Here is a 72,089-nt window from a genome sequence, read left to right on the forward strand (position 1 = left end):
ATAACTGTTTCAGTCCCCACATGTTTGGTGAGGGACATTACTTCAAATTCAATAGTCTGCACTTCATTCCCCCTTTGACACATCTATTGTTATGACATCACCTGCTGGATGAGAGGACAGGCATGATCCCCCACAATCACCAAGAGGATTTAACACACAACAGATTGAACATTGCTGTGTAAGTAGCTGAGCAGAGTGAGCGCAACTAGTAAAGAAAAATAATGAGGCAAGTACTTACAATAACAACTTTTATTGCACCTTTCTGTATAAGAACAATGAACTGAAATCGTACTTTATTACATTAAAGGGAAATAGAATTTATTATCAACTACGGTACATAATATTACGACACAACATCAACAGAGATAAATGGAACTTTTCATAAATATTATATCTTCTTTAAACTAGAAACACTATAGAAATGATGGGGGGAAAAAACTTGTACTAAAATTGAACCTTTTGTTCATATCAATTATTTCATTTAACAATCTGATTGCTATGTCAGATGCATGAAGCCTTGATAATGCATAAATCCTTTGTGGATTTTGTTAATATGCCTTTTCAATGAAAAATATGATTAATTCAGCTTTTATATTTTACATTGTTAGTAAACTGCTAGTGCAAAATAATTTATAAACCAACATGCAAAACTTATTTTAAATTTTTTTTTTCAGAGGTGAGTAAAGGCGTTAACTTTAGAGCAAATGCTTTTTTAAACCTTTGTTTTTTTCAAACTTGTTTTATCATAGAGTTCATGACATTTCAAAAATAAAATTCTCCGACTTTTCAACAATTCTAAACTATATTTTATCTATATATTGCAATATTTTGTCAGAAAAAAATGACTTTTTTTATTTGATGTTTCAACAAATTTTGAGAGTGGAAAAAAAACACAACTAAATAAAGACATTGCGTAAAACTATTGAATTGCGACATCGTTAAAAGGACTCCATTTAATACATGTTAGAATTATTTACTGTTACTGACAATTCTAAAATAGGTCATTCTTTTGGCATGCCTTTGGAGTTTTGTTTTTGTAGGGGAAAAAAATAACAGTCCCCTGAACATAAGTGCCATAATCAAATACAGTGCTAATCCTATAAGTTATTACAATAGGGTGTTTATTTTACCTCATTTAAATTTAAGCCAAAAGCATTATAAAAATAAAACATTTACACAATATGAGAAAAAATTGAAAATAATTTAGCAGAAAAAAATTTAGATTTCTCTGTGTACTGTGCAACACACATTTAATTTAATATCCAAAGACTGTAAACGCATCAGACAATTAAATCACATGTTTCGTCCACATTCTGCCAATAAATATTTATTGGAACAATTTTGCTGTATCATTTGAATTTAAAACACCTACTTAACTTTGATGATTGATTAGAAAACTTAAATGATCATCTTTTGAAAAGTATTAGCAATATCGTTAAGCAATATCTCTTGTCTTATTACAAATTTGTTTTTATTCGCAATTCAATATTTAGTTCCCTGCAAAGAAAAAAAAATCAATAGTAACATTGTCAATAGAACATTTTCTGTTATGTTCAACATAACAAATAACTTTACAAGTCAATTTGATAATTTCTTAGGATTTCCTAAGTTTATGAAATGCAACTTAAATTTAGTTTCATAAATTATTACTATTTCAATAAATTTTGATTATTTTTTAGCACATACGATAGTTTATTCATGAATTGTATAAATTCAAATTATTAGCAAAAGACTTTTAACGATATATTAACTTTACTTTCTAAAAATATTTTGAAAAAGCCATAGTAACTTTAAAAAAAAGGATAATATTAAGGGCAATTTTAAACAAAAAAAAATATTTTTGTTTTGAGAATTTTTTTGCATCTCTGAAGAATCAATTCCCTGTGAAGAAAAATAAATAAAAATGAAAAATTAATGCTTGAAAGCCCAAACCTTCTGAAAGACCAATTTGTTTTTATTGGTCATTTTAGACTTGAGTTATTAAACATTGACTTTAGATAGATCATTTTTATCAATGACATGTTTAACTGCAATTTGCAAAAAATTATTTTCATAAAAAGACTTCATAATAAAAAGGTCTCTAGAAATAAGACTTCATGAATCCTGCAATATATTAAAAAACCCTTTCAATAAAAAAAAAGAGATCAATAAAAAACCTCATCTTTATAAAATAAAGCAAAACCATACTTTATTTTTTTTTTAAATTAAAGAAAAAAGCATTAATTTAAATTAATACAACTGAGCAAATTGGTTACGAGACCAGATTATTGTTTCTGGATACAATTCTTTAATAAATATTTTATATAGGTTAAAAATATATTTCAATCAAACAGCAACATTTCAATTTTTTCCCTTATTTGCATGAGTTAAAATAAATTTGTAAAAAAAAAAAAAAGAAAAGAAAGAAAAGAAAAAAAAATATTTAAACACAAAACACAGGAGAATAAAATTTCAAAAGCTATAATAATTCCATAATAAGTTTAGTTTCTTACTCAATATACCAAATTTATGACAAAACAAATCAACAAAAGTATACAAGACTGAAATTGCAAGTAAGTCAACGATTTAATTTAAACATACTCCTCGAAAATGTGCAGATTCATAAAGGGCAGTACATTGCAAAAATCAGGCATGTAAAATTAAATTCTTTGTGATATGCTTCAGTGTCTTTAAACATTCAGAAATTCAAAACTTTAATAAGTAATTTAATTAAAGAATAGAAAGGGAAAAAATAATCAGAAAAGTAAAGAAAGTTGAACTAAAGCAAACTGAAAAATACGATGACAAATACATGATTACTTTCGTAATAATAATGTATAATATAATGTGATTATAATAATAATAATATGATTAATAATCATTATTTTATAAGTGATCATTTTTATATAAATGATAACTTTTATACAATATAAATGATTACTATAATATTAAATGGTTACTTTTAACAGGCTTGTATTTTAAGTTCTTTTGGAATCAAATGAAATAAAGAAATTTTTTGAAATTTTTATAAAACTCAAAATTAATAACGAAAGTAGACTTTTTTTTACGAGTCACGCAAAATACAAGATCACGAGGTTTATTCATACATAAAATGGATTATTTAAAAAATATTTCAATTTTCCTTAAATTCTGTTGTGTCAAGTAAGTCATCTGCACCCTTATCTATAGAAACAATTTACAACAACCAATTATGATTTATCCTTATTTGTGAAGTATTGCTACAACAACATTACAGCTTCATATTAACAAAGATGATAAAACTTCATTCTTCTTGAATAACTGGTTAAAAACATTACAAACATGAAATCTATGTCAAATAAACATGGTAGCATGTTTATGGTAGCCATGTACAATACTCTTGGGTGGGAAGGAGCTGACCTGACACTTGTGGATATTTAATTTGGAGTGCCCAATTATAACTTATTTGCAGGTAGACACTTTGGTATCGAGTGTCACTTTCGTAAGTATACTCTCCAACAGTCAACAGATGAAAATCTTTCAACCTAATCCAAGACACCTAAAAAAATAATAAATGTATTATATATATCTATTCATATGATTTATATCTACTAAATTTATTATTTATATCTAATCAATTCAGTACAAAGATATTTCAGGCACCAATACCTATTTAAAATTGGTGTTGTCTTTTTACCAAAACACCATTTAATATGCAAGTATCATGTGCAAGAAAAATGAGGAAACCTGGACAAGATATAATATACAGGGGTGATTGGGGGCCACTGAGTAAAATCATTCAAAAAATTAAGATCTTTATAAATTTAAAGAATTAAAATTTTCAAAACATGACATTCTAAATGCAGCATAATTTAAATGAATAATTATGTGCAAATTTACTTTTATCTCTAATCACATTTATCAATCTACCAGAAAAAATATTTACAAATGAAAGACATGCCAAGTATAAATTCTAGTTCTAATATTTTTAAGTAAAATATACAAGAATTTTTACAAATATATGTGATCGATGATTTCTTGAAACATCTGGACTTCAGATTTCCGGAAACTTTGAAAGATCCGGATATCAGGATTTTTTCAGGAACACAACCACCCCTGAATATGAAACTTTTCACACAGGGTACGTAGCCAAATCTTTTAACAAAAAATAAGCACCTTTTAAGCGTTTAAAAATATTTTTAAGCAATATATACATTAACAAAATGCAAAATAATTTTCAAAGACTTTAAATGATCGCGATAAAATAACTAGCCTCTGACAATGAACTCTTTTCTTGATTACATTAGACATTATAAAATGATCAAGAGATTTTTTGATTCGATATCAGAGGGTGGAAATGAGGACTGAAGCTGAGAATAATTTGCAAAATGCAGCAGAGTTGCACATAAGAGTGCAATAATCTCATTGAAACTCAGCTGAGTAGACGTACAAGAGCACTCGCAAGTATTTAATCAAATATGTAAAATGATTGGTGCTTTCGAGCACACCGAAATAGATTGTGGTTCAATGATTTGGGAAAACTTTGAATAAAACAATGAGAAAATCACGCTTTCGCATAATACATGGCGAAAATCAGCATAGTAAAGAAAAAAATTTCTTTTTCAAAAGGGAAAATTAAGCACTTTTTACAAACACCCAATAAAAAAAGCAGCTTTAAGGGCAGCTAAAAGTAGATTTAAATGACATTTTGTTAAAATTTAAGCAGAGCAAAGCTTTGAACATTCTTCAGGTTTGCTATTTGATTCTGAACAACTGGATTTGCATAAAAGAAGTCGAAACTAACAAAATAAAACTTTATTAACAAAATTAAAAAATTTAAATTTATTTAGTTATACCATTTTTAGAAAATTTCTACTTAATTTTTCGCATCTTTTTAACTGTCCTAAGGTACCCTACTAGGAGGTACACCTTGGGACAAATAACAAGGTAACTAAACATTTTTAAAATTTTTTCTATGACAGATACAAAATCAAAACCTAGTTAAAAATGATTTCAAATGTTTCACGAATACCTGGTAAAATTTTGACAATAATTAATTAAAATAAAATAAAAAAGTGTCCCAATGTGAGCCACTCTCCCCTATCTTTCTCCTTAATTAACACTTAATGAGTTATACAAAAGGTATGTTACTCCTCTAGAAAGATAATATAAGCTTGAACTTTGATTTTACATTATGAATTAGGAAAGAGTGCAGTACAAGGTGATGAAGTATAAAACTATTTTTTTTCTCTTTTTAAATCAAAGAATAAGTATATTGACATAACAATTATTATGTAATAAAATGACATAACAACTAGCAGTGAACATTATGAGCATCAAACTAAACTCCAATTTGCCAATTCACCATTCCAACTATATGATTACTTTAACAACTTATTTGAAATTTTGCACAGAGTGATATATTTGATGACAGCATAAAAATTATTTTAAAATACAAAAAGATTTACAAAGCTGCTGTCCTTTTACAAAGCAGCTAAAACTTATTGGCCATTCACAATAAAGTACCTTGCCTGGTTAATTTAGTGAACAATTCTGTATAATATTAATAAGAATCAAAAGTAGTGATATGAATGAGTTGCTTAAAAAACATACTGAATTGTGTATAAATTTTAACTAGAGCAATGTATTTACTATATATATATTCAGTAAGAAGAAAATATTGATTAAAAAAATGAAACAAACTTGAACGATGAATGTTTTTCCACCCCATCCAGGTGATGTTCCAATCATACTCATAGAACTTGCCTCATTCACAAAATTGTTCAGTCTGTGATACGCACCCTGAAAATGCAAACAATCATAATTGAGTACACTTTTTTATTATTACTTTCAAATTATTTGTAAAAATAAAAACAAACAAAAAAAACACATTTAATTCTAGTAAACCAAAGCCTAAAGAGCATGGCTCCAAGCCTTTTCAACTTATAAGCCATAAATATTCTTTGAACAATAAAATGTATAGTTTCTATATGACATCCTATTCTTAATTTGATAATGATTCTTTCTATCAATGCATTAAAAAAAATTATAACAGCACAGATTAAAAACTTAAATAATGATATCATATTTGAAATTTAGGGACCACTTTCAAAGCGTTTAGTTGAAGAGGTATTGAAGGTGCCAAAATCCTTTTTCAAATCACTACATTAGACTGTCCTTTCATAATATCATTTTAACAGGGTTGCCACTCAAATCTGGAGAAAAAAAAATTCCCTGTACATATTATACACAATATATTAAGAAGAAACACAACAATTTCTGTGTTCCTGTGTGAGCTAACTATATTAATTTAAATTGCTGGAACAGCTGAATACACTTAATGCTATAGTAAATAAATAGTTTAATGTAGCTGAAACATCATCCTTAAATATACCATAGATTATGCATTGAGAGGTCACTATTTTTTAAAAAGAAAATAAGAAACGAAATTCCCTGCATTTTCAAGTTTTCCCTGTTCTCCCTGTAGAGTGGCAACCCTGTTCAAGTTACCCTAGATAATTATAGATATAAATATTTTATCCACGTAACTTTTATATTGTTCATTTTCAAATAAAAATAAAAGGTTGAGAATCACATTTTTGCATCATCCTTCACACAATAACATGATGAATTAAAATCTCTATACACAAATATTGCACTTGCAAACAAAACCTTTTAGCTTTATAATTAATCAGTTATAAAAATTTTGATCAGTTTTCTTATCATTTAGAACTAGAACGATTGACGGAATGTAAATTTTTGAAGTTGAATAAGAGGTTCGTCACTTTGAGTAAATCTTTAGGTCGAGAGGGTGCAGGGAAGGGACAAATGTTTTTATTTCCTACTATGTGTCGGAAAGAATCTGTTTTCTGACAATAAGCTGCTGTCAAGCAAACATAAAGAAAGGGCTTGCTGAATTTGTTTTCTCTTTGAGTTTTGAGTGGGAAATGCATAGTATTCGCATATCAATGAACAAATAGAAGGTGAAAAAGAAATAAAAAAGAAAAATACATCCCTATACTTTACTAAAAAAAGTGAAATCGAAATACAAAATATTAATAAGAATACAAAAACGATAAAAATACGGCTATTGTTTATTCGATAAAGTAGTAATAATCAGTTTTCTGTGTGAAAAAGCAAAATGCTAAAATTTTAAAAAGAAAAAAGTTAAATTGTAAACTAAAAATAATGATACTATACTAAAAAAATATAAAAATTTAATGGTAAAATTTCAGCTACATAATGTTTAGATAAATTGTAACCATTTGTTAACTAGGCAGCTGTTAACTTAAACAGTTAGATAAAAAAAAAAGCTTGGAAACAATTTCAGAAATTGAAAATAAATTACTATTTGCTACATTTTATAAAATAGTTACCAATTTTATTTGCTTGAAAATTTAGAAAAATTGTAATTCTGAATAACTTTTAAAATTTCTAATACACTTACCAAAAACAAAGTTAAAAAATGATTAAAAGCAAACACATATACACCAAATTTAATATAACATAAAAGTAAAGATAATTTTAAATTTATCCTCGTTCATGATAACATTTGGAAATGTGACATCAAATCTACGGCAGCTTATAGGGGATCTATAAGCTTCTTGCTTAGAAAGTAACATGTCTTTTTCAGAAATTTCTCATTATGTTTCTCTAAAATAAGTCAGAAGATACACACGAGAAATTCGAGTAAAGATGTAGCCAAATGTTACTTATTCACAGCCCTAATAATTATATTTATTCTTAAGCTTATTAGCTTAAATTTATTTTTGTGTGTTTCATTTTCTTTGCAATGGTTTGATTCTGTTCGGAAAAATTGCTTTCGACATTTCATTTTAATAAATGTTTTAAATTTCACTATGAACATTTTTTCAGAAATATAATTTTCTTTCATTGACCAGGTTTTTTTTTAATACAATGAACTCTCGCTACTGCAATATCCAACAATAGCTCCCTAATAATAGAACATAGACAATAGAACAATAACTCCATTTATTACGTTGATATTTCGTGATCCCGACAAACTTGCATATGAATTAATGTTATGTTCCTCTCTATATTACGATATTCTCTGAAGCAATAGACTGCTGCAAAAAAAATTTTTTTCTAAATTTCAACCATATTTCTCCATTTATTATTGGTTTTCAAATAATGTAAAAGAATCTCATTTCATCATCTTTTGCCATTTTTTCCACCTTTTCTGACAAACGAAGACTCACTGCTGACCACCCCAAGAAGTTCCATTCTTAGAATTGGCTCCCTCATCTCCTTAAGGAGTCACAGATGATCTGATTTAATTTCCTTTATGTTAAAAGCTGATCATGAATCACAAATGACAGCAAGCATCACATTAACACCTGAAAGAGAATTTTTTTTCTGTAGAAGGTGGGTGGATCACGATTCACAAACGAAAATCCTTTTCATGCTTTGGAACGAATGCATACTTTGTTGGTTGACTTAACAGTCAAAAAAATTAATATACAAACAAAAATATCAGATGATTTTCAATGAAAACGGCTTTCAGGTATGCTTATGATCCTATTTTCTGGATTTATTTCAATTGTTTTTAATATTTTTATCCATAATTAACAATCTTCAAATTTTTTTTAACATAATATATAAGCGTATTTACAGTTAATACATACATAACATTTAACTAAAAAAAAATCTAATTGTGTCCCTAAAGTATGAAGGCCCTCGATATAACATCCCTCTACAACAATATATTTATTCGTTTCCCATAATATTGTTGTAGCGAGGTTTTACTGTATTATTTCTGAATCATGCTTACCACAATATGTGCGATCTGTTAGACATAGCACACTGACATAGTATCAGATTGATAAAAAACATTTATAAAAAAAGGGTCATTTTAAGAATCTTACTCTTCCAGTTGCTGAAATTCTTCCATGTATACCGCCTTGGTTAATTAGTTTACCAGATATACAAGAGTGGGAATTCATATCGGTATGACCTAATAGGAGGATAAAAACATACATTAAAGAAAATACTTATTATTGTTATATATAAACTTGCATTGTTATTATTATATTTAAAATTATGACAACAGAAAAAAAAACTTACATTTTTTTTATTAATTCCGCTAGAAAAAAAATTCCAAGAAAAATATATGTAAGTGTATTTTTTACTTTATTTTTTTCTCAAATTTTCTACAGACCAAATCTAACTTAGTAATAATCAATTGTCTGGCCTATCACAAGATAATCAGCCATTTTAAGGAATGTGGCATAAAACAAGCCAGAATGTTGAATAAAAGATTCTAAACTAGGAATTATTGAAAGTATAAATTAAATTTTAAGGACTGTATATGAAAAGTGGCTCTATTAACTGTGATCATAAGGTGTAAACAGTAGAATTTCTTTTTCTTAAAATCTATTTTCAACTAAGTAATTTTCAATAATGCTTGAGGTTCTTGAAAAAAAAGTCCCGCTCAAATAGACTGTTGACTGACAGAAATTTATGATAAAGAATCTACCAGACAAATCAGAAATTATTATATTCTGTTTACTGCATATAGATAGGAAATTAGAAGACCAGGATAACTTTAAAGAAACATTAATGTCAGAAAATACTATAAAATGCAATGAGATCATTATGTAATACTTGGTCAAGAATTCACACAGGCATGTTTCGCCACTCTTTCTATTAACTTCAGATTTGATACATTCTTATGAATACATTAATTACCAACCAGCAAGATAAGTTGAAAGCTTTTAATGGTTAAATATTTTTTCTTAAAATAAGGGGGGCAAAAAAGTTGTTGTGAAAGATCATGCAGGGTTTGAAAAAAACCGGGTATATTAGAAAAAACTCAAATTGCCTGGGTTTTATTGAAAAAACTCGGGGGGGAATTGGGTTTTATTTGAAAAACCCAAATTGGGTTCTTTCATTTAGTGCTCATAAGCTTTAAGTCTTACTGCGTAAATATTTTTATTAAAAAGTGTAGTATAAGCTTAAAAATAGAAATAAATCCAAAAAATTATTTTAATTTTGTCATATGTATTTTATATTATGCTTAAATAATGCATTATCACTAATACATATTTGAATCTTCTTTATTGTTAAGTACATAAAGTTTCACAATTTTTAACTCAACTTTATAAAAGATAAATGCAGAAATAAAAAAGGAAAAAGTTTATTATCCTTTTTTATTTCACACACATTTATTTACTATATTTATTAAACACATATATATACATATTACCTATTATAAAATTATAATCAGTAAATATTTATAATCAGTAAAAACTAAAGTTTCATCTGACTTTAATAAAAAACTGAAATAAATATTTAACAGACTTCCATGTTTTTATAATAAGATTAATAGAAAGTGAAATTAAAATTATGTATAATTATCAGTTACTTGTCCCATTTTTTTCAAATAATTAATCCTAGGAAAATGATTTCATTTTTAGATAAATAATTTTAAAAAGTTCTCTTATAAAAAGTTTTAGCTTATTTTTTGAAGCCAGAAAAATAAAACTGTTTAAATTTGTTAATGTATCACTTACTCAAAAAAATAAAAAATTTTCCTCCAATTTTTTAAACATAGGAATTAATAATAATAACCTATTTATTAATATATAAAGAATTCAACTAAATTTGAAAAATTGATCTTTTCAGACTATATTATTTAAATTTCTATTTGATTTAATTTCATTAAAATATTTCTTTGAAAAAACCCACTTAAAGTTTTCAATAGTACTATAAAATTATAGATTCAAGTGTTTCCTTTACTTTACAAATATTAATAACTTAATCATATAAAACATGCAACTCTATTTGACAAATTAATTCTGCACAATAAATTATATAGGATTAAATGTGCATCATTAAGTTTTAATAAAAAAAAAAAAAAATTTTTTTTGTTGAAAAAACCCACTTATCGTTCCAAGTGGGTTTTTTCAAGGTGGACCCACCCAATAAAACCTGGGCGGGTTTTTTCAAAGTGGGCCTTCTTGGCAAACCCTGTCATGCATTAATATGTTCTTGGTCAGAGGAGATTATATCCGTTATTTTTTTACTACAATTATACAAAAAAGTGATTCAAATGAAGATGCATTTTGGTGAGACTATTTTTAATGTAATCAGAGTTTTTATGCCACTAAAAAAGACCAGTTAAAATAAAATAATTTTTCAAAACTTGAAATAATATAAAAGAACCATAATGTTGTTAATTAATTACAGTGTATGATTGAATGTTAGGAACAATATAGAACAGCACAGTTTTGCACTTTTGAAGTTTGTTTGAAGAAACAGCTTTAAACTTTAGAAGTATGAAGAACAATAACTTTAAACTACTTAGAATAATCAATATCCGATCTTTTGTGTTTTTTTATTTTAAACTTTTACAACCAATTTCTCTTTTAATATGATTTGGAAAAAATTTCACAAATTTATAAAAAATATCAGCTAAAAAAGGATTTACCACAATTATTAAGAAATGTTTATTTTGTAGCAATTTAAAACACATTTCTGATATTTTGGAATTTCATTATTTTGGGTGCTTTAAATAGATGCATCTTATGAGAGTTTCTACTACTAATTTTTGGAGTCTTAAGGACTATTTTATTCATTTCTAATCAAAACAAATCCCTGTGCTCGGTATTGATAAGACACAGAGGGATTGCGAGCTCGCAGTCTCGAAGACACTGGACGTGCATCGTCCTTTTGACCAGGAGACAGTCGAGCTGAGAAGGAGAAATCTACTAGCATGGCTAATTGTGGGCTCCTAGGCCTTGTAAAAAGATTTATTTCTTATTAGAGTTTCTAACAAACACAATAAACATAATTCATTCCGAAATAGGAAGAAAAAAAAATAAAACTCTGTTCTATATAAAGTATTCTGTTTTTTCTTTTTTTTTTAAATTTAGGATTTTGTATATCAAAACATTGGAGTAGCCACAATTCAGAAATTATGGTCCTGACAGTTCAGCCAGGTGAGCAGAATTCTTTAAAGAAAAAAATATAAAACTTTCTGAACATAAATTAAAATTTATTTTATTCAACAAATTCTATGTAAAAAAATAATTTTTAATAACCTTTTGTTATTTTATTAATTGCGTGTCAATTTTTTCAAAATTTTATGGCAAAAAAATGCATTATTTTAAACTATCAAATTTTAAATGACACAATACGAAATTTGAACGAAATTGATCAAATAGTTTTTAAATAATAGATTTCTAAAAATATGGTTTTTTCTCATGTGTCATAACTCAAATTAATCAACCATTTTCGCTCAAATTTTGAACAGTTTAAATACATAGTTTATAAAATGCTGTGAAAATTTGTATAGCATACAATTTTATTTTTTTTCAAACCTTATTAAAATTGAATAAGGAACATTAATTGTATACATTAAATTTTTATTTAAAGAAACAAATTCTATAATTTTTGTTCATATTTTGATGGTCAAGAACTCTAAATCATTAAAAGTAAGGTCTGCTAGTTAAGAGAAAATACTTTTTTAGTAACTTGACCAATAGTTAGTGCTACTTAATCAACATTTTTGAAATCATAATTTTTGAATCTTTAAGATTAGCACCTAGATCAGAGAAATCAGATTATTGAACAAAAAGCTATTTAAGGTTAGTCAGGAGGTAACAAAAAAATTATAAATTAATTTTTAAAAAAAAGCCAAAAATTAACAAATAAAAGTAAGAATATAATAATATTAAATAAAAAATAATAATTTAAATTGAGTTATTCCTATTATTCTTTATTCCATCTATATATATATATATATATCATGGTGGCCACTCTAATCAGATTTCGAATTTCCCTGATTATTCTAGGTAAAAATCTTAATATTTCCAGGTCTGTATTTTTCTTTCCTTCTTATAAAGTGTAGGATGTGTACTAGAAAAGTATTGATATTATAAAATATTTTACTCAAAATGTTACTTTTTTAACATATTATCTTGTAAATATAATTCATTTTAACAATTTGGCAAGATTTTGTTTTTTTATTTTATTTTTTAATGTTTTGGTACAACATTAATTCTTAAAAAATGATGACATGTGGAGAAAATAATAGGTTTAGCTTGTAGATTATATTGCTTTCAATGAATAAAAATGTTTTTAATGTGCTATTTTAAGTAGTTTTTGCTCAAAGTGTATCTATTAAAGGGCAAAAACAGAATAACCAATAAAACCTTGGATAAGTATTGTTTAATATATTTTCATTAAGCAAAGGAAAAACGTTCCAGGTGATTATATATCAATAAGTTTTTATAGTTACAGTGGCTCCCAAAAGTGTTCATTCACTTTTTATAACTTTTATTGAAATAGGAAATAAAAATTCATTAATTAAAATGAATATTTCAAAATGGGTACATGATAATAAGATGTATAATCTATTCTTAGCAAAACTGTATGTAATATATTAGTTCAATACTTAGTAAATCAAAGCAAAAGTTCATTGTTAAGATATCAATAATCAAATTGTAACAAAAATTTTACCCCACGAAAGTCATCGTACACTTAAATGTTTTCGGATTTTAGAATTCAAATTATCGTCAATTGCTTTAATTTTCTTACTTAATTATTTATCACTTATTTAATTGTAATTTTCTCCCAAACTTATGATAGCAAAATTATATTTTAACTCTTGCTTGCTAATTCCATAACATTTTATTTTATCATTTAAAAACGGCTCGTGGCCGTAGTAAAACAATAAACCAAATTTGAAAGTTGATTATTTGCCATCATAATGAATCAGTAATGAATATTGTTAAATTAGTTTATTGTGTGCTATTGCACTGTAATATATGATAAAATGCTTAAAAGGACTTCGTATCAAAGATTAAAATTACAAAATTTGTGGAAAAATTCATAAATTCACAATTGAGTGTTGTAAAAGTTTCTGTAAAATTTAATAAAAAATATTCTGCTTGAATTTCGCCAAGGAAAAAAAAACTAGTTACATTTATTTACAAACTTATGAAAGCTATTGTAGGAAATGTAGGTATTATGAAAGGAAACTCAATTAAATGTTAATTTAACGAAAATGAGAATATTTTCTAATAAGCGGAGATTTTTTTGAAAGTGTACAATGACTTTTGCGGGATAAAGTTTTTGTTACTTTTTGATGATTGATTTCCTTAAAATAAACTTTTGCTTTGTTTTTAAAATAATCCATATTCCATCCGAATATATTTTTATTATTAAATATCCTTTCTGAAATATTCATTAATATCATATTTTCTTTAAACCAATATCTCAAGTCAAATTTTTAAATAATGTTGTCTTGAATTAGCATTATTATTTTAGGAGATTCAGTTTACAAAAATAAATGTCACAAATGCAAAATTGTATAATTTTTTGTTGTATACTCTATAGAGAAAAAAAATAGATAAAATTCTTTAAATTTTATACCTATTTGTTTTTCTTTTCTTATTTGAATTTAAAATATTTAAAGAATTCTTAACTAAACACATGGGTTTTTAGGTTAGCATGGTTAATTGTTTTTGTTTTAACAACTAGACTCTTATACAGTGCAAAACTAAAACACCAGATTTCATTTTCCTTCTTCCTACTAAACACGTATGAATAAAAAGAAATTTATATTTTATGTTTATACATCATGTAATATGTTTCCTATACATTCTTTAGTCTTTGTCTGCTTTTTAGGGTAATAGGAATAGTTTTGGAAATATCATCTCTGGAATGCAAGCAACATTTACAAACTTCCGATATTGTGATAACTATACAATTCGAATTTTGAATCAGAAATCAAATATTTACCGACAAAACAGTAAAATTAATTAATATATAGTTAGTTTATTAAAGAAACTTTTTTCTAATTTAAAATATGTTATAAAAGGTAAAATAAAATAGAGAAAAATAGTATTAATGCAACAATTGGTTTACAAACATTGCTGTTAGCAATTGTAAAAAAATTTATGATTAGTTTGTTTGCTAAGAAAAAATAATTTACAGATTTCTTTGAATGGGAGTACAAAAGCTTTTAGAAAAAGAGTGCAATATAAAATCTATTATTATTAAGTTATAACCAACAAATTTTTGGAGAATTTTATAAAGTTAAAAATACAAAAACATTTTGAATCATTTTGTCAATAACAATTAAATTAAATGACCAATTTGAAATTTTTCAAAAAGGAAGAAAAATGTAATGCATAGCTTCAGATATACGAATACATGACTTCAAAAACTCCTTATTATGCTGCTCAGAGATTTTCCTTAACTAAATTAAATAGCACAGAAATTTTTTTTAACTGAAACAAGTGATTCAAAAATTAGGGAGTGGAGTAGTGCAAATAAATTAAATGTCACATGACTTTCAGTCGCAAAAATTTTTTAACAGGAAACAAATTGATTAAGAAACAAGAATTTGACGAGAAAGTTTCTGTGAAATGGTTTCTTTAATGAAAATACAACATTGAAAAAACTCCTCGATCATAGAACTTTTGGGTATTGAAATTCTTGCATTACTTTCTAATTGAGTAACATTTGGTAGAATAAAGTTTGGAAAATCCAATGGGCACTCGATTGAAATTTTAGCAAAACAAAAACAGAGTGTTTGGCTTTAAGAAGAGAATTATTTTGGGGGTTATTGTTCCCTCTCTCAAAAATTTTTGAACTGAAAGATACATAAGAAAAAGAGCTTTGATCACTATTTCTCAAAATTTTTAATTATATTATTAGCAGTTTCAAAAAAGAAAGTTATACATACAATCCATAGAGGACTCACGTAATCAGCATCACTTAACCTAAGTGCACATTCAAAGTTAGCTTCAATAAAGGGAAGAAATTCTCTTTCAAAAAAAATTAAAGATTCTGCAGAAATAGATGTCTTATCAAACACCTCCTAAAACAATACAACACAAGATTAGAAAACACCAGTAATTGAATTAAGGCAATAATTATTAAATACAGTCATTAGTGCGACCAATACATCGATTTCATAGACACAATGTTACTTTAATGTGTGTTAGAAAATCTGAATTGAACTGTTGATTCCAATATAATATTTGATTAATTTTTTATATGAAAATTACATCAAATACAGGTGTTAAAATTTTTCGCTCTTTCAAACATTTGGTTTAAAAATAAGGAAAACATGAAAGCGCTCAGTAGTAGTAAGAATAATATTTTCAAATACAATAAAAATATTAGATGTTTTCATATATATGCAACATTTAGGAATATTTCCAATATGAAAGTTAACCTTACTTTTGATAAATATTGAATTGCTCATTCCAATATATCTTGAAATTTTTGTTTAATTTTATGTAAGAAAATCACATCAAAAACAGGAGTTAAGTATTTTTGATCTTTTTCAAAACAAAAATTTTTTCACAGGCAAAAATTCAATGGATAGCAAAAGTTTCATGGAAGTCCACCTATTCTTTTGAGGTTAATGCTCAATGAACATAGAGCATCTTGAATTCTACATGAAAGTACCATCATTTCTTAACCTAGACGTAATCTATGGTAAAAAGGATGGTGGAATATCAGTTACTCTTCATTATTAAGAATTAAAAATGTGTAACGCATTCTTATGCGAAGTCTTCAGCGTGCGATACATTAATAACATTAGTACATTTCTTTCATGAATCATATTTTTCTTGTTTAAAAATTGTACTTAATCTTTTTAAAAAGTGTTGTACTTATTTTGGAGATAAATCATGCATTCTTCTTGACTTTATTTTTGCTCAGACTTAAGAGCTTTCTGAACATACGTTATGCAGCAGAAATATATTATAATCAGCATAATAACATATGCTTAAAAGTTAAATTAAAAATTTAGCATACAGTAGATAGAATAATAATATTTTTGTCAAAATAAGTTCTACATTTATGAGTAAATATTTGCTGTAATTCTATATATTTATGATGCAGCAACTTCTTGTTCAGAAGTGCAATTTCATTTAGACCAAGCAGGACAGGTCACCATTTTGAGTGTTGATTTTATAGTTAAGTACCTATATATTCTACTCTAAGCAGAAGGCACAAAAATTTGTGAGTCAAAAAATCAGAATGGGTACTTGTTAAGTGGGAAAAAGCTTACAATTAGACTATAATACATTGTCTTAAGCAAATCTCACATAACAAATGCATTGTATGACATAAAAGATGACATCACGTGGGAAAATGGTAACACTAGCACCAATTGGAAATCAGATGTAACAGTGGGAGATGACAAATCATTTTCATGATACAATACTGACAGTTTGAGCAATTAAAGGCTCATATATGCATTAAAAAAATTTAATGCTGGTAAAACAAATGAATTATTCACTTCTTATTAGTTCTCATTGTAATTTTTTTTAAAAATCCCATGTTGTTGTGTGCCATTAAGGCACTCGGTGATGTAATTGTTCTTGTTTTTCAGTGGGCCATCTACAGCCAAGAATTCGACTTCTGCCACACCCATACGTCACACCTGTTTATAAGGCGGATCCATTCATACAACCTCTCATGTATCCACTTATAAAAATATATTCAAAGAATTGTTAAGGAAACAATTAAATTTTTGGTTAATAGATAACCAGAATAAGATTAAAAATAATATCTGGAATAGAATAAAAAAAAACATCATAAAAAATTAAATTAACTCAAAACAGCTTTTTTTTAGCTTTGCAGCTCTCTTTGAGAAATTTTTAATTCTTACCAAATCTGGCGATGACTGATCTGATATTTTAAGCATTTTGCAAAGATGGAAAAAAAGAAATGAAGGATAAGGTGAGAAGAGGAAGATATTCAGAGAGGCAAGGCTGCATTAGAAGTGGATATTTGGCATTGTGGTGATGAATTTGACAGATTTGTGATTGAGCAACAGGGAAAAAATAATGAAGGTGGTAATAAGAATATTATTTATGCAATTAAGGTTTCATCGATGTTTTGTATTGCTTGTAACATGTTCTGAAGAGATTTAATCATTAAAGTTTAGTTTTTAGATGGAGTTTTGAGTAATGCTTTTTGATTGGAGAAAGTATTATTGTTAGCATTATTACATTTAAGAAAGAGAATTTGAATATAAGTTGTTTTTAGTATTAAATAATGCAGTTGAGTGCTGTTTGTCAGCCTGAGTCAGTAAAGTAGTTATGAAGAGTTACTATTTTGTAAAAGAATGATTGTTTATTAATGAAATTAATATGGAAATGCTATGGTAAAATATAGCCTCGATACCATATTTTTAGTTGAGTTTTTACTTACTTATATTCAGGGGATTTTTATTTCTTTTACTTTCATGAAATTATGGGCATAAGAGGAACAAAACTGGACCCTGGGTAAAATATTTGATACAGAGTTGTCGCCGGCCAGCTGGCCGAGTGGTTAGCGTGCGTGACTGTGAAGCCAATGGCTGCGGGTTCGAATCCCGCTCTGGGCATGAATGTTTCTCTCTATCTGTGTTGCCTTCTGATGTGTGAATGTATGAACATGGCCTACCCTATGAACGAGTTTTTGTGTCAGTGTGGCGTGGGTAATGTTGCTCGCCTCTGTGACTTTGGTTCACAGGTGCCCACTGGGTAACGATAAATGAGCAACACTTCCGGCATCTTCTAAGGCGAAGAACAAAAGTTCAGTGCCTGCCGTTATTAAAAAAAAAAATACAGAGCTGCCATTCTTTAAATTGTATACAATGCTTTAGTTTTATAAAAACTTGTGGCCGAGTGGTAACAAAATGTTTGCCGGGTTGAAAAAAAATCTTAGATATCTTCCGTATTTTTTATTAAGTAAATGTATATTACTTGATGTTACCTAAAGGAGCTGGCAAAACTTTTTTTAAAGACGAATTTTCATTTAAATTGAAATTTTTTTATATAAATCAAATTTTTTTATATATACTAGCCAAATTATCTAATAAAATACATTAACAATATATCATGACTTAAAAGTACAATTTCAATAATAAAGATAAAATTGTTAATATTTCTAACTAAAATATTTTAAAAAAAAATTTTTTTTTTCATTATTACAAGCTAAACATCTAAAATTTTAATTACAGGAAGGCAATTGAACAGTTAGATACCCAGTGAAGAGTAAAACAGCTTAAATCAGAACACATTAAAGAAAAAAAAATTATTGAAGATTTTTATGTGCTGTCTTTCATTAATATTGTTCAATGCTAATGACATATTTAATTTGTTTTAAGAACACTTAAAGTATTTAAATAAACATTAAATTAAATGGGTATTATTAAAATATGTTAAATTCCTAGCTAATTGTTTTACATACAGCAAAAGAAAAATTAGTCTCTAGTTTAATTTATTTACTTGTCCATTTAGAAACATAATAATTTATATTTTTTGGATAAAACCTTTATTATCAATAAAATCAGACTAAAAAATCACACCTTAAAGATTATAATTACAAAATATTTTGACTTAATAACTTATTTAAAAAATCATTTAGTTTAAAACAGTGATTTTCATTAAAAAATATATCTATAGTTAATTCAAAACATGACTTAAATCAAGTGATTTAAATCATATCAACCTAGTATCCGAATAATAAGTTAATTTTGAGTTTAGTAGGGTTCCAATATTTGTTAAAGTTTTTGTTATGTAACAAGGAAGCAGCAGTAAAAATGGGCTAAATATAGTTGGCAGTGAAAAGAAATTGTCAAAATTATTCTGAGTTAGGGAGACAAAGTTGTTCGAAGAACTAAATAAAATTCCAAAGAAAAATATTTTATTCATGAATTTTTCAATATAAAGTAAAAACAAATGCATAAAAAACAAACATACCTTAGAATGCAATGAAGCAGGATTGGATCTCTTATTCACATTTGGAAACTCCTGATGGAGGAAAAAAAAAATTAAAAAGTATTTGGCGCACAATTGAAAGAGAAAAATATATAAATAAAATTAACAATGCACAATAATATTTAACTGAAACATATTATTAAACTATGAACATGATTTAATTAGGAACTCAATAGTTTCCAAGCAAACACTTTTTTACATAAGCTTTAAATAAATCAACTAGAAAAATATCAACTTTAAATAAATCAACTTATAAAAAAAACTGTTCAGAAATATTTTTATATTTAAAAATAAATAAAAATAAAAAAAGGAAGGAATGCTGGAAAAAATTTGCATGTCAAAATTCAAAGTTATGAGATTTCTAAAAAAATATATTCTTACAATTGAACTTACTTAAAACTTATTATTGAACTTGTTTTTCAATACAAATGAATTAATTAAGAGATCAAAGTATTTTTATTAGAAGAAAAGTATTAAACTTGATACTTTTTTGAGTAAGAACAATATAAAAATGCTTACACGATAAACTGTTTTATATAACTGCTTGTTACAAGCGACCATCGATAACATTTATAAGAAAAATTTACTTTAAAAGAAATAAATTTTCAAGTACTATGGATGAAAAACCTTTTTTGAATTGTAGATAAAGAAACAATTATAACAAATTCATAGGAGTGCAAAAGTAGGAAAAAAAGAAAAAAAAACAGGAAATTAAAATTTTCATTTGCTTCAAACTGTTAATCAAAAATTGAAAATTATTAATAATCAGTATGAGATGAATGTGATGATCTCACTTATAATTATTTTTATATGTTTTTCAACTTTTGAAATCATTTCTATCATAATAAACAAGACTTTGAAAACAAAATTGCTGCAATCCAATAATGTGAGAAAAATTATAAAATATATAAGTAAATGATGAGTACAGCTGGAAAATATTTTTTCTGGTATGTTTATTTTCTTAGTATATTTTATTTAAGACAGTTCAGGGGCTAAATTGAAAACGCTATAAGCCACTTTTGGTCAACCAGTCATAGGTGAATTCTTTAAATTTTTCAATCATACTTTTTCTTTTAATTTTTCGTTACAATTTTAGAAACTTCCGTACCATTCGAGTGGACACTAATGATAATCTTTTATGGTGTATTGCAACTTCAGGAAAAAGGGAGGTCACCTTACCTTCAATTTTTAAATTATTATTACAATCTCACTGATAAGTAAAGTTTAAAACAGTTTTAAGTCAAACTTGAAGGTGAAAAAAAAAATGCGTGTTCTTGCACCCACGAACAATTATTTGTGTTCCTTGCTTCAACGTAATACATTTCGTAGAATTGTGCTTTAAAGGGGAAAAAAAGTGACAAAAAGTGCGAAGAAAAAAAAATGATTTATTTTAAAACAATTAACATTTAGTTACTATTTTTATTATAAGAAGTAAAAAAAAAGAAGAGGTAATTGAAAATAATAATAATAGTCTATATTCAAGGAAATATTTTGAATGGGCAATTAACTTACTAAAAAATTTAACTCTTATTTGCGTTTAACAATATTTTATCATTTTACATAAAACAGTAAATGAATTAAATTATCTTCATCATTCTCTAAATAAATTTTTTAAGAAGTACACCAGATCACTATGAAGCATCTTGAAAGAAAAGACAGCAATCCATAGAAAAATTAATTTCCTTATAATAAAAAAAGTCCCAACAAAAGGCTGAGATATTAAAAAGCATTTTTAAAAAAAACTAATACAGAAATTTAATTTTAAAAAAAATTCCCAGTTCCCACTCTTTTAAATGTCATTGTTTGATAATTAAATAATTGAAATAAAAAAAGTCTCAACTCAATAAGTATCATTCTTTTACCATTTGAATGCAAAAATATTTCGAAGATTGTAAGAGAAATAGACATAAGGACTGAGCTTGAGTTTCCCTAGTGGTTATCTGATCTCCAAAGCAGAACATACCTAGAAGAGAGATTTTAAAATATATTTAACATTTATACAAAATGTAGAAAAGAAATACTATTTAATTTTTTAAAGGTATAAAAGATGTTAACCAAGTCATATACAGACAAATATATAAAATTTTTATATAAGAATCCTAGTTTGAATAAATACATAATGGACAATTACAGTATATTATTTTCAGTTCTAACTGATTGGAAATTCTCTCCTGAATCCGAAAATATAATTGTTTTTTCCTCAAATGCTTATTTGTTTAATTATTAAATATTATTAATTTTTCAAAAAGATCTCCGTAAATGATGCAATCAAAAACAATCCTTGATTGGTTATGACGTCACATTTGCTGAATAGAAACATGCCTCCTCCATCCGCTAAGGATATTTTAATGCTCTTTTAATTTTGATATCACTTATATCGTTCGAAAATTCTTTGTACATTATTAGTAAAAATTCTAAGAATTAAATTTATGGTGTTGACAGTGTGTGCAAAATGGAAGAAGGATTTCAAAACTTCAAACTGTTTGTTTATCACTAAAATAACTGAAGAAATGGTTATTCAGCTCTTTACAGAGAATCAACTTCTCCTATTCTCTAAAATCAGTGGTGTTAAAATTCATAGAAAATTTTGTTTAATTTCATTTCTTCAGTTAAAATAATGCTCCATTGCAGCTTAATTACTTAATTAAAATCAGTTGCACATTGGATAGAGGTAGTATACATTTAGATATAGTGTGGATGATTTTATAATTTGGTATTGCATGAAAAAAATCAGTGTTTTCATAAATCTAGTTCATTAAAATATTTCTATCGACCATCGTTTCAATCTATGCACTAATGTTCAAAAATCAAAAGGTAATGTAATACATTTCAGCTCTTTTTTTCTGAACTAGAGTTGAAGTATTTTCTTTAAGTAAATATTTACTAATGCAGTGCGTTTTTTCTTCTTTTTTTTCTATATATTAAATATACATTAAGACTTATATTTATTCTCAATATTATTCTTTGAGTAAATAGGAATTTTGCTATAGTTAGAAATTATTTTTAAATTTATAATTTTTAATTCCTTTTTCTGCTATATAGTATTTATAAAATATGGTTACTGTAATTATTTATGCACACTATTTGTCAGTGCTTGCAAAGAAGAATTCTAAAATAATAAAATTACTTCATGATACATTTCTAAAGAAAAAAATTCATTAATTAAAATAGGAAGAAAAGTCTCAGGTTAAGCATCCGATATCGCCGAAAACGAATCAACACTTTCAAGAATTTAGTCAATTGAAATATATCTGCTCCTCATCATCATCTCCACGTTCTATGTGCTTATACTTAAATTTTCCTTAATGTAATTTAATTTAGCCACATAATTTCAGCGTATAGCATCAAACTAGACGGTTTCACTTAAGTTAAAGAATTAATAAAAAAAACTTTTGCAAAATGAAAAGAAATTGTTTTAATTATTTATTAAACAATTAAAGAGACAGTAATGTTTTCTCAACATTTTTATTCTTTGAGTGACTTTGCTGCAGTGAAAAATTATTTTTATATGTGTTTATGAAATTTAATTCTTGTCTTTGTAATGTGAATAAATGCATATGTTTATTTGCAATACTCTTATGACATAGATTAACACAATTAAAATAAAATGTACAGCAATATATTAATTTCATTTTTCTTTCTTCTTACCTTTTTTGTTTGAAAGAATGAATTAAAAGTTTTACTGAGATCACAAGTTTTTAAAAAGGCTACTGCTATGCGGAAGATAATTCCCTGCATTAAATTAAATAAATAAAGTCAGTAACTTAAGCTTTTCTACATTTTTAAAACCGAAAATTATTCTATAAAAAGATTGATTCAACATTTCTTTCACTTAACATGAAAATAAATCTTTGAAATTAAATTGAAATAAATTTTAAAATTAAGTTTAACATGGTTAAAAAATATTGAAAAACAAATTTATTATTTTGTATTTATAACACATCATTTTAATAAGTAATATCTGAAATCCATAATTCATTTTAACACCTTTTTATTGAACTTAAAATTTTTAATTATTCAGAACTAGAAAATCTTGCCAACTATTAACAAATGTTTCAATGGACACCATTGAAATTTAAAAATATTATAAAAATATGTTATATTAAGCTCACATTTTCGTTAAGCTGCATATTGTTCAGCTTGAAAGAAAATTATAATTTTATTTATTTAGAGATTTGTTTTTAATAATTGTATGATAACATTAACCATAATATTCAGAAGCTTTAGTTTTGTTATTGAAAAATATTTATAAATTGTACTGGATTTTCAATTGGTAAATTTAAAATAAATTAACTAATTTAAATCAAATTAAGCCTTTCAAATAATGATTTTTTTATCATTTATTTTAAAATCTAATTTGATAGTGGATTTTTAAAAATAAAGAAGTCAAGTTAAACATGAGAAACACAGAACAAATTGCATACCTAATATTTTAACAATTTTATGCACATAAAATATTTTTAAATACAAAACTCAGGAAAGAAAAAAAAGATTTTACCATTATTTGTGTTTAGCATTTTCTTGATGCTTATTTGACCAAGCAAATAACTTAATACTATCAAGAGATTTACATAAGCTTTGACTGTTGCAGTCTCTCCGACACCTTGTGGGCCACTCAAAGTAAGGAAACACTCCTATATTAAACAAAAATGTACATCAATTTTTGAACAATGTGTTACAATAATAAACCGATTTGAATCAGCTTGATCTAAATTGCTACTAAAATCATATTTAAATCATTTGGATTTCCTTTTTAAAAAAATCACAACTTAAACTAGAAGAAATAATCTTTTTAATATGTATAATTTTTTAGTAACATTTAATAAAACTTTTTTACATAAAATAAAATCAGTTTCTATTTTTGAATTTCTGTTTCTGTAGCATCATAATTGCTCTTTATTATTATCATACTACTATTATCAGAACTATTCAACATAGCAAACAAAAATAAAGTGAAAAAATATTTTAAAAAACATGTAACTTTTTTCTTAAGCAACAACCAATTGATAGGACCTTCACCTACTAGTTAATTTGATTTGGCACCATTTCTGATGCAAAAAATTAAATAAATATTATAAAAAGAAAGCTTTTGATTAAACTAAGAAAAAAATTCTAGTATTTTCATAACATTAATTATGAAATCCTTAGTCAGGCAGAATCTTCCTTTATTTTTTCGAGGAAACTATTTTAACTGGCAAAAGTTTGAATTTTAATTTTTCTTTCTTGTAGCAACAGATGAAAAAGCAATTGCTTACTTATGCCTCTGAGAGATGTTTATTTATAATTTACTGTGCATGACTTAGTATACACTCAAAAATTAAAAAGAATTTTGGAGAATGAAAAACCAGAAAATATATTTGAATAAATAAAATTTTTCAATAGATTCTAACAATGTAAGTCCAAAATAAAACAAACTTATTTACCAAGATAACTTGAATTAATCAACAACACAAAAAAAATGGTAGGTTCTTCTTCTTACTTAATAAAGTGTAACTCAGAGTTTGTTCATTAGAAAACAGAATTTCAATACAATCAAGCTACCGGGTCTAACCCCACTATCAGATCTTACCCTTTTCTTCCCAACATATATTTAATTAAAAATATCACCACTTAAAATTTGCTTTACTGCATTTGAATGAAAGGAAAAGTCTTTTCAATAAAAACAAAAGGTGGATATTTCTGTATCATGATCTGTTGTGCTAACTACAATTGACAAGGTGACAAATAGATTTGAAACTAGCAATTTAAAAAACAAAACAAAAAACAAGTAGATGTTCCAGGGATTGCTACGAGTCATACTTTACAAGTTGATCCCCTTTTGTGATGTTTTTATAAGTTTGTCGCAGGCCACTGCTGGAAGTTCCCAAGACTTGACGATTATTCTGCCACAGATTACAGCACGAAAATCTACCCAACAAGAGAGCAAATTTATTCTGTTTATTAATTACATTCTGAATCTTTACTTGTACTTCAGAAACTTTTTTTTTATGAATTGCAAGCTCTTCTTAAAAAAAAATAGTTCACCAAACATCAAATTTAATTATTTTTTACCACAATACAATAACCAAATTAAGTGATATTGATTTTTTTATGCAAATAAAGGGATAATGAGAAACCACAACACTGAGGAATAATATGAGCAATTGCTGGAAAATCTTTTTAAACGAAAGAAAAAATTTTATTAAAATTTAAAACAATATATCTCAGTAAAAGAAGAAAAAAAAATCAAGCACATTTTACTACTGTGAAATATATAGCTAATCGAACAAAGGATTGGTAAAAGCTTGATCTGTAAGAAACAAATAAATAGAGTAAAATAAAGTCAGGGGTCTGTCCATGTCAAATTTACTACCGTTTAGCGGTATCTTCACAAATTAAATTTTAGGAGAATAGGTAGTCTTATAATACTTTTTCTTCAAATTTTATATTTTGTCCCGTAAGAAATAATAAACCATATTTTTACCACATTTTTGTGTTAATTTTTTAAAATAATTCTTAATTTTCACAAATTATGTCAACATTTTCACAAAATAGGTACCTCAGAGAAAAACCTAGTTAGGCCCCTGAAAGCTGTAACCATAGTTTCAAGTACTATTGATATTAAAACAAATTTGATACAGTGGAGCATCGTTTCTACGACGCCGAAGGGATCACCGAAAAACGTCGTATAATCGATTTTTACTTCTAAAACTTTAACTAACTCTGTTTTCAGTTAATTTTAATGTTTAACGTGTTGATTTACATAAATTTCTAAATTAGACAAAGCAAAACAAACAAATAACCAAAGAAGAAAAATTGCAGTGAGCAATTTGAATGTATGTTACCTTTAATTATATTTTCTTGCTATTAGTCTCTACAATGCTTTGAATAGCAAATTGAACTTACTGCTTTCTATGATGCAATTTTAGATTTCTAATCACGGCCAAATCTAATGGCTGAAGCGCGCTTGTGCAATTTGCAGGAAAAAAGAGAGCTTTTACATTTTCCAAAATAATTAGTATCGATGGGTGAGCTGGACATTGGTCGATGAATAGCAAAATGTTTCGTTTTTGCCTCTTCATAACATTGTCTAGTTTTTTCAGTCATCTAGTAAAAATTACGGTCGTCATCCAAGCATTCTTGTTAGCACCCTTTTCTGTATCATTCATGTTGGCAAATTCCGCCCTTTTTTAAAATACACAAGAAAAAATAAAAAATTAAATAAACGTGAACAAAATCTAAAAATCGACGTATAACCGATTCTATGCGCCGTATAAACGATATATTTCTACATTAAAATGAATAGGAATGATTTGAGACCACACTAAAACGTCGTATAAATGTAAGCATCGTATAAGTGATCGTCCTATAAACGATGCTCCACTGTATTTCAATATAATTCTTAGATATTTTACATTACTCCATTTGGATCAAAAATTACTAAACATAAAATTAACTACAAGATTTCATTTTTCACAAGAATAAAGCTTAAAAATTCTAAAATATACTCCAGATCAAGAATAGACAGGAGTTCAAGATTTGCTCTGTTATAAATCAACTTATAACATTGACATACAAAGAGAAATTAATAGTTATAATTTCAGAGAAAAGGAAGCAGACGAGTTGTACAATGCTTAGTCTTACAACATTTGTCGGCAAGAATTCTTCGACCCATGTTCAGAATGATCCTTTCCGCCCTGAAACAAATCTTCGTGTTTCGACTTTTGTGAAGTCCATAATAAAGTAGTCTTATAATCAAAGTAGTTTTAAGATTTCGCTTTTGCAATGTATGCAACACTTTACTGGTGTTTGTTTCACTTATTTTTTGCATGCTTGTGAGCTCAATTACATAACTACGGCTTAAAGTAAGTTTAGTAAAATTCGAACTTGCTTATACTTAACAGTTTTTTAGCTTTATGCTGCAAAATTATGAGCTTATGGCTTTTTAACACATTGCAGAGATTTTAACTGTAGTACTATGTAAGCTATACATTAATGTTATATTTTTTCCCCACCATAACCAGTGGGGATGCAGACCCATCATAATCAATTCTCTGCTGGAAGTTTGAAAGTTGGTTAGCTAGAAACTTTTTCAAACTAAAAACTTTTTTTCCATTTATATATTTCTCTAGCAATGGGACGTCCTAATATTTTAAGATATCAATTCTGTTGTAAAATAGGCGCTGTTCGCACAATCCGCTTTTATTGTATGTTTTGTAAACTAATTATATTGTAAAGCACTTTGTTTTTGTTGCTAAACCCTTTTATTTACTTTTAGTTGATGGAAACTATTGATGACCGGTGGATCTGATAAATCAATGAAATTATGGGGACATTAGATTCCTTGGCAATCGTCGATCTTGAAGACTTATATGGGGCATGGATATAATGTCGTAGATGCTTAATCTTCAACAAATAGCTCACATATAGCATCCGGTGGAATGGACAAAAAGCATTTTTTATTGGGACGTTAGAACAGCTCAAATAATAAGAAAGTTTCGATGTCATGAAGGTGTGTTCTTTTTTGGGTGGGGGAGAGAGAAATTTTCTTAATGTTGATTTCATATGTAATTATTGGAGATCTTAATTGTTTTAATGAATGGTTTTTTTTTCGCATTACATTAGGTAATATTTCCTTATCGTTACCTGTTCGGGACACCTACTGTCGCTAAAAAGTTTTTGAGGGTAATTTTGGATGATCCGCTATTTACCCAAATATTTATACTACATCTCTGCTTTTAAGCATCATAAGAAACTGTTACAAGTTAAGTTTCATTTATTCGTTTGACAAATGTATAAGAAAAATTACATTGCCTCTGTAAAAATTTGTAAAACTTAATCTGATAATACAAATAAAGGTTATGTTAATTTTGTATTGTATACAAATAAGGCTAAAATATTGTTAAAAGACCAAAAATTATGTCACTTATACACAAATTTAAAAAAGTTAATAAAAAGTCACGGTGGCTCAGAGAGTGGAGTGCTTATCTCACAATTAGGTAACCCAGTTGTAAACTTCAGCAGTGGCTGGAATTCTGCGCACAGCTCATTCAAACCTGTAGATGTAAATTACCTGGGTTTTTCTAACTCAAGGTAAATACCCAAAATTTATAAATAAATGGGTATTTATCAATTTTATTGCAAATTCAATGATTATCTGTTTCTTTAAAGATTTTTACAAAATTATGTAAAGCATATTTAAGATTTACTTACATTTTCAAAAGTTAATTCATTATTTACGAAGAAAAATTCATTCAATTTAACATGTTAATTAGTAAAATTGTGCTGTTTTTAGTTTTCTTTATTTGAAAGCAGTTATGGTTTAATACTCATAAAATTCACATTTCTAATCTTAATTCTCAGAATTTGTGATTTTAAAAGTAAAATCTAAAGGAAAGTTTTGCCACAAATATGTTTTTGAAGTGCGAAAATTTATTCAAGTGTTAAGTAATGTACTTTAATAAATTTATCATACAATACTTATCCTGAATATGAATAATGCATAATTTATTGATTGATCCATAATTAGTTATGAAGTGATGCTATCTTTCTAAATAATAATTATGTCTTATGTAGCTGAAAAATTTGTTGAGTTTTACAGCATAATTGCTAATGAATTAACAAATAAGATAGAAAATCTTCTAAAAGTTTGCAAAAAAACAAACCCTGCTTTATTAAAATTGTATTTATTTAATATTTTTTAATTAAATACACATCATTTATTGTTTTCAATTAAAAAAAAATTTTTTTTCATAAATTAAATGCTATAGGCATCAGTCTGATTTGGACATAAAAAGTGAAAATATACCTAGCATAAGTTTACAAATAAATAATAATTAATTATTATAAATTTTATTGGCATTAAATATCTTTTACTCCTGATTGGTATAAGTGTAGAGTAATACTTGATGGATTTAGAATTTATAAAGTTTATCTTTCTTAATTTTATTATGTGAATAAACATTAGATGACTAAAATTTTATATATTAAACTGTATTAAGAGCAGTTGATGTACATGTTCACTTTTTATTCTTAAATTAGTTTTTGTATTGACAAAATTTATCACTAAAAACTTATAAAATGTTTCATATTACTAATCACACGATGTATTTTTAATACAAATCACAAGATATTTTAATTTAAAGACATATTTAATCAAAATTTAATATTGTTAATTTAATTAAAGACATAGAACAACATTCAGGAGCTTTATTAATAATGAATATTTCTTATAGAATACAGTAAATAAGACTACATTTTGTTCCTTTGTATAAATTGTTTTGTATTTTAAGCTTGAAAAATAACTCATTATATAAAAAAATTGCATACTTCAATATTTATTTTGATAATGATTAAATTTTGAAATGTCACAAATATGTCTAATTTTTAAAAACAAAATTATTTTTAATCAAACAATGCAGATTCTGAAAATCCTAAACAACAGATACAGAAAAAACTAAACCAAAGATCAAAGGATTTTGAACTAATTACATTTATTTATATATTTTTAAACCAGACAAATTTAGTTTAAATTAAATTGTTTTATGGATAAATTTCTCTTCAAATTTAGGTATGAAATTTGTAGTTTTAGTTTTATAACCAATATTAAATTTACAAGCTCAGTATAAATTAAAACCTTTTTAAGAACTTAGTTTCCAAAAACTTTAATCGTACTCTCTGTGTTCATTCAGGATTTCTTCTATTTAATCCAGTTTATCCCATTGCATTGAAAAAAATTATGTGTTTCTTTAAAAAATTGCAAATGTGAACTTAAATAGTTTAATATGATATCCATTTTATTACATCACTCATTGCGAACCTTTTTACATTAATTTTTTATTGTAACAACTTATCATGTTCCTCTATATTTACAGTTTTTTTGAAATATTTCTTTAGAAACAGATATGTATAGTTAAAAGTTTGTTTTTGAAAATAAAGATAAAATTAATATATTATTTTCAAGATTATAAGCAAAACAAATTCTGGTTATATGCTTTAAAAAGACCAAAAAGTGGTAAAAGTCCAGATATGTTTTTGGGTTATTTACCTGAGGCAATGGTAAATACCTGGATAATTACCTTTTTTTAAAATTAAAAAAAAACTAACCACTGGATATTTACTCAACCCACATCTATACTTAAACCACTATTCTTATGCAAAATATCAGTGTTAAATTCCCTTGCCGTGGGAGGTTATCTTGGATTTCTCTCCTTGTAACGCTAATGCAGGCTAGTTCCATCATCATCATAGTTGTTCAGACAGCTCAATGTAGGCCAATGCCTTTCTCTGAAGATTTCTCCATAACGATTTCTGATTTATCTTCGATTCTTTTAATTAATTCCAAGAAAATCAGACTCCTCCAAATCAACCCCGCTTTCTTGATCCATTGAATCTAAAAAGTAATATCTTTCTAATTGTATTGTCATCACTCCTTCGAATCACGTGGGCCATCCAATCCATTCTATTTATTTCACATATTTAATAATATCAGACTGTTTATAAATCTCGTTGAATCTCCTTCTCTACTTATTGTTTTTATTTACACCAAGTGCGGGTTAGTTCCACCAAGATTTAAAGTTAAAACATCTATGACTGTTTCTAATATAAAAAGGTAAAAAAGTGGTGTACAGTTTAAATTTAAAAATAATAAATGTTTTCATATTAATTTTCTAGAAATAACCAGCAACAATAACTGCCAACTGCAACCAGGTTAGCTATTTTTTCTTTTCTTTCAGGAGCACTGCTCTAATACAGCTACTTTAATTTTACAGACTTTAATCCTTTTACTCTTAATCCTTTTCTGTCCAAAATATAATCAGCTTATAAAATTTAAGAAGTTTAACTTTAATATAATATGCCTTTTTTCTTTATCCATGTACTGATACTTACACATAATACTGAAATCTTTGTTTTAATTATTTTTGTTTTCCAACAAAGAAATTTATTTTTTCGTGTTTTATTTTATCATATTAATTTTTATTTATATTGAATCTGCAGTAAAATCATGGCTGTTGAGAGTGGAGATGAATGTTATTGCATTATGGGTGTTCTCACACGTGAGATTTTAGAGTTTGGTCTTATGGATGCAGATATGTTTGTTAAAGTAAGTTTTTTTTCCTTCACATATGTTAAAAAATATTTTTAGTGGTAAAATTTTTCAATTTTCTATATGTTGGTGAAAATAATGTTTAAATTATATACATTTAGTTTTATATTTGTTTAAACACAAATTTAAAACTTATAAAAGCATGTGGTTTATCTATATCAATAATGAAAAAAGACTTTCTTCCAAGAGTAATTTTAAAAATTTTTTATGAATCTTGGTCTAAATTAATTTATTCTTCGATATATAGCAGACAAATCAAATCTTAATCTTGTTAAGTACTAATTAAATTCCTAATTTTGGCATATAAGTAATAATCGAAGTAAATTGTTGAGATAGAAAGAATTTTTTATCTTGTTAAGTACTTATAGATATAGTTATAATTTATTTGAAAAGAAATACTTTAATAAAAAAAAATTTGACTACAAGAACTTGGTTCATCCACTTCAATTAGTCTAAGTATTAATGAAAATTTTTTATTGATATACAAAAGACTGCTCAGTTTGACATTTGTTTTTTCAAAAAGTATTTAGCTTTATATATATATGCCCAAAGAAAGAATAGGTTTATTTTCAAAAGAAAATAAAGAACTTGGAGTCTTAAAATCAGTTATGTGTCTGTAATTATTTAATTATCAGTAATTTATTCAAGATACTTTTTGTTTTAACAATCCTATGAAATTTGTATAATTAATTGTTAAAAATATATGAAATATTTATAATAAATTATCAAAATTAAATAAAATAATTTTTTTCTTATATTATTTTTATTATTTTTCTCTCCTTTTTTGCAATAATTTTTTTCTTTTTACTGACAACAGATGTTAGGTTTAGATGCAATGCTCTGTTTAAAAGAAATTTTAATAACTCCTACTATTATGTATCAAAATCACATTCAAAGAAATAACTAAATTAATACATCACTTTTTATTACATAAATTTTAAAAAAATACAATTCACTTTAACTAAATTGCTTCATTGCAACATAATAAACATAACTGAAAATAAAATACATTTAATCATCAAATAGTTTTGTATTTTCCAGAAGTAAATATGAAGGGTTTTCTGCATTAAAATACAGGATCAGCAACTAGAAAAACATAATGTGCAGTTAAAAAATTAAAGTAATTGCTAAACAATGTTATAATAAATAATTTAAGAAAAAACTTTCCAGAAAAATATAATGAAGTGATCATAGGTTACTAATGCATCATAAATAAAAAACTTAGTAGAATAAAGAAGTTACCTTGGGCCCTAGGTTGTCAACCCAATTTATGCAATTAAAAACATCACTTGGAGCACAGAAAAGTCTCCTTCTCCTGAAAATAGTTGCTTTTTTTAGCTTTTTCAGGTGAAAAAGTTGACTCAGATCAAAAATAGTTGCAAATAGTCGTATTTTAGTTGCCTGTGGCAACCCTATATGTATATTGAATAAAAAAAATTTCTGTGACCTCTTTAAATAAGTCATTTTATGAGAAAATAAGTTTAGTAAAGAGCTTCCTATTGTACCATATTTTGTAAAGTTAATTGTATATAAATTATCAAAAATGTCACTTAAAAACTAAATAGGACAAGTTTCTTCCCCAGTAGAAAAAACAATTAAATATTCTGCCTTTGAAGAATTAGATCTCTCCCAACTATGCGAAAGAAATATAAAATACTCTTTAAAAAAGCATTGTCATCCAATATTAAAGCAGTTCATTTTATTATAAACATGTAATTGCAATTCAGTTTATTGTAATGCAAGTTAATAGTTATTTTACAAGTTATTTCTTACATTGTTTCAAAATAAATGAAACATAAACTAAGGAAATAAAAACCAGATTTTTAAGAAACTGCTAAAATATCTATGAAATTTTCTTTGGGAGAAAAATAGGGATGACATAAATCTTATCAAAAAATAAAATCTTACAATAGGTGATAGATTTTAGTAATACAAATAATAAAATTAATAATATAAAAATAGTATTTTTTTAAAAAAAAGTAAGATCAAAAGCGTTTTGTATCAGGGTTTTTAACCCCCCCCCCAAAAAAAAACTGGTTTTGTTTTTAAAAATTTTCAGGGTCTGTTTTCCACTTTGCCTAATTAAAACTTTTTTTTTTCGGGGGGGGGGGGGGGGGGGTATTGACTAAAGTCTTTCCTTTCTTTAAATCAATTATTTACTTATTTAATTTTAATTATATGACCTTTTTTACATAATCTTAGTGTATGTATATAGCAGTAATACTGATTAATAGTGAAAACAAACTGAATATAGATTGTTGAAGTTGAATTTAATGTTAATCTCAGGTCTGTTGATTGTGGTATTTTAAGTAAAATTATATATATGTAGTTCTTATAGGATGAAGGGAATGCTATTAGTGTGAATCAATTAATATAAAAATCATTAAATACTTCAGCAGTATTAAGCTGTCCGGCAAATTTCATTAACTGGTAATAGCTTTATATTCACAAAAAAATAAATCTAAATCTTAAAAAAAAAATGTCATGAACAATAAGAACAAAGCTAACAAATATTAATGTAAAAAAACAAAGCTAACATAATATTTTATCCCTGCTCCTAGAAGAGAATGTATTAAAAATGTTTCATTAATACCATTGGGATAAAACAAAATTATAAAGTTAATTTTTTTAAAATTTCAATTAATTATTGAATTATAATTTTTCAAAAAACGTATTCTTTCAAACTAAAATTGTTCTCTTGAAAATAAAAATTTTAAAGAAAGTTATATAATAAAATTTTCTATTGTTCGTATAAATACTTCCAGTTTGATTGTAACATAATAAATAAAAAAAATTTCTTCTTACGTACTTTATAATTGTGAGATTTATTGCTTATGGGAATTTGTACAGTTTCAAATAAACATTAATCAACAATTTTTAAATTTTTACATAGAAATGATTTGCCACAAAATCATCTGTGTTAAATGGTTACATTTTTTTCAGAAGAAACTTATTCTTACAGGACAGGAAGAAACTGGACAAAACGAAATAAAATAAAAATTACTAATACAATTGCTCAAGAATAGGTATTATAACTAAAACAAATTTTTATAGTAACGGGAAGTTCATCATTAGGTTTGAGTATTCATAATTAACATTATTTAATCATAAAAATAAACTATTTGCAATTGAGATTTCAATATGGGTTTTTAATTGTATCTATGTTCAGTATGTGATTTATTGATTTAGTAGTAATTATAAAATTCAATTATTTTATTTTGATAGGTCTTTAAATATAAAATTAGAGTTTAATATATTCTTTAAAATTAAATAGTAATGATAAACTAGCTACCCTTAATTTCATTAGAAAGTCATAAAAACGTTCAGAATTTTTTCTGCTGTTTGTTTTTTACCTATGTATAAAATGATAGGTTATTAAAACCTCAAAAATTAATATTATTATTTAAACTAGATTGCAGTTATAAACTGTTTAGAAAAAAAACTCTTTAAATATGTAATATTTCTGATTGGGAAAGAGTTTCTTCCAATTGGGATGAAAGAAATCTATTTCTTTAAAAGTGGTTTTTCTCATCACTGTGGACGAAATTTGCCGTACCTGATGTAAAATAAAGTGAACAAATTTAAGATTAAGTCAATGTCTCTAAAAAATGTTTAAAATAAAATAGACATTCCATGTTCTTGTAGTTTTTAAAATTATTTATGTAATGTAATTATTGAAAGAATTTAAGCTTCCCAAAGTTTATTTTTATCTACTTGTTAAACACACTACTTTTGCTACAGTAGAAAGTATCAATGGGGATTAGGTGTTTTCCATCACCAGCGTAAATAAATCGGTATTGTACTTATCCAGTATGCTTATATTCCTTATTGTAATTTTCAAATTACATTTTTAATATTATTTTTTAATCTAATCTAAAGTATATTTTTTTCTTATTTATATAATGCAGCAATATGTCAATAAGAATATTGTTAAATTTAAAGCTCTATTATGTTAAATTAAGTAGTAATAAAATAGTTATTTTATTCTTTATTCTTCAAACTGTTTGTACTAAAACATACTTTACAATCTTTTGTAAATTGATTGTAAAGATACGTACTTATTTTAGTTTATATTTTTGGAGTCTGTTTTTCTTCATTTGTCTTTATCATATTGTGATTTTTTAATATTAAATCAAAAAATATATTTAAATTGTTTTAATAATTTCAATTTAAAATAATTTATTTTAAATTGAAGAATTACATAAATAAAAATGGGGAAATTATAAACCTATATGGTTTTTTGATCGCAATTGTGCAGTTATTTTTATGGATTTCAGCGCGACTTCTCAAATTCCTATTTTCAGGGTACCTGGAGAGTCATCATGGAAAACCATAAATTTCTGTATTTTGTCATGATTTTAACTATTTTTGTTTGTAAAAAAAACATGGATTGCTGAAAAATCTAATTTTTAAAATGGAATTTAACCCCCAAATATCATTGTGTTCTGAACATCTGAATTTGTTATAAAATCCCCACTCACAGTCATATTTTATTAAAATATAAAATGTTTTTATCATGTTCTTTAAAAATTATGGTGTTCTTTCAAAAAATGAAAGAAAAAGCATCACTTCTAGAGGGCATTATCTTTTAAACTTCTGTGATTTCAGAATTTTTGTTATTGTTTATTTTTTTTTATTTTATCAATATCAAATTCTAGCTGAAGCAAGACAGTCATTGACGAATTTTTTTATAGGAAATGAGTACAGAAAAAAAACTAGGAGTTTCTTTCCTTTCTGATGAACAAGAAAAGTATCTTTAAAATATAATTCTGCAGAAAAAAAGAAAATTATTATTTGCTTCTGTATTTTTTTTAGCTATTTTATTGCTTCAACTCTTTCTTTACTCTGTTTTTTAAATTTAAAATCTATTAATATGAAGATGCAGAGTATAGCAATTTTGGTTATACCTATCATTTCAATTAATGGTATAATGCTTTTTTAAATTTACTGTTGTATTTTTGTTGGAGAAAATAGTAACCTCGGTAAGTCTTGAAAAATTCGTGGAATTAGTCATGAAAAGTTATGAATTTGAAAATCTAAAATGTAGCAGATACCCTGTATTTTTTTAACACTATGTAACAAAATTCAGAATTACAAGTTCGAGGAAAGAGAAGGATAAATGGGATTTTTCTCCTAGTGATTGTTAAAAACACGTATAAGAATGGCAAAAAAAGAAAAATATTAAATAAATAAATTACGTTTTAATGCAATTGAAAAACATTTTTTTACATAATTTTTTACTAAAAATGAGATTGATCATAATTGAAAAGCTAAAAGTATAATCACTCAAAATTTATTGATCGCCATGATCGACCAGAAACCATAATTCCTAAAACCTACTATAATAACATATGTATGCCTCTATGCCTGGTTTAATAAAAATCTTAGGTAGTATGAAAATTTTTTTTCTTGAAATTGCTGCATAATGCTTCATTGAAAAAGCTTCATGAGAACATTATTTAAAAAATAATTGAAATAATGACTAGTCAATCGATATTTACTCAATCATTAGGCTGTTTCAGTACTGATAAAGTGATGGTTTACTTTATTTCACTCTGTACAAAAAAATGGGTATTCAGCTAGTTAATGATAAATAGTTTCAGAACTTCTTTTTTTTTTATCTATGAATATTTTTACAGTTTTTTTCAAAGTGTTAATACACATGAGTTAGAATGAACTAATTACTATATTCATTTTATTCCAGAATGGCATAGAAAATCTATTACTTTAAATGTTGTATAATTTTCTAGTTAGATATAAAGCAAATAGTCATTAAGTGTGTATTTTTTGTTTTTTTCTCCCATGTATTAACATTTTTATTGATTTTGTGACTGTGAAAATTGTTTTATTATTTTTAATAATACCTAATAAATATACATACAATGTATGTAAAAAAGAAATTTTAAGGACTACATATGTTTTACTCAGGCCATTAAATATTATGATCTTTTGTGTTAAGGTGATTATTTCCATTAAATAATTTTAACATGATCTAAAAGTGTGTTGTCATATATTTTAGGTTCAGTCAACTGTGTTAACTTCACAAAAGATAGTCTTGTGTTTTTGCTAGCAGTTTAGACAATAGTTCGCAACTTACAGATAAAGACGGTGTAAAGTGCGTTCTGAGTAATTATCATTATTTATTTTAACTTTGTTAACTTTTAACTCTAAAATTGCTTCAGACAGTGAGTAGATTTATTTACGTTTCACTTCTTATCAAGTTTTGACAATTTTACCATTGATAGAACCGAACCATCAAAAAACTGTTTTAAACTTAATTAACTGTATATTATACAAAAAACTGTTTTAAACTATATAACTGTATACTGTATCCTTATTAATATAAGTTTGTTATTTTCACCTAAATTTAGCTCATTGAAGTAATTTTATGTATTTAAGTATTCAATTACCACTTTTCTTGTGCAGATTAAACTTACGTTGAAAAGTAAATTTCTCAGAAAAAAAATATCCTTTTGATACATAAATGTACTTTATATATGAACACTATATGCTAACAAGAGATCTGCTTGCTGAAAGCTCTGTAATTGTTAAGTTACTTTTAATAAGACATTTTAATTATTGAAAAGTACCTTAAACATTCTAACAATTATTTATGTCATTCCTTTACATAGAATAAAATAGGGTGATTTGAAACTCTTAAGTTTAAAAGTTAAATTACTAATTACAAAATATAGAAAATTTATGCTTTTATCAGCTTTTTTTCTGATTTTGTCAATTCTGTTTTGAAACTGATCCAATGTTATAATTTGGATTTATTCCACTTTTATTAATATTGTGCAGTTGATAAAACAAAATGCTGCAAATTATAAAAATGAAATAGAACATTTTGATTTCAATAATAATTTTAACAGTTTTTAACAGTTTATGATACTGAATATGTTAAAGACCAAACCCTCCTAGCTCTTTTAAGTGAAAAATCAATAATACTTATCTGTTTTTAGCAATCATTTTAACCTTTATTAACTATAGTCAATTAAGGGAATGTTTTAACATTTTATTTTAATTATTATTACTATGCAATAAAGAAAAGAAATGAAAATATATTATCAAAACAAATGAAATATTTGTGGAATATACAGCTTTCATAATACCTGAAACAATTTTAAAGCTGTTACACTTACATCATTATACTACTGTTAAGCCTTAACTTGCCAGATCCCTTGGCCAATATACTGGCTTTTGCAGGAGTGCTTTTATCATAATAAGAATGTTTATTGAAGGCGAAATAACAATTATAATAGCAGAATTTTCATCATGAATACAAATAAGTAAACTTGCAGTAAAGAATTAACAAGATTTTATATATGCTGTAGTCTGTATACATCTTGTCAATTATTCTTTCTTTCTATTTTTGTGCTTAGCAAAAAATTTCAATAAACTTAATTAATTGTCACCTTATATTTCAGTAAAAAAAAATTAGTAATGTTTTTTTTTTATTATTATTTATTTATTTATTTTTTTTTTGTTGCACTAACTCCATAGTAAAACTGTACACTAATTTTCAACTTATATTTTTGTAAAAATTGAGAAACTGCACATACCTATTTTTTTTTCTCCCTTCCACATTTAAATTGATTTCTGACACAATAGCAAAACACTTCAGTGCACTAATTGTCAACTTGTATTTCTGCAAAGAGTAACAAACCATATTTTCTAATTGTTTCTTTTAAGGACATTCTCTCAAAAGGGACAATTTGTTGTTAAAAAATGTCACTTCATGTGCTGTTCTACAAAGTTCTTCATTTTAGTTACAAATTCACCATATTCCTTAAAATTTAAAATCCAGCTAAAGCAAAATTAAAATAATTTTATCCTAAATCCTTATATTTAAGTAGAGTAGCTAGAGTAACATTTTCTGTGCCTCATTGATTGAGAGCTAAAGTTTACTAAAGAGAAACTAAACAAATATTTACCTCATAGTCATTAACATAAATTTAGTCATTAACTTCATCAAGTGGAATATCAAAAAAGTGTGATAGCTATACTTGGCACTTCATTAAGAGATCTGAGCTAGTTGATAAATAATTTGTGCAACTTTGGCATAGCTGTGTCTCTTGGTTGGGGAGAGGGCGGCTAAAAAAATTAAACATAATGTATTAAATACTGCAGCCATTTCAACAATTAAACTCCTTCAACGGATACTATCTTTCAAATCTTAATTTCAGTCTTTCAGTCTAATATTGTCTTTCGAATCTTAATCTTAAAGGACTACTTTTGTTATTTTAAAAAACAATTGAGTATAATTTCATTAAAAATGCATTCATTTTTAGAACAAAAATGTATAATTACCTCTGGAGAGAGTTTTAGGTCATTTAAAAAAGTGAAACACGGTTTTGTATCTTATTCTTGAAATTTTCATGTATCATTTTGATAGTAACAGAAGATTTATGCTTAGTCCATGCAATATGAAGGCACACATAAGTTTTATGGTCCCAGGAAACAATCTTGCAATGTTATATTGATTTTTGTCTGCAAGTTTTTTAATTAAGATACTGCTGGCAAGATTGCTTTCTATTATTTTTTCTCAATTTGCAGACTGCCCCCTCACTATAAAAGATTGTGTTAGTGTCAAAAGATGCCACTAAGCTTTTTCAGGTTTTTATCAGTAACTTAATTGGCGTTTTGATTTTTATTCTTCATTATAGTCTTAGAGAAAGTCTTGCTGCATTGATAAACATCATTAATATAATATATTTGTGTTAATTTAACTCAATTTAAAAAAAAAAGATTTTAAACTGTTCATAACAAGTCTTACTCACTGAGAAAATAATATTTAATATATGTATTTATAAATAATCTTCCAATTTCGTTGAATAGTAATTCTAAAAATATTATTTATTGTATCTTGTTTTAACAACAGTTTCAAATATAATATGAATTAGTATCTAAAATTTTTATGAAAATACCTTCATCAGGGTTGCCGCAGCATCTGGAAAAACCGGGCGAATACAGGGAATTAAAAAAGTCATAAAAACTGGAAAACTGCAGAGAATTTCCAAAATTTTTTAACATCAACAATAATAAAGTGTGTAATCACTATAAAAGATAAATCAGCCATGTCAGCTGTCCAACTACGGAAGCTCCTCAATCTATGTCTGTTTTAATTCCTCAATATATTTCTATTTTTTCTCTTCTCAGTCAAACGTTATATTTACTTTAATTTTTATGGTGATTTTACATTATTGCACTTCATGCTTTTTTTAGTTCTAGTTCGATGGAAAACCTAAAATTAGGGTTCCACTCTGTGTGTGTGTGTAAATATGTATATAAAAGTCATAATCCATATCTAACCTGTGCACATTTTTATTATGTGTTGAATATATCAACCAATATTTTAATTTACAGTCATTAATCTATATCTCTTTCTATTATGCTGTGTTTTTCAGTAAAAACATTTTTGAATATGTTGTCTTGATGTATTAGGGCACTAATACATCAAGTTAAGTCCAAATTTTTCAAAGAAATTTTTTATTTATTTTTGACTGTGAATATTAGGTTAGTTCTGGAACTGGGCACAAATGTTAAACTACCCCTTTTCAGTGTATGATTAAAAAAACATATTGTTTTATTTAGTTTAGTTTAGTTAAAGTTTGTAAATCAGGACTTACCTAGTTCTTGCACCTCAGTTGATTACATTGTTTTTTAGTCATTCAAGATTTATTATGGATGCATTTTATGTGAAATTAATAAAATAATATTAAGGATAATAAATTTCTACCTAGACTATTTTTTAATATTTAACAATTTTTTATAAATGGCACTCTTTGGCTTTTAAATTAGAAATCAAATTTTAAAAAATCTTTCTTGTAAAGAGTGAAATAATTACTTTTAATTTTTGTGGAAAATTTTTTTTTTTTTTACATTATTTTCAAATGTTGTAATTCTATATCTGAGACTGATATTCATAAGGGTCCCATTGTGTTTATGTATTCATTTAATGTGACATTTGCATTTTGTAAATTTTCCTTAAGTATAATAACCATATATTATATCTAACTTGTGTAAATTTTATAGGTGATTCAAGCAGGGATACTATAGGCTCATTGAATGGTAAATATCTACATTTTTAGTTTGTTTGTAGGTGTTATTTTAAGGTATTGTTGTCTTAATGAAAACTATTTTAAGTTTAAAGTTTTTATTGATAGAAATTTCAAAAAAGTTTTAACTGTTAAAAAAATTTTGAAATAACATGAATAAAGTTGACTTTTTTTTTCTTTGAAAATATGTTTAATTTTGTTAGTCTGGTTATTGTGAATTCCTGTGTTTGTTTATTTAATAGTTGAAATCCAAATATTAATTTTTAATTTAAATGCAGCTTGATTCTATTGCATTGAATTATAATAGTTTGTAAGTTTTATTATTATTATTATTGTTTTATTTTTATTTATTTATTTATTTCTGTTTTATCTGTTATACTTATTTTTGAAGTTTCTGAACTCTTTATGCAAAAGTTTTTTATAAAATATTTTATTTTTTAAATATGTTGGCAGTGAAAAATAAAAACAGTCACTTTGAATTTTTGTTCATACCTGGTTTTATTTATTGCTTTTGTGTACTTCAGTAATACTGAGCATTTTTGAACCGAAGGGCTATATTTTTGCCCCTTGTTATACTCCATGTCTAAAGTTAAAGTACATAAAAAAAATTCTTCAAGGCTGTAATTTTTTGATGAAATAAAACATTTACAATATAGCATTAAATTTGCATATAGAAAAAGGTTTTGAGTTCTCTTGCAGTTTTATATATGTCAATTTAAACTGTTTAGAGCATAATATCAATTTTAACTATAAACAAAATTTTCTATTTCGATCATTTATTGACTGTTATTTTTTTAGTGGAATTAAAAATACAGGTTTTATATGTTTTTACTTGTATACCCAAGATCTTAATTTTAAAATTAGACCTTTCTGAACCAGAGTGGAGGGATAATAAAAACTTTTAAAACCCTGAACTTAAAATATGGTATTCAAATTATGTATAGTTAAATAGTTTTTTATTGTATTTCATATGATTTTAAAATTTTGTTATTTTTTAAAACATTGTTATACGCCTGAAATTTTACACTTTTAGTATTTTTAAAATTTTATTAAATTTTAAAAAATATGATACATTGTATAATTTTTTAAACATGATTTTTAAAATTATTTTATAGTTATTTAATATTAATATATAAAATAAGATGAAAAAGTGTGACTTATAATTTACTGGGTTATGGTCTTTCAAAATATTTTCAACTAGTCAACAACTTTTGCTTTGAATTTAAGCAACACAATCCCCATTAGATAGATATTATAACTTAGTAGAAATTTTTCATTCTGATTCCTTTCATTTTTTAGTTACAAATGAAATTTTGTGCTTTAATATCAGCATGATATTATTTGTTTCCAAGGTTAAACGCATCTGGGGGCAAAAAAAGAGACAGGAATAATTGTCCTTATCCCGGCACTACTGAGGGCGCAAATGGTATGCTACTTAAAGTTTTATATTTATACTTAAAAAAAACACACACAGAATTTCGTAAAAAATTGCTTAAAATTTTTTTAAAAATGCAACAAAAAAAATTTTTCATTATAGGTTAGTTTTATAGTGACTGATTTAGGTTTTTGCTGGATTTTCTTATTTTTTAAACTTTCTTTTCATTGATAAATACTTTTTTTTAATTATCTGAGATGTTTCCTTCTCTCCTCACTTAATTCTTCTTCTATGAGCAATAATGAGATTATTTTTTAAATTTATTTAAAAAAAGATGTTCAAATTAATTAGAAATATTGAAAGTTTACTTGAATTGACTTATAAAAATGTAGTGAGAAAGTGGCAAATTGAGAAAAAGCTATGAGACTAACGTTACAGGTTACTGACAGATAATGTACGGACATTATAATTTTGATTATTATTACTACAAAAGTTTTTAATTTCATATCTTAAATAAATAAAAGCTAAGAAATTTGTTAATGGAGGGTTGCTGTTAAATGTTTTTCTTTTAATTATGTTGTCCTTTGTATCATAGAATTGCCCATAAGTTAGTAATTACTAACAATGAAAGAATAAAATTAGATGGGTACTCTAATAAAACAATTATAAATTTATATGCTGTACATTACTGGATATTAATATTTCACAAATGAAAATACATAAAGTACCTTTTTGATTAATGTTATAACAGGAAGCTTAAAAAATATAAAAATTAGACCCTTCGTGCTTTGAAGAAGCCCAAAATGATTTTTTTTTTCAAAACCTATCTTTAGTTTTGTCTGTAACTGAAATAAACTTTCATGGTATTTTAAAAATCAATAAAAAGGAATACAGTTAATTTCTTCAAATGAATAGAATTCAATGCCATATATGATTTTATATTTAAATGCATATTATACATCTTAAATTTTTTTTTATGTAACATTAAATATGAGTTGATCTCACAGTGTGTTAGATTAACTTTATAATAGATAAAGCACAAAAATATTTCCCCCATATTTTTATAAGTATTGATTTGAGTGTCATTTTACTCATTAGTTTGTATTATAAATAAAATGTGTTATGGTGTGATAATGTGATATAATCAAAACATTTTCTTTTCTTTATCAGAATGTCCACCATTAAAAAACAGAGTGTATGCTTGTCATTGATCACAAATACCTAATTAAAAGTTATGGTCTGGGAAAAGTCTAAAAAACAGCTTAATTTGAGAATTTTTTAAGGCTTTATTAAAGCATTTTAAATTATTTTAACAATTTTTTAATGTAAACAGATTGAGATTGAAATATGCTACTTTTTTTATTATTTTCTCTCTGTATTTGAAACGTAACTGATATGAAATGTAATACTTTTTGATTGTCACACAAATGTAATATTTTTTTGATTGTTTTATTTTATTTTTCTTAAAGTTTTCAGAAATGCAAGAAGAAATGACCCCTGCCATTAGTGGTTACTGATTGAAGCAAACACAAAAAAGAAAATTCCCTGCTTGAGTTACCAACATAGTAGCTGGGATTGAAAGAAGGCATCGAGAGAAGATGGTAATTTGTAACAACACTTTGTATCGAAAATAATTGAAAAATGATTTAACACCTTATTTTAAAATCTTGCTACAGACTTCTCTTTTTTCAACAATTTCTGTGTTTAAATATTTTATTATTTGCTACCCCATTTTTAATTCGGTGCTTTCCAAAAACACTTTTTCATCAAACTTCTTAAAAAATTTAATACAAATAACTAACTTATCCAAACATAAGATTTCTTTCTTCTATATGAGTCATTCGATTGCAAAACCTGTTTAAATTATATTGAATTTTTCTGCTAAATTTTATGGGTAGAAAAAATTACATTTTTTAAGTAATTTATCCAGCTGACTACTCGAAATTTGTATGAAAGTTTATAATAAAAGTTAAAATTTCATTTTGACGGTAAAAAAGGAGGAAGAAAAAAACCTCTTCTGATTTCAATTCAAGTAGAAATAAATGAAAACGTTGAAGAGGAATAACTAGTTTTGCTTTTGAATTATGCATTCAACATTTATTATTCACCCATATCAGTTTAAATATTAAAGCTATTTTAAGAAATGCATTAAGATTTTACAAATATTTTATTAATTTAATAATTAAATTAATTTTTATTTGATTTGAATTTAATGTTGTCAATCTTTTTCTCTGTAACTGGTGAAAAATGGCTTTGAGACTATTTCTGGATGTTAGCATTCTTCTAAATTTCAAGTTATAAGGCAATAAAAGGGCATATACATATGTCCAGTATAGAATTATTTTTTCTTTTTCATATACTAGACTTAAATTTTTGGAGAAATAAGTTTTTTACAAATTGTGGTAATATATATATCATACATATATAAGTTCAAAATGTGGAGAAAACATGGAAAAAATTACAGAATAATGAAAAAAGAAAATTATTAAGAGAAATTTATAGAAATCTGGAAGAAATATATATATAATCTTTTCATCACTGCACACAATTATATCTGGTTGATTTGTATTGTATTTTGATCTTATTTTATGAGTTCTATATGCTTGCAGCTTATGCACAGTATTGAAACCTATTGATTTTCTTAATTTCCTTTGTTTTTCTCTCTTTTTTTTGTTGTTGTCCATTTTGTATTTACTTATTATGCTTTATATATATATATATATAGAGAGAGAGAGACAAAAAAAACTACCAAGAATAATTAAATATATTTTAAAAATTCTTTTTAAAAAAATTAAATAGCAAGAAAACGAATTAATGAACTACCCTCCAGAGCATATGAATATGTCCATAAATTAGAGTGCTTTTTATATTGTATTAATATAGCCAAAACAAGATATGTTTTAATATATTTTGCTATATTAATACAATATTAAAAAGCACTCTAATTTACAGATATAATCATGTGAGCTGACCGGGAGTTTATAAGACTTAAATATATTTTGTTTTCTTGATTTTTAATTTTTTTAAAATTATTAAAACAAATTTAAAAGAATTTTTTAAATAAATATAATTATTTTTGGCAGTTTTTCTACTTCTTTAATTTGTTTTCTTTCCTTGTTCTCTTTGTATTTTTATCACATTATGTGACTTCTATGTACTTACAGCTTTTAGATTTTCTTATTTAAGCATCAATAAAACTAGGTTTGTTTCGGTCACATAATTGTTAATATCACCATTCTGAACATTATTAAGATTACATTTGACTTCACATGTTTTTATCATATAAAATATACTATTCTCTTCTATTTAATTAAAATTAGTTTTGTATTTTAAAGTACTTAATTATCTTAGCTAACTGTATTGAAGCATGAAAATATTATAAACTAGTATTGAATAATACAGATCAAACTTTCTGATGAGGATTGCTTGTAATACTTTAAGGAAGAATTGTATTTAATTCTTGTATATAGTTAACTATTGAACATTTTATAATCCTTTTTGTTTCGAATATTGTGTACTTTCATTTGCAACAATTTTTTTTTGTATTTAATGACTCTGTTTTCTAACTCTCCTTTCTTTTTATTTTTAAGTTTAAAAATTGCCTGTCTTCTGTAGCAATGCTTAATTTTTTTTTATATCTTGCTTAATCGAGTTAAAATCCTTTATTTCTGTTTTCTGTGTAATTTATTTACTGAACTGTTTTTTTTTATTATTATTTTCAATTAGAAAATTCTTAATATTTTAATAATTAACTTTAGTATTGTAAATATTTAAGAAACCTTTCTTAAGCTGTTGTAACCATTTTGGTATGTTATGTTTAAATGCTCTTACCCTTTTATGCTATAAAGTTATGTATATTTACACCAGATATCTACAGCATTTTTGATTTTAAAACTTGTACTTTGTCTTTTACCAACTTAAAAATGAGCCTTTAATTTAAGTAAAAAAATAAAAACTTTTAGAGCCACTCCTATACTATAATTTGTTTTAACCTCCAACATTCTGAGCATTAATTTAAAAAAAATTTTGTTACAACTATTTTCAATCCTTCTTCTAAGTTTACTGAATAATTTTTTCCATTCTTGCATTTATATTTGTTAAACATTTAATGATTCACTATGTTCTATATTTTTCCTGTTATTGTTGCTAATAAATTATAATTTTTAATAAAATTTTTAATTTTAATATGCATGATTTTTCTTCATCTTTTTCATTTATTTTATTTAATTTTTTCCATATTTTTCATGATCAATTGTGTTTGGAGGTTTTCTTAATACAAAATCACTGAAACAGTTTCTCCAAATAACCTTGGATTTTCTTTATTTAAAGTAAATTACATTCAAGTCCAACAAAACAATGTTCAAGTTACAATTAAATTTATTTAGGGATATTTGCAGAACTAAAAATATATTTTAAAAATATCATATACATTAGCTTAATTCAAACTAGTTTTAGAAAAATTTTCAAAAATAGTTATTTTTTAAGGCATTGAGAAATGATATCCTCTTTGCATTTTTTTATTTGCCTATTTTTTCAAAAAGTTTTGTTTAGTGTGAAATTTTTAGTATAGTTTTTTGTTTAGATTATAAAAATTCAAAGACTTTTTTTAAAAGAACTACATTATTTTAAAGTATAATTTATCATATGCAATATTTCTAAAAAATATAAGTCTGATATTTGAAACAAACTTTAAGATTTATGAAGTTGCAAAATGTTATACTTAGAAATGGTAATTTTAAATTTAATCATTTGATATCAATATTAAACAATATAAAGCAAGGACTTTAATAAATGAAGGGAATAATTAGTTTAAATGAATAAAATAGTACCTTTTTTAAAAATGCAACCAGATTTAATGTGTGGATTTCTTTACTTTCAATTTTCTAGTATTCTTGTAACTTCGCAAATTGATTAGAAGCAGTAATAAATACATGATGTGTTCCCGCTTTTTTTCAAAGCTTACAAGTTACTTGCATCATCGTTTTCCTTAGTTATATCCAGGCAAAATTTCAAAGTAGGCTTATTTCAAATTATTGTATTAATAGTACAGTTTTCTAATGAAAGTCGCAGATATTATCTTAAATCACAGACTAGACAAGATTAAAGTTCAGTTATGCAAAAAATACACTTAAAACAGAGTTATAAGAGTTGAAAACTAGCTTTAATTCTCCATTTCCTATACTACTCCTATACTACAGAACTTTTTTGGATTGCCAGATGCATTTCTCGAGGAAATAATCATACTATTGAAGCCTATCGATTCGCCACCGTCTCTAAACATTAATATTGTTCTTCAATGAGTCCGGTAAGTCTGGATATATTTGATTTCGGCACCACTTAAATTCAAGGAAAAAAATTTTCTTTTTATTAAATGGAGACTTAAATTCCGTCGAGAATAACATATCATGGAATGGTTAACTAATTATTGTAATTATTAAGATAAGTAAGAATAAGCAGTAGACCATGTATGTCTTGGCCATACTAAATTAACACACCTTTTACTTAACGTACCTATTCGCACCAGCTGTAGAGAACCTTAAAGCACATCTTGAACCAGTGTTCCAATTCTGAAATGAAGAGAAAACGATATTTTAACAGTGAATGTCCTGAATTATCGATTTTAATTGGAGACAATCCACATGAAAACCTTGTTAAATATCTTAAAGACACTGTATTCTTCCAAACCTTTTAAACAGATTTTTACTTTTGACCAGATGTTAAACGAGGTATAACCTTTGGCTTTTGCACACAAAAAATAACTATCTAGCTAATAATACATGTATCTCTATTCAATAATTTTTTTCTCTTAAAATATTATATTTGAATTATTAAATTTTAAAAAAAGGAAAAGAAAATGGCCATTTTTTGATGAAAAATTGCAATGACTAGATGTCAGAGAATTTTATTTCAAAAATTAATTGTTCAAAAACATTAATCTTCACTCAGTGATTAATTAAGGAAGAAAAATTTTAATTTTTTATTTAAAACAGTAGCCTGCCACTTCTGCAACAGCACATATTTTTTTCTTGGTTGCTAGTGATATTCAAGTTATATCGGGTCTGAAATTTTTTCACCTTTTAAATAATAGGTAAGTGTAAGAGTCATTAGTTTTCTAAAATGATTAACTCTTTGCTTAAATTACTTATTTTTGCCCTATACTATTTGTAATTACAAAATAATAATGATTATAGATGAAAAAAGTAAACTGTTCTCATCGGAAGAAAATTATATTTGTGAGTGCGTATAATTGGTCTCGTAAATTTTGAAAAAATTTTTCAATCATATATATTTTTGTATCATTAATACTTTTCAATATTCATTAGGTTTTGCAGGAACTACATTTAAATATGAATGAATCCATTAAACTGTTAAAAAAGTGCAATTGGTCCTATTCGCGTCTCAGTTTTGCTTTGCCTTTATTGAATGCAGAATCCGACAAACCAATGGAGGATGAATCTGCAGAAAATAATATATCAAATAATCCACATAATATTTCTGTGCTTTTGTTTGATTCTGGGAAATCTAAAGACATGAAATCGAATAAAACCTATACAAGAAAATCTAAAAGCCTTACACACCTTTATCAGTTACAGAACCTGACATGTCTTCAAGCAACGAAAAATAATGTGCAAATAAATTCTGTGCCTTTATTAAATTTGAATTCTGAACAATCTTCAAATAAAGAACAAAATGAAAACTCTGAATCTTTTATACCTGCAAATTGCCGTTTATGATGCTTTTAGCCTGAACATAATAAAATTTAAAGACAAATGTGTATTGAGGTAAATGTGTTCTGAGATAAATGTGCTTTGAGATAAAGTATTTGTCTCTTAGATTTTTTTTTTTTTTTTTAGTTCTGAACTGTAAGAGAGCTGAAGTGCTAAACATTTTATACCAAAATGCTTAGTCTGACAGCGTGACAGTTCACATTTTTAGTTCAATGAAAAAAGTACGTTAAGTAATATTTTCAAAACAATGAAATTTCTAGATTTAAGCTCATACAGTTATAAAATCGTGTACAGTCCGCAAAAAAAAAAAAAAAAAAAAAAAAAAAAAAAAAAACGAATCACCCTGAATAACTTTCATTCTAATGATCGGATTTTCACGAACTAACTGTCAATCTTAATGGTTCAGGGGGGGGGGGGTGACTTCAAATATGCTAATTAATTAGTGCTAACTATTAGTTAAGTTACGAAATCAGACAGAAAAACGTACTTTCTCTGAATAAACATTTATTGTTTTTTACATATTTGGAATCCTAACACTTAAAATAGAAATTTCGAAAAAATTAGTCGGAAATTGGATCGCAATAAAGATTTATATATATGGCGAAAGTTTAAAAATATGGCAAATTACCTAGCCATAGAAGGGGAAATAACTGATTACAACCATAAAGAAACTGAATGAATGACAAGACGGGAAAACATTAGTGCTTTTCGCTGCTAAGCCACCAAAAAAAAATTTCTTGTTGCTTTCTGGTTAAAAGAAACAGATTGTTATTGTTTTTTTTAATCTCCCTTGAAAAGGAAATTTAAATCATTTAATAAATTATTTTTGATTCTTCAAGATTTTAGAATTTTGACGTTGAACTTTCTATCTGATATTATTTATTATTTTAAAGCTGTTTTAGCGTCATTTGTATGACAATTTTGATTTAAAACTAAATTTTTATAAGTTCTTATTAAATTTATGAAGAGTTGTAGGGTTAATTGCTTTTGCAACTCACTTCGAGTTTCTTAGGAAAGGAAAAAGAATGATAAAGCAAAGGTGGACCTGAAAAAAGATAGCTATTCTGATGCATAATCACAAGATTTTATAAAATTCACGGTATTTATTTTCGATAAAATTGTAAAACTTAGTAAATGTTATACGGCATTTTAAAAGTATTTTGATATATATATATATATCTATATTAAATAAATACAAAATAAAACGAAGAAAATTAAGAAAAACAGTTTTATTTATTGCGCCTAAGCTGCAAGTAAGTAGAACTCATAAAATAAGTTCAAAATGCAGAGAAAACATGGGAAAAATTACAGAACAATAAAAAAAGGAAGAAAAAAAGAAAAATAATGATAAAAATAAAATAACATGAAACCGGAAAAAAAATTCTAAAAATATCCGGGAAATAAAAGATATAATATTTTCATCAGCTCACACGATTATATCCGTAAAAAAGAGTGCTTTCTAATATTGTATCAATATAGCCAAAGCAAAATATATCAATACAATAGTGTGAGAAGCACTCAAAAAATTTTTACGAAAAAGTTACAACAAATAAAATGGAACACAATAAGTAAAAATATCACGTTAAAACAGAAAATTAAATATAAAGAAAAAACAGAATAAAACATAATCTATAAAGAAAGTAGCGAATTCAAATGAACTTACATGAACGTGAAATTTTTCAAGAATGATTTAAAATATTTTCGAAGCAAGATTGCCAGATTACAAAATATGAAACCAAAAGCGAAAATTGAGGTAAATGAAGAGATTTTGTATTAAAGTGAGTTCGTACTTTGCAGTACTGAAGTGCGTTTGATGTGTTAGTAACCAAAGATGAGCCCGAAAATGGATGTGCGCAAGGTAATATTACACTGGATAATTTACAGAAGTTGATAATTAATAATTTTAGAAAATTAATATTTATGTAAGAAAAAAAATAGAAACGCGAAAGAAACATGAATTGCTTGTTTCGCACACAATTTTAGCCACGGATTTGCCCGAAATTGATTTGCGCGTGAAAAAATTATATAAATTAACAAAGAAATTTTTATATAAATAAATGTTATTATAATGCTTTTTAAATTTATTATTCTGTTTTTGTCGGTGAAAATAGTAACTTCGTTAAGTCATGAAAAGTTCTTGGAATTAGACATGAAAAGTCACATGAATTTGAAAATCTGAAATGTAGCAGATACCCTACCCTGTATTAAGGAAAATAAAATATTTCATTCGAAATCTCTCTTCTTATTCAACATTATTTCATTTTATACTTTGCAGAATATTAAAACGGTGCTGAGATCAAGGAGGTATGTAAATGGGAAAATATATTAAAATGCATATTTAAGTTCAGAACCTTATTTCGTGACACTTGTTAACCAAGGTGCTGTAATGCATTTCAACCAAAAGAACTAATTCGTTCTGTTTAAAACTATCCCTATCACACGACTTTTATTTCCGAATGTCACATACCTCCTTTAACTACATATCTGTACTCCTTCAACTACGATCAAAATAAAACTTTATTTTAAGGAGCAGGTCAAGAATTTGCACTTCAAAAGATTTGCAAATGATATTAAGTAAACTTAGTTTGCAGTAAAAAGAGTTGATGTTATTTACACACTCCCTTCGTTAGTTCTTTAAAAAATATAATTTAAAAAAATTAAAAGAAAATTCGGTTTATAATACCCTTAATTAAACAAGAGTAACAATTGTTACAGTTTTTACAATACTTTTTTAACTCTGACAATCTTTTCATGAGATAACTTCTTTTGCCAACGATTTTGTCCCTTTTTTTTTGTTAGTTAAAACAAGCTTACGCATTCTTGTAATTTTTATATTTGAAATTTCAATGTCGAAAAACATGTATGAAGTGGCCCCTAGTCCAAAGAATCTAAGTTAAATAGTTGTAAGGCCGATTATTTTGAAAACAATTAACTACTCCGGATCAATGAAACAATTATAAATGAATCATTAATATTCTTGTTTTTTTATTACGAAATATTAGGAGAAATTTGAATTCATAATTTCTTCAAAACGTGTGTTAAAACTATTATTATAAGTTAATTAAGTAGAAAAAAGTCAAATGGAGGAAAAGATCAATTTTTGAGATGATTCTAAAAATAACACGTTTTTCGAGTCTTTTTACACTTTTTCATTTTAGTAGTTGTATTGTTTAACAAAACAAGGCATATCGAACATTTTCCTGACATAGCAATATTTTTTTGAACTGTGCAAAAGTTGAGAAGTCATATAAAAACCTTTTTAAGCAAATATTTTCAACTTTTTAAAACAAAAGGGTAACTTTCTTTAAGTTAGCGCACAAGAATAACTGTTAATGTTAAAATAAAATTGTATGTCCATACTTTTTTGTTCATTTAAAAAACAAAACAATATATTGTATTTTTTCGCTGAGCACACATACGCATTTACTTTTCTTTACTCGAATAAATAAGAAACAATAAAAAAAAAAGAAAATTACTAATTTTTCTTCATTTTTCGTAAACAATAGTACTCTTAATAAACAGTCAGCTGTTCTGCATCGAATGACATTGTATGTGATCAGTAGAATACTTTTAATTCCGTAACAAGATTTAATTCTCAGATAGCTGACAATAATTCTAAGTTTTCTTTCAATAAGAACTTTGCAATCATTTAAAAAGTAATTTTATTTTAAAGGAAAACATAAATTAAAGTACTAAAACGATTGATTAGTATATTATTGGAAAATAATATAGATAGTTGCATAAAAAATAAGATTTTGCGTTAAAATTTAATTAAAAAGTTAGAAAAATAATTCTGCGAAACAAGCGCAGACATATAATTTACAAATTTATTTTAAGATTAAGGCGATATATAAGATGTAAAAAAGTTTTAAGATCATTAAAAATGCTGACTTCGTATTTTTATTAATATTTATAAAATATGTGTTCAGGAAATTGATAAATATATTATTCCAAATCTAGGATACGTATGTATATTATTGAAATTGTATCAGTTATTGAGAAACAAAATCAAAAAATAATCACATTAAATAAGCATAATCTGGTGTATAATCATATTCTATCAGAAGCACGCTTTTATGAAACTAGACATCAGTTCAATAAAGTGTTTTTTATTCAGAATGTTTTATTCAAATTTCTTTTCTAAATTTCAAATTAATTATTAGAGAACTAAAAAAGAAACGTCGTATTTTATTGTCAGAAGGAAATAAAAAATAAAAAGATTAGCAAACGATTATTAGCGAAATACGATGAAATTTTTTTCTACGCGCGGGAAGTCAAGTACCTCGCAAGTTTATCACATTTTAATATTAATCGCCCCATTGAATCATTTCTTCATTGTCGCCAAATTATTTTTTTTTAAATAATTAATTTTAGTTTTTCTCAGCTTCTAGTAAATAAAAACAGTTGAAACTTTAGATTTTTCAATTGAAAAATATGTAGATTAATATGGTATAAAAAAATTCATACCTTATAATTCAAAATTCTTTCATCCTCAATTTAATTAAATAATAAAAAATAATTAACAATTATTAAAAATTATTTTTTTCATGAAATTATCTTTGGGTAAATGAGTTTTATGACTGGGTGAAATTTTCTTTGAATTGCTTTATTAGTTTTAAAAATATGACTAAAAACGTAAAAAGTTAAATTAACATTAAGGGGTACGAATTCTGGATCGCTCTCCTGACCGAACTATGGGGACCATATTTCCCAGATTGCGGCTACTCCCTATATTTTAATTGTCAGGATTCCAAATATGTACAAAAAAATACATGTTTGTTCAGAGAAAGTACGTTTTTGTGTCTGATTTCGTAACTTAATTAATAGTTAGCACTAGATAATTAGCATATTTGAGGTCACCCCCTGGAACCATTAAGATAGACACTTAGTTTGTGAAAATCCAATCATTAGAACGAAAGTTATTCAGGGTGATTCATTTTTTTTTTTTTTCGGACTGCACAGCTTAGATTGGCAATGAGCCTACGTAAAATATTTAGGATTTTTTTGACCCAAATTAAATTGTATAGTAACTTATGGAAGTAGAATGAGATGGTATTCTTTAAAATTTATTTGAAGAAAACAAATGGTTTCTTCGTGTTTCTAAACATTTTAAACTTGATTTTCGTAAATTCATATTTTTGGTAATGGGTTTTAGTTACCATAAAATATACAGCATGTTTCTACTAAACTACATCCATATACATCATGTTTAGAGTACTAGTAGTTTTGTCATGTTTGGAGAAAGTAAATAAGGATAATCAAATATTTTAATTTATATAGTTAATTAGACTATGATAGAAATTATTAATTGAGAATATATTGGGTTTGAATCCCCTTGCCGTCTTGATAACCGTAGTATGTTTTCGTGGTTTCCCACTCCATGTAATGAAAGTGCGGCTTAGTTCCATCTTAGTCTTCCACGAAGGCTAATTTCGCCCAATACTTGATGCCGTGTCTTCGTAGTTGGGTTCAAAATTATAAGACTGCGGAGTTGATAGTCGTAACTTCGGGGGGGGGGATTTGTTCCGACGCCCTCCCCCCCTGGCTACGGACCTGCCTGAGGGTCATGTCATGCCAATTTTGATCCTATGTAGAGGGGATGGCTCCTCTGCTTTGGTAGGCCAACGACTTGCGTGCGAAGTCGAGCACTTCACGGTAGAACAGTTTAATGAGAATCGATAACGCGCACCCTCGGTCCCTACGCAGACTGATCCAAGTGGTCACCCATCCGCACACTGACAAGTATAGTCCCGCAGTGGACTGATCGTTAAGACACTGCTTCCAGCAGATCACCGAAGTCAAGCATCACTGGCTGCGGTCAGTGTGCGGGTGGGTGGCCACTTGGATCAGTCTGCGTAGGGACTGATGGTGCGCGGTATTGGTCCTCGCTAAACTGTGCTACCGTAAAGTGCTCGACTTCGCGCGCAGGTCGTCGGGCTACCGAAGCGGGGGTGCCATCCCCTCCGCAGAGGATCAAAATTGTGATCTCCGGATCTTAATCCTCCGGGATGTTTCCCAGATCGTCTCCAATAGCCCATTGTGCAGCTCTAGTGCGACGTAAATGAACAAATCAATCAATAAAAAAGTATAAATACGGAATTACTCGTTTACTTGAAAAGGCTTTTTTTTTGGCCGCTTTCTTAAACGCGTTTTTTGTTTTTTTTCTTAAACGAGCTTTCTTAAACGCGTCCTAAATGAAAAGCCCTCAGACGTAATGCTATTAGTCAAAAATTGGATATTTGACACGAAACACTTAAACCATAATTTCAAATTAAGATTGATAACGACTTTTTTTTCCCCTCTTCGATACAGCTATCTGAGCCATAAAACACAAAATTAAAAGAGAAAAAAATATATATTAGTTCCGATAATTATTTTAAATATGTTTTATCATTTTTACAACGTATAAGAGGCTTGCATTTTGTAATAATTTATTTTTTTATTTAACTTTAAAATAGTATTTAGATTAAGTTGAAAAAGAAACTTACTTTAAAACGGTTGTAATTTGGTAAACAGTTTCACCCAAATGCAAATAATAAGGTAAGTTTCTAAAACACTTTTAAAAAAAAAGAAAGAAAAAAGTCTGGATGAAAGTTTGGAATTTTTAAGGCTCCCCTTCAAAAAAGTTTTTCAAAACAACACTATACAAAATCAGTTGAAAGAATGCATTTTTTAAAAGAAATTTGAAATGTTTGTCCTTAATTTAGTATCTCAAAAGTTTTGTAAAAAGCATTTTTTGTTCTTCAGATTTCGCTGGTATAAATGTACAAACATAGTATAAACATACGATTTCGATACTTATTAAACATTCAGAAGTTTTCGGTACTTAGAAAAATTCTGCCGATTTCGGTACTTAGGAAAATTCCGACGATTTCGGTGCTTAGAAAATTCTGACGATTTCGGTACTTGGAAAAGACTCGGAAGTTCTCGGAACTTAGAAAAATTCTGTCGAATTCGGTACTTAGAAAAATTCTGTTGATTTCGGTACTTAGAAAAATTCTGTCGATTTCGGTACTTAGAAAAATTCTGTTGATTTCGGTACTTAGAAAATTTCTGCCTTTTTCGGTACTTTGAAAATTTCAGACGTTTTCGGTACTTAGAAAACATTCGGACGATTTCGGTAGTTAGAAAATTCTGACGATTTCAGTACTTGGAAAATTTCTGAACTTTTCGGTACTTAGAAAATTTCTGACCTTTTCGGTACTTAGAAAAACTCTGACGATTTCGGTACTTAGAAAAATTCTGTCGATTTCGGTACTTAGAAAAATTCTGTTGATTTTGGTACTTAGAAAAATTCTGACGATTTCTTTACTTAGAAAAATTCCGACGATTTCGGTGCTTAGAAAATTCTGACGATTTCAGTACTTGGAAAATTTCTGATCTTTTCGGTACTTAGAAAATTTCTGACCTTTTCGGTGCTTAGAAAATTCTGACGATTTCGGTACTTGGAAAAGACTCGGAAGTTTTCGGAACTTAGAAAAATTCTGTCGAATTCGGTACTTAGAAAAATTCTGTTGATTTCGGTACTTAGAAAAATTCTGTCGATTTCGGTACTTAGAAAAATTCTGTTGATTTCGGTACTTAGAAAAATTCTGTCGATTTCGGTACATAGAAAAGACTCGGAAGTTTTCGGTACTTAGAAAATTTCTGACGTTTTCGGTACTTAGAAAAATTCTGATGATTTCGGTACTTAGAAAATTTCTGACCTTTTCGGTATTTAGAAAATTTCAAACGATTTCGGTACTTAGAAAACATTCCGACGATTTCGGTGCATAGAAAAATTCTGTTGATTTCGGTACTTAGAAAAATTCTGTCGATTACGGTACTTAGAAAAATTCTAGTGATTTCGGAGCTTAGAAATATTCTGTTGATTTCGGTACTTAGAAAAATTCTGTTGAATTCGGTACTTAGAAAAATTCTGTTGATTTCGGTACTTAGAAAAATTCTGTCGATTTCGGTACTTAGAAAAATTCTGTTGATTTCGGTACTTAGAAAATTTCTGCCTTTTTCGGCACTTTGAAAATTTTAGACGTTTTCGGTACTTAGAAAACATTCCGACGATTTTGGTACTTAGAAAAATTCTGGTGATTTCGGAACTTAGAGAAATTCTGTCGATTTCGGTACTTAGAAAAATGCTGTTGATTTTGGTACTTTGAAAATTTCTGACCTTTTCGGTACTTAGAAAATATCTGACGTTTTCGGTACTTTGAAAATTTCTGTCGATTTCGGGACTTAGAAAACATTCAGAAGTCTTCGGTACTTAGAAAATTTCTGACGTTTTCGTTACTTAGAAAAATTCTGGTGACTTCGGAACTTAGAAATATTCTGTTGATTTCGGTACTTAGAAAAATTCTGCCGAATTCGGTACTTAGAAAAATTCCGACGATTTCGGTACTTAGAAAAATTCTGACGTTTTCGGTACTTTGAAAAATTCTGCCGATTTCGGTACTTCGAAAAATTCTGTCGATTTCGGTACTTAGAAAAGACTCGGAAGTTTTCGGTACTTAGAAAATTTCTGACGTTTTCGGTACTTAGAAAAATTGTGATGATTTCGGTACTTAAAAAATTTCTGACCTTTTCGGTATTTAGAAAATTTCAAACGATTTCGGTACTTAGAAAAATTCAGACGATTTCGGCACTTAGAAAAATTCTGACGATTTCGGTACTTAGAAAAATTCTGCCGATTTCGGTAATTAGAAAAATTCTGTCGATTTCGGTACTTAGAAGAGACTCGGAAGTTTTCGGTACTTAGAAAATTTCTGACGTTTTCGGTACTTAGAAAAATTCTGATGATTTCGGTACTTAGAAAATTTCTGACCTTTTCGGTATTTAGAAAATTTCAAACGATTTCGGTACTTAGAAAACATTCCGACGATTTCGGTGCATAGAAAAATTCTGTTGATTTCGGTACTTAGAAAAATTCTGTCGATTACGGTACTTAGAAAAATTCTGTTGATTTTGGTACTTTGAAAATTTCTGACCTTTTCGGTACTTAGAAAATATCAGACGTTTTCAGTACTAAGAAATATTCTGTCGATTTTGGTACTTAGAAAACATTCAGAAGTCTTCGGTTACCGCTATGATAAATTAAATACCGAAAAGGTCAGAAATTTTCTAAGTACCGAAATCGACAGAATTTTTCTAAGTACCGAAATCAACAGAATTTTTCTAAGTACCGAAATCGGCAGAATTTTTCTAAGTACCGAAAACTTCTGAATGTTTATCAAGTATCGAAATCGTAAGAATTTTTCTAAGTACCGATAACGTCAGAAATATTCTAAGTACCGAAATCGTCAGAATTTTCTAAGTACCGAAATCGGCAGAATTTTTCTAAGTACCGAAAACGTCAGAAATTTTCTAAGTACCGTAAACTTCTGAGTCTTTTCAAAGTACCGAAAAAGGCAGAACGTCAGAAATTTACAAAGTACCGAAAACTTCCGAGACTTTGCAAAGTACCGAAAAAGGTAGAAATTTTCTAAGTACCGAAATCAACAGAATTTTTCAAGTACCGAAATCGGCAGAAATTTTCTAAGTACAGAAAACTTCTGAATGTTTTCTAAGTACCAAAAACGTCAGAATTTTTCTAAGGACCGAAAAGGTCAGAAATTTTCTAAGATCCGAAATCATCAGAATTTTCTAAGTACCGAAATCGGCAGAATTTTTCTAAGTACCGAAAACGTCAGAAATTTTTTAAGTACCGTAAACTTCTGAGTCTTTTCAAAGTACCGAAAAAGGCAGAACGTCAGAAATTTACAAAGTACCGAAAACTTCCGAGACTTTGCAAAGTACCGAAAAAGGTAGAAATTTTCTAAGTACCGAAATCAACAGAATTTTTCTAAGTACCGAAATTGACAGAATTTTTCTAAGTACCGAAAGCAACAGAATTTTTCTAAGTACCGAAAACGCCAGAAATGTTCGAAGTACCGAAGACTTCTGAATGTTTTCTAAGTACCGAAATCGACAGAATATTTCTAAGTACCGAAAACGTCAAAAATTTTCCAAGTACCGAAATCGACAGAATTTTTCTAAGTACCGAAATCAACAGAATTTTTCTAAGTACCGAAATCGGCAGAATTTTTCTAAGTACCGAAAACTTCTGAATGTTTATCAAGTATCGAAATCGTAAGAATTTTTCTAAGTACCGCTAACGTCAGAAATATTCTAAGTACCGAAATCGTCAGAATTTTCTAAGTACCGAAATCGTCAGAAATTTTCTAAGTACCGAAAACTTCTGAGTCTTTTCAAAGTACCGAAAAAGGCAGAAATTTTCTAAGTACCGAAGACTTCTGAATGTTTTCTAAGTACCGAAATCGACAGAATATTTCTAAGTACCGAAAACGTCAAAAATTTTCCAAGTACCGAAATCGACAGAATTTTTCTAAGTACCGAAATCAACAGAATTTTTCTAAGTACCGAAATCGGCAGAATTTTTCTAAGTACCGAAAACTTCTGAATGTTTATCAAGTATCGAAATCGTAAGAATTTTTCTAAGTACCGCTAACGTCAGAAATTTTCTAAGTACCGAAATCAACAGAATTTTTCTAAGTACCGAAATTGACAGAATTTTTCTAAGTACCGAAAGCAACAGAATTTTTCTAAGTACCGAAAACGCCAGAAATGTTCGAAGTACCGAAGACTTCTGAATGTTTTCTAAGTACCGAAATCGACAGAATATTTCTAAGTACCGAAAACGTCAAAAATTTTCCAAGTACCGAAATCGACAGAATTTTTCTAAGTACCGAAATCAACAGAATTTTTCTAAGTACCGAAATCGGCAGAATTTTTCTAAGTACCGAAAACTTCTGAATGTTTATCAAGTATCGAAATCGTAAGAATTTTTCTAAGTACCGCTAACGTCAGAAATATTCTAAGTACCGAAATCGTCAGAATTTTCTAAGTACCGAAATCGTCAGAAATTTTCTAAGTACCGAAAACTTCTGAGTCTTTTCAAAGTACCGAAAAAGGCAGAAATTTTCTAAGTACCGAAAACGTCAGAAATTTTCTAAGGACCGAAAAGATCAGAAATTTTCTAAGATCCGAAATCAACAGAATTTTTCTAAGTACCGAAATCGACAGAATTTTTCTAAGTTACGAAATCATCAGAATTTTTTTAAGTACCGAAAAAGGCAGAAATTTTCTAAGCACCGAAATCGTCGGAATTTTTCTAAGTACCGAAATCGTCTGAATTTTTCTAAGTACCGAAATCGTCAGAATTTTTCTAAGTACCGATAACGTCAGAAATTTTCTAAGTACCGATAACTTCTGAATGTTTTCTAAGCACCGAAAAAGGCCGAAATTTTCTAAGCACCGAAATCGTCTGAATTTTTCTAAGTACCGAAATCGTCTGAAATTTTCTAAATACCGAAAAGGTCAGAAATTTTCTAAGTACCGAAATCATCAGAATTCTTCTAAGTACCGAAAACGTCAGAAATTTTCTAAGTACCGAAAACTTCTGAGTCTTTTCAAAGTACCGAAAAAGGCCGAACGTCAGAAATTTACTAAGTACCGAAAACATCCGAGTCTTTTCAAAGTACCGAAAAAGGCAGAAATTTTCTAAGAACCGAAATCAACAGAATTTTTCTAAGTTCCGAAATCGACAGAATTTTTCTAAGTACCGAAAACGTCAGATATTTTCTAAGTACCGAAAAGGTCAGAAATTTTCTAAGATCCGAAATCACCAGAATTTTTCTAAAAACCGAAATCGTCAGAATTTTTCTAAGTACCGAAATCAGCAGAATTGTTCTAAGTACCGAATTCGACAGAATTTTTCTAAGTACCGAAAACTTCTGAATGTTTTGAAATGAATGATTTCATGGTATTTCAAACTTAGTAATATTTATAAACTGTTTTGATTTTGAAAAATTGAGAAGATTTTCGTACTTAGAAATATTTCATGGTATTTCAAACTTAGTAATATTTTCAAACGGTTTTGACTTTGAAAATTTCAGAAGATTTTCGTTCTTAGAAATATTTCATGGTATTTCAAACTTAGAAATATTTTCAAACTGTTTTGACTTTGAAAAATTCAGAAGATTTTCGTACTTAGAATTGTTTCATGGTATTTCAGACTTAGTAATATTTTTAAACGGTTTTGAGATCGTGTGTGACAATTTCTAAATTTTTTTCTTTCTTCATTCATTTCATTTTAAATTTATTATTTTGAGGCAAATATCACACAATTATTTAAATCATAATAAATTTTAGATTCTTATTTTTAGCTTTTAAAAATGAAAGAAAAAATAATAAGGAATGAAAAAACCTAATAAGGAATCTCTCTGGTTACCAAACGATGCTCAAATCATGGAAATCTGTATATTTTGTCTTATATTTAATAATTTAAAGTTCTCGACTACGCTGGCCCTCATTTGCCAAAAATCTCGAGAAAAAAAAAATTTTTTTTAGTTTTTAATTTAATATATATTAAATGAAAAGAGATTATTTCTTTCACTAGCTTCTAAAAAAATTGCATTTATTGGCTAATTTAAAAAAAAGTTACGAGACTCCGTTTCGCCTCTAGTTGGATTCCATGGACATGTAATTTTGTTAACGGCGGGATATACTATGAATGTCTTAAGGATTCCAGATGTCTCCTGAACTAATTAGTGATGCGCAAGAATGGGGTAACGAGATTCCCTTCTGTCCCTATCTAAATTTTACATTTTAGCATGCAATTTAATGCAAATGAATTTCATCGCTAACTTTCGAAAACGGGAAAATTTTTTGACGTGTCTGAACTGGTATAACAGCTCTCTCTGGTCACCGTGCGATGCTCAGATCGTGTCAACACTCATATTTTGTATTATATTTAATTATTTAAAGTTCCCGATTACGCTGGCACTCTTGAATATTTATTGAAAAAGACATTATTCTTAAAAAAAAATTGCATTGAGATAATTTAAATAAAAAAAAAGCAAATTAAGCAATTAAAAGCACTTATGCAAAGAAACTCGAAAGATCTGTTAGACCAGACGTAAACAATTCAAATATCGTAACATTGTTGCCTAAAAGCATTATTTATTGACATTGTACTTACGAAGAAACTTTATAATATAATATAAATATAATGTTGTTCGCAACAATGTGTTTATTATCAAAATTGGTTTTAAAAAATGTATAATAATAGTTAAATTTTTAAATATTTTAATAAAAAATGTGTATAATATAATGTATAAAAATATAATTTTTAATAATAGTTATATAATATAAATTTGATAATATAATTATATAATAATAATTTTATGTTATTTTTTTTTAATTATTTTAAATTATTTTAATATGAAATTTATATAATATGATAAATGTATATAAATAATATTTTTAATTATAATTATGTAATAATAATTTTTAGTTAAATTTTTTTTAAATTAGTTTTCGAGTGTTTTTTTGTCAAAGTCCAATTTTTTCCGAAATTTTTCTAAGTCTCGAAAATTGTGGAAATTCTTCTAAGTCCGGCGACGGGAAGTCTGAGACGAAGCCCGAGCGAGGCCGGAAAGGCCGATATGCGTTTTCCGTTCAAATTTAAATTTCCTCGGCGAGAGGCCGGGGATGCGGACGTCGACGGCCACCGCCTTGGGAAAAATCTTTCGCTTGGAACATGAACTTTGTGCGGGACTATACATGTGAGGCACAGTGAGCGTGTCTCAAGAAAAGCAACGCTCTCGTCTCGACAAGGGCGAGGGCTCGCCTTTGTGGTAAAGTGCTTGTGGTAAATTGTGGGTACATTTGGTACATGTGTGGGTACATTTGGTACATGATTTGGTCGAATGAACAGTGGTACGAGGATACCATCTGTGGGATAATGACTGAAGGCCTCTAAGTCAGAATCCCGTCTAGTCACTGCAACGATACCGTTCGCATCCGTCGCGTCGATGGCAAAGTTAGCCGGGGCGTACTACCGCCCCTTGCGGGCGGAATACCCCGGCGACGAGGCCTGTTCGATTTAGAGCACTCTAGGGGGCGCCTAGACCGCGCGCTCTCGGCTCCGAGTCCAACCCTGTGGGTGTGATGCACGGGTGCCAAATCGTCTGTAGACGACTTAGGTACTAGTCTGGGTGTTGTACGTAGTAGAGCAGCTACTATACTGCGATTTATTGAGACTCGTCCTCTGACTGGAAGGTTTGTAAAGCTTCATTCAAGCTTTAAAACCTTTAAATTATTTTTTTAAGACCTTATTTGATCGTGTGTGCGAATTTCGTACTTTGAATCGAGTCTTTCGAATCATTAAGTAAAAATTTTTTTTTTTAAGACCTTATATGATCGTGTGTGCGAATTTCGTACTTTGAATCGAGTCTTTCGAATCATTAAGTAAAATTTTTTTTTAAGACCTTATTTGATCGTGTGTGCGAATTTCGTACTTTGAATCGAGTCCTTCGAATCATTAAGTAAAAATTTTTGTTTTTTAAGACCTTGTTTGATCGTGTGTGCGAATTTCGTACTTTGAATCGAGTCTTTCGAATCATTAAGTAAAATTTTTTTTTATTTTAAAAGACAATATTTGATCGTGTGTGCGAATTTCGAACGGTATTTGATCGTGTGTGCGAATTTCGAACGGTATTTGATCGTGTGTGCGAATTTCACAAATTTTTTTTCTTCATGTCTTTCCTTGATCGTGTGTGCGAATTTCTAAATTTTTTTTTCTTTCATGTGTTTCGTTGATCGTGTGTGCGAATTTCTAATTTTTTTTTCTTTCTTCAAAAGTCTTTCCTTGATCGTGTGTGCGAATTTCACAATTTTTTTTTCTTCATGTCTTTCCTTGATCGTGTGTGCGAATTTCTAATTTTTTTTTCTTTCTTCAAAAGTCTTTCCTTGATCGTGTGTGCGAATTTCACAAATTTTTTTTTCTTCGTGTCTTTCCTTGATCGTGTGTGCGAATTTCTAATTTTTTTTTTCTTTCTTCAAAAGTCTTTCCTTGATCGTGTGTGCGAATTTCACAAATTTTTTTTTCTTCGTCTATCCTTGATCGTGTGTGCGAATTCCTAAATTTTTTTTTCTTTCATGTGTTTCGTTGATCGTGTATGCGAATTTCTCAATTTTTTTTTTCTTCATGTCTTTCCTTGATCGGGTGTGTGAATTTCTAAATTTTTTTTTCTTTCTTCATAAGTCTTCCGTTGATCGTGTGTGCGAATATCACAAATTTTTTTTTCTGCATGTCTTTCGTTGATAGTGTGTGCGAATTTCACAAAAAAATTTTCTGCATCTCTTTCGTTGATCGTGAGTGCGAATTTCTAAATTTTTTTTTTCTTCATGTCTTTCGTTGATCGTGTGTGCGAATTTCTAAATTTTTTTCTTTATGTCTTCCGTTGATCGTGTGTGCGAATTTCACAATTGGGTTTTTTTCTTCATGTCTTTTGATGATCGTGTGTTCGAATTTCAAAAAAGATTTCTTATTTTTGACTTTGAAATATTTTCAAAATGTTTTGGACTTCGAAAAATTCTGAAGATTTTTCCACTTAGAAATATTTCATGGTATTTCAAATTTAGTAATATTTTCAAACGGTTTTTTCTTTGAAAAATTCAGAAGATTTTCGTACTTAGAAATATTTCATGGTATTTCAAACATAGAAATATTATCAAGCGGTATTGACTTTGAAAAATTCAGAAGATTTTCGTACTTAAAAATATTTCATGGTATTTCAAACTTAGTAATATTTTCAAGCGGTATTGACTTTGAAACATTCAGAAGATTTTCGTACTTAGAAATATTTCATGGTTTTTCAAACTTAGAAATATTTTCAAGCAGTATTGACTTTGAAAAATTCAGAAGATTTTCGTCCTTAGAAATATTTTATGGTATTTCAAACTTAGTAATATTTTCAAACGGTTTTGACTTTAAAAAATTCCGAAGATTTTCGTACTTAGAAATATTTCATGGTATTTCAAACTAAGTAATATTTTCAAACGGTTTCGACTTTGAAAATTTCAGAAGATTTTCGTATTTCGAAATATTTCATGGTATTTCAAACTTAGTAATATTTATAAACTGTTTTGATTTTGAAAAATTGAGAAGATTTTCGTACTTAGAAATATTTCATGGTATTTCAAACTTAGTAATATTTTCAAACGGTTTTGACTTTGAAAATTTCAGAAGATTTTCGTACTTAGAAATATTTTATGGTATTTCAAACTTAGTAATATTTTTAAACTGTTTTGATTTTGAAAAATTGAGAAGATTTTCGTACTTAGAAATATTTCATGGTATTTCAAACTTAGTAATATTTTCAAACGGTTTTGATTTTGAAAAATTCAGAAGATTTTCGTACTTAGAAATATTTCATGGTATTTCAAACTTAGTAATATTTGCAAACGGTTTTGACTTTGAAAAATTCCGAAGATTTTTGTACTTAGAAATATTTCATGGTATTTCAAACTTAGAAATATTTTCAAGCGGTATTGATTTTGAAAAATTCAGAAGATTTTCGTACTTAAAAATATTTCATGGTATTTCAAACTTAGTAATATTTTCAAGCGGTATTGACTTTGAAACATTCAGAAGATTTTCGTACTTAGAAATATTTCATGGTTTTTCAAACTTCGAAATATTTTCAAGCAGTATTGACTTTGAAAAATTCAGAAGATTTTCGTCCTTAGAAATATTTTATGGTATTTCAAACTTAGTAATATTTTCAAACGGTTTTGACTTTAAAAAATTCCGAAGATTTTCGTACTTAGAAATATTTCATGGTATTTCAAACTAAGTAATATTTTCAAACGGTTTCGACTTTGAAAATTTCAGAAGATTTTCGTATTTCGAAATATTTCATGGTATTTCAAACTTAGTAATATTTATAAACTGTTTTGATTTTGAAAAATTGAGAAGATTTTCGTACTTAGAAATATTTCATGGTATTTCAAACTTAGTAATATTTTCAAACGGTTTTGACTTTGAAAATTTCAGAAGATTTTCGTACTTAGAAATATTTTATGGTATTTCAAACTTAGTAATATTTTTAAACTGTTTTGATTTTGAAAAATTGAGAAGATTTTCGTACTTAGAAATATTTCATGGTATTTCAAACTTAGAAATATTTTCAAGCGGTATTGATTTTGAAAAATTCAGAAGATTTTCGTACTTAAAAATATTTCATGGTATTTCAAACTTAGTAATATTTTCAAACGGTTTTGACTATGAAAAATTCAGAAGATTTTCGTACTTAGAAATATTTCATGCTATTTCAAACTTAGTAATAATTTCAAACGGTTTTGACTTTGAAAAATTTCGAAGATTTTCGTACTTAGAAATATTTTATGTTATTTCAAACTTAGTAATATTATCAAACGGTTTTGACTTTGAAAAATTCAGAAGATTTTCGTACTTGGAAATAAAAAAAAAGCAAATTAAGCAATTAAAAGCACTTATGCAAAGAAACTCGAAAGATCTGTTAGACCAGACGTAAGCACTTCAAATATCGTAACATTGTTGCCTAAAAACATTAGTTATTGACATTGTACTAATGAAGAAACTTTATAATATAAAACAATGTGTTTATTATCAAAATTGGTTTAAAAGATGTATAATAATAGTTAAATTTTAAAATATTTTAATAAAAAATGTATATAATATAATGTATAAAAATATAATTTTTAATAATAGTTATATAATATAAATTTGATAATATAATTATATAATAATAATTTTGTGTTATTTTTTTTAATTATTTTAAATTATTTTAATATGAAATTTTTATAATATGATAAATGTATATAAATAATATTTTTAATTATAATTATGTAATAATAATTTTTAGTTACATTTTTTTTTAATTAGTTTTAGAGAGTTTTTTTGTCAAAGTCCAATTTTTTCCGAAATTTTTCTAAGTCTCGAAAATTGTGGAAATTCTTCTAAGTCCGGCGACGGGAAGTCTGAGACGAAGCCCGAGCGAGGCCGGAAAGGCCAATATGCGTTTGCCGTTCAAATTTAAATTTCCTCGACGAGAGGCCGGGGATGCGGATGTCGACGGCCACAGCCTGGGAGAAAAATTCTTCGCTTGGAAAATGAACTTTGTGCGGGAATTCAGAAGATTTTCGTACTTAGAAATATTTCATGGTATTTTAAACTTAGCGATATTTTCAAACGGTTTTGACTTTGAAAAATTCAGAAGATTTTCGTACTTAGAAATATTTCATGGTATGTCAAACTTAGTAATATTTTCAAACGGTTTTGACTTTGAAAAATTCAGAAGATTTTCGTACTTAGAAATATTTCATGGTATTTCAAACTTAGTAATATTTTTAAACGGTTTTGACTTTGAAAAATTCCGAAGATTTTTGTACTTAGAAATATTTCATGGTATTTCAAACTTAGAAATATTTTCAAGCGGTATTGACTTTGAAACATTCAGAAGATTTTCGTACTTAGAAATATTTCATGGTATTTCAAACTTAGAAATATTTTCAAGCAGTATTGACTTTGAAAAATTCAGAAGATTTTCGTCCTTAGAAATATTTTATGGTATTTCAAACTTAGTAATATTTTCAAACGGTTTTGACTTTAAAAATTTCCGAAGATTTTCGTATTTCGAAATATTTCATGGTATGTCAAACTTAGTAATATTTTCAAACGGTTTTGACTTTGAAAAATTCAGAAGATTTTCGTACTTAGAAATATTTCATGGTATTTCAAACATAGAAATATTGTCAAGCGGTATTGACTTTGAAAAATTCAGAAGATTTTCGTACTTAGAAATATTTCATGGTATTTCAAACTTAGTAATATTTTCAAACGGTTTTGACTTTGAAAAATTCAGAAGATTTTCGTACTTAGAAATATTTCATGATATTTCAAACTTAGTAATATTTTCAAACGGTTTTGACTTTGAAAATTTCAGAAGATTTTCGTACTTAGAAATATTTTATGGTATTTCAAACTTAGTAATATTTTCAAACGGTTTTGACTTTGAAAAATTCAGAAGATTTTCGTACTTAGATATAAAAAAAAGCAAATTAAGCAATTAAAAGCACTTATGCAAAGAAACTCGAATGATCTGTTAGACCAGACGTAAACACTTCAAATATCGTAACATTGTTGCCTAAAAACATTAGTTATTGACATTGTACTAATGAAGAAACTTTATAATATAAAACAATGTGTTTATTATCAAAATTGGTTTTAAAAGATGTATAATAATAGTTAAATTTTAAAATATTTTAATAAAAAATGTATATAATATAATGTATAAAAATATAATTTTTAATAATAGTTATATAATATAAATTTGATAATATAATTATATAATAATAATTTTGTGTTATGTTTTTTTAATTATTTTAAATTATTTTAATATGAAATTTATATAATATGATAAATGTATATAAATAATATTTTTAATTATAATTATGTAATAATAATTTTTAGTTACATTTTTTTTAAATTAGTTTTAGAGTGTTTTTTTGTCAAAGTCCAATTTTTTCCGAAATTTTTCTAAGTCTCGAAAATTGTGGAAATTCTTCTAAGTCCGGCGACGGGAAGTCTGAGACGAAGCCCGAGCGAGGCCGGAAAGGCCAATATGCGTTTACCGTTCAAATTTAAATTTCCTCGGCGAGAGGCCGGGGATGCGGATGTCGACGGCCACAGCCTGGGAGAAAAATTCTTCGCTTGGAAAATGAACTTTGTGCGGGAATTCAGAAGATTTTCGTACTTAGAAATATTTCATGGTATTTTAAACTTAGCGATATTTTCAAACGGTTTTGACTTTGAAAAATTCAGAAGATTTTCGTACTTAGAAATATTTCATGGTATGTCAAACTTAGTAATATTTTCAAACGGTTTTGACTTTGAAAAATTCAGAAGATTTTCGTACTTAGAAATATTTCATGGTATTTCAAACTTAGTAATATTTTTAAACGGTTTTGACTTTGAAAAATTCCGAAGATTTTTGTACTTAGAAATATTTCATGGTATTTCAAACTTAGAAATATTTTCAAGCGGTATTGACTTTGAAACATTCAGAAGATTTTCGTACTTAGAAATATTTCATGGTATTTCAAACTTAGAAATATTTTCAAGCAGTATTGACTTTGAAAAATTCAGAAGATTTTCGTCCTTAGAAATATTTTATGGTATTTCAAACTTAGTAATATTTTCAAACGGTTTTGACTTTAAAAATTTCCGAAGATTTTCGTATTTCGAAATATTTCATGGTATGTCAAACTTAGTAATATTTTCAAACGGTTTTGACTTTGAAAAATTCAGAAGATTTTCGTACTTAGAAATATTTCATGGTATTTCAAACATAGAAATATTGTCAAGCGGTATTGACTTTGAAAAATTCAGAAGATTTTCGTACTTAGAAATATTTCATGGTATTTCAAACTTAGTAATATTTTCAAACGGTTTTGACTTTGAAAAATTCAGAAGATTTTCGTACTTAGAAATATTTCATGATATTTCAAACTTAGTAATATTTTCAAACGGTTTTGACTTTGAAAATTTCAGAAGATTTTCGTACTTAGAAATATTTTATGGTATTTCAAACTTAGTAATATTTTCAAACGGTTTTGACTTTGAAAAATTCAGAAGATTTTCGTACTTAGATATAAAAAAAAGCAAATTAAGCAATTAAAAGCACTTATGCAAAGAAACTCGAATGATCTGTTAGACCAGACGTAAACACTTCAAATATCGTAACATTGTTGCCTAAAAACATTAGTTATTGACATTGTACTAATGAAGAAACTTTATAATATAAAACAATGTGTTTATTATCAAAATTGGTTTTAAAAGATGTATAATAATAGTTAAATTTTAAAATATTTTAATAAAAAATGTATATAATATAATGTATAAAAATATAATTTTTAATAATAGTTATATAATATAAATTTGATAATATAATTATATAATAATAATTTTGTGTTCTTTTTTTTTAATTATTTTAAATTATTTTAATATGAAATTTATATAATATGATAAATGTATATAAATAATATTTTTAATTATAATTATGTAATAATAGTTTTTAGTTACATTTTTTTTAATTACTTTTAGAGTGTTTTTTTGTCAAAGTCCAATTTTTTCCGAAATTTTTCTAAGTCTCGAAAATTGTGGAAATTCTTCTAAGTCCGGCGACGGGAAGTCTGAGACGAAGCCCGAGCGAGGCCGGAAAGGCCAATATGCGTTTGCCGTTCAAATTTAAATTTCCTCGGCGAGAGGCCGGGGATGCGGATGTCGACGGCCACAGCCTGGGAGAAAAATTCTTCGCTTGGAAAATGAACTTTGTGCGGGAATTCAGAAGATTTTCGTACTTAGAAATATTTCATGGTATTTTAAACTTAGCGATATTTTCAAACGGTTTTGACTTTGAAAAATTCAGAAGATTTTCGTACTTAGAAATATTTCATGGTATGTCAAACTTAGTAATATTTTCAAACGGTTTTGACTTTAAAAATTTCCGAAGATTTTCGTATTTCGAAATATTTCATGGTATGTCAAACTTAGTAATATTTTCAAACGGTTTTGACTTTGAAAAATTCAGAAGATTTTCGTACTTAGAAATATTTCATGGTATTTCAAACATAGAAATATTATCAAGCGGTATTGACTTTGAAAAATTCAGAAGATTTTCGTACTTAGAAATATTTCATGGTATTTCAAACTTAGTAATATTTTCAAACGGTTTTGACTTTGAAAAATTCAGAAGATTTTCGTACTTAGAAATATTTCATGATATTTCAAACTTAGTAATATTTTCAAACGGTTTTGACTTTGAAAATTTCAGAAGATTTTCGTACTAAGAAATATTTTATGGTATTTCAAACTTAGTAATATTTTCAAACGGTTTTGACTTTGAAAAATTCAGAAGATTTTCGTACTTAGATATAAAAAAAAGCAAATTAAGCAATTAAAAGCACTTATGCAAAGAAACTCGAAAGATCTGTTAGACCAGACGTAAACACTTCAAATATCGTAACATTGTTGCCTAAAAACATTAGTTATTGACATTGTACTAATGAAGAAACTTTATAATATAAAACAATGTGTTTATTATCAAAATTGGTTTTAAAAGATGTATAATAATAGTTAAATTTTAAAATATTTTAATAAAAAATGTATATAATATAATGTATAAAAATATAATTTTTAATAATAGTTATATAATATAAATTTGATAATATAATTATATAATAATAATTTTG

The 72,089-nt window shown here is 26.8% G+C and overlaps 1 protein-coding gene and 1 long non-coding RNA gene across 18 annotated transcripts; one reads left to right on the forward strand and one right to left on the reverse strand.

Moving 5' to 3' along the window:
- Nucleotides 1-234: 234 nt before the first annotated feature.
- On the reverse strand, nucleotides 235-27,614 carry LOC147817009 (uncharacterized). Of its 5 annotated transcripts, none has more exons than XM_087153591.1 (8): nucleotides 26,537-27,614; nucleotides 24,211-24,346; nucleotides 21,575-21,675; nucleotides 19,695-19,745; nucleotides 15,670-15,808; nucleotides 8,844-8,932; nucleotides 5,662-5,760; nucleotides 235-3,517 (listed from the first exon to the last, which is right to left on the reverse strand). In XM_087153591.1, exons 2-8 carry the CDS (start codon nucleotides 24,227-24,229, stop codon nucleotides 3,335-3,337), a joined length of 681 nt encoding a protein of 226 aa, XP_087009717.1. In that variant the 5' UTR covers nucleotides 24,230-24,346; nucleotides 26,537-27,614; the 3' UTR covers nucleotides 235-3,334. The 5 variants fall into 5 exon arrangements, with proteins under 5 accessions (XP_087009717.1, XP_087009715.1, XP_087009727.1 ...); XM_087153589.1 differs by having other exon boundaries at nucleotides 27,336-27,610; XM_087153601.1 differs by having other exon boundaries at nucleotides 27,268-27,286.
- Nucleotides 27,615-27,705: 91 nt separating this feature from the next.
- Nucleotides 27,706-49,928, forward strand: LOC147817010 (uncharacterized). Of its 13 annotated transcripts, none has more exons than XR_015429843.1 (7): nucleotides 27,706-28,203; nucleotides 31,365-31,794; nucleotides 37,817-37,923; nucleotides 41,833-41,868; nucleotides 43,208-43,281; nucleotides 44,700-49,318; nucleotides 49,554-49,928. It is a non-coding gene; the product is annotated as an uncharacterized LOC147817010 (long non-coding RNA). The 13 variants fall into 13 exon arrangements; XR_015429851.1 differs by lacking the exon at nucleotides 49,554-49,928 and having other exon boundaries at nucleotides 31,365-31,400; nucleotides 31,689-31,794; nucleotides 44,700-47,415; XR_015429846.1 differs by lacking the exon at nucleotides 49,554-49,928 and having other exon boundaries at nucleotides 27,706-27,898; nucleotides 27,970-28,203; nucleotides 44,700-47,415.
- The last annotated feature ends 22,161 nt before the right edge of the window (nucleotides 49,929-72,089 follow it).

Source organism: Parasteatoda tepidariorum, chromosome 1 (genome assembly GCF_982258835.1).
Source record: "Parasteatoda tepidariorum strain Cologne lab strain chromosome 1, Ptep-v5.0, whole genome shotgun sequence".
Lineage (NCBI taxonomy): Eukaryota > Metazoa > Arthropoda > Arachnida > Araneae > Theridiidae > Parasteatoda > Parasteatoda tepidariorum.

What these genes read in the sequence shown, in the direction of transcription:
- LOC147817009 (XM_087153580.1), bottom strand. Translation starts at nt 26,340, where the DNA reads ATGCTCCACTGTATCAAATTTGTTTTAATATCAATAGTACTTGAAACT. An exon ending in AATATTTTTGCATTCAAATG is followed by an intron (nt 19,746 to 21,574) that starts GTAAAAGAATGA and finishes TTCCTCCATCAG; the next exon opens with GAGTTTCCAAATGTGAATAA. An exon ending in GAAAAACATTCATCGTTCAA is followed by an intron (nt 3,518 to 5,661) that starts GTTTGTTTCATT and finishes TTATTTTTTTAG; the next exon opens with GTGTCTTGGATTAGGTTGAA.